General features: G+C 43.9%; 4 protein-coding genes across 4 annotated transcripts; 2 read left to right on the top strand and 2 right to left on the bottom strand.

Moving 5' to 3' along the window:
• Positions 1-1,438: 1,438 nt before the first annotated feature.
• gpr61 (G protein-coupled receptor 61) lies at positions 1,439-4,847 on the top strand. The gene is given in 3 exon segments (XM_063209634.1): positions 1,439-3,108; positions 3,258-3,294; positions 3,296-4,847. Coding segments are annotated over 3 exon segments (1,749 nt in total). The 5' UTR covers positions 1,439-1,526; the 3' UTR covers positions 3,426-4,847.
• A 9,531-nt stretch (positions 4,848-14,378) lies between these two features.
• On the top strand, positions 14,379-44,556 carry gnai3 (guanine nucleotide binding protein (G protein), alpha inhibiting activity polypeptide 3). Its single transcript, XM_063208367.1, has 9 exons — positions 14,379-15,138; positions 24,414-24,456; positions 25,685-25,826; positions 26,882-27,039; positions 32,872-33,000; positions 35,262-35,391; positions 35,716-35,869; positions 39,951-40,156; positions 42,929-44,556. The coding sequence occupies exons 1-8, from the start codon at positions 15,021-15,023 to the stop codon at positions 40,139-40,141; spliced, it is 1,065 nt and encodes a 354-aa protein (XP_063064437.1). The 5' UTR covers positions 14,379-15,020; the 3' UTR covers positions 40,142-40,156; positions 42,929-44,556.
• Positions 44,557-46,290: 1,734 nt separating this feature from the next.
• Positions 46,291-56,218, bottom strand: gnat2 (guanine nucleotide binding protein (G protein), alpha transducing activity polypeptide 2). The gene is made up of 8 exons (XM_063208366.1): positions 55,760-56,218; positions 51,776-51,818; positions 51,066-51,207; positions 50,198-50,355; positions 49,447-49,575; positions 48,657-48,786; positions 47,285-47,438; positions 46,291-46,766 (listed from the first exon to the last, which is right to left on the bottom strand). Exons 1-8 carry the CDS (start codon positions 55,863-55,865, stop codon positions 46,576-46,578), a joined length of 1,053 nt encoding a protein of 350 aa, XP_063064436.1. The 5' UTR covers positions 55,866-56,218; the 3' UTR covers positions 46,291-46,575.
• An 11,107-nt stretch (positions 56,219-67,325) lies between these two features.
• On the bottom strand, positions 67,326-71,576 carry LOC134457630 (zinc finger MYM-type protein 1-like). The gene is made up of 3 exons (XM_063209632.1): positions 71,295-71,576; positions 71,109-71,205; positions 67,326-70,777 (listed from the first exon to the last, which is right to left on the bottom strand). The coding sequence occupies exon 3, from the start codon at positions 70,467-70,469 to the stop codon at positions 68,259-68,261; it is 2,211 nt and encodes a 736-aa protein (XP_063065702.1). The 5' UTR covers positions 70,470-70,777; positions 71,109-71,205; positions 71,295-71,576; the 3' UTR covers positions 67,326-68,258.
• Positions 71,577-71,918: the final 342 nt, after the last annotated feature.

Below are 71,918 nucleotides of genomic sequence, written 5' to 3'. Positions count from 1 at the left end.
CATGCAGGTCTGTGTGTGATGTGTGTAATATACACACGTGCAGTGTTTATGTTTGTGTGTGTGTGTGTGTGTGTGTGTGTGTGTGTGTGTGTGTGTGTGTGTGTGTGTGTGTGTGTGTGTGTGTGTGTGTGTGTGTGCGTGTGCGTGCGTGCGTGTGTGTGTGTGTGTGGGCGTGCATGCCTGCGTGCGTGCATGTCTGTGTGTGTGTGTGTGTGTGTGTGTGTGTGTGTGTGTGTGTGTGTTCATATGGAAATGTACCAGAAGATGGTTTCACAAGATATAGGTCTTTGATGGAGCAGAGGGGTTGTGGGTAGGTGAGGTTTGGGTACATAAACACAAAATCAAAGGCCTACTCGTTGTGGCCCTGTGTACCCATGATGATGATCCCGTACACCTCCCACGTCAGAGTGACCATGTTGCATTGCCTTTGTCAGCTTTTGAAACCCTGTGTAGTTATGTGTACGTAAATATTGCATGATATCACCTCAGTGTCCTTTAGGATTAATACTTATTCTATAACTACCGGCACCTACTATTTACAATTCCCTCACATATACGTAGGTACCTGTGCTAAACAAACAAAAAAACACTAACCCTACTTAGCATCTGCACTTCTTCTTTTTTTCAAAGATATATATTTTTGTCTTTTACGACTTAATTGATGATAGAACAGTTTGAGAGGTGGACAGGAAGCGAATGGGGAGAGACATGGGGAGGGGTCGGCAAATGACCTGGGCCGGGAATCAAACCCTGGTCGGCCATATGGCAGACGAGTAGCCTACCGGTTGGCCACGGCAGGGCCTGTACTTGTTCTTCTGTATTGCATTTCCAGTGAACTATGTGTCTGCTGGAGATGTTGGCTACTGTACTGTATAATTATGTACTCGATTGAATGTCGCTTTGGTTAAAAAGCATCTGTATTTAACATAAACATAAACAAAAACTGTAAAATAGGAAGAAAAATGTCTCTTTGTGTTTTTTTCAATCAGCCAAGCTTTCGGTCTGCTGACTTTCCTCAGGCCTTCCTCAGCATCTGCCAAATGTAATGTAATGTTATGTAATGTAATGTAATTTACCAATCTGATAATATTTTATCCTTTTTCTCCATAGGCAACCAAGGAGTGACGCTGTCTCTCGGTCACTACTTAAAGGCGGACACACAGAGCAGTACTTCTGGCACTGGGACTACCTCTGAGACTGCACGGTTGAGTTTGGACTAAAAGCTACGCTGTCTTGTTATACAGCACTATAATCCTACCTACTCCGACCTCTATGTGATCTTCTAGCCAGGTGACCACAGATGTAAACTAGCTTCTAGCTAACTCTGGTACTAGATTGTGTCTTATACACGGTCCCTGTCAAATAAGCAAATAAACTAAACTAGCTGCCATCTCCCCTCCATCCACCACCATCCCCCATCACCCCCCCCCCCCCCCCGCCCCCAAATCCCACCGCTCCCCCTGGAACAGGAGGATGGGTATAGGGCTTGAGCGTGACTGTACGCACCCAACCCGACCCATCTTCTCATGGAGCCCTCTGCCACCGCCGCTGCTGCCAGCATTCCGTGGAACGCCCCGAATGCCCATCCCGCCATCAACACCAACGCCAGCCCGTGGACCCCGCTCCCCTTCGTGCCCAACAACCTCCACCCCCTCAACGTGTCCCAGTCTACTTTACCCAGCGGCACCGGGGCCGGTCTCGGCGGTCACGGAGGAGACGGCGACAGCGCTCTGCCCGGCTCGTTGGCGCTAGTGGCCATGCTGCTGATCGACCTGCTGGCCATCACGGGCAACCTGGCAGTGATGTCGGTCATCGCGTGCACGCCGCAGCTGCGCAAGTTCGTCTTCGTGTTTCACCTGTGCATGGTGGACCTGCTGGCGGCACTGGTGCTGCTGCCGCTGGCCATGCTGACGGACCAGCCCTTCTTCGACGAGGCGCTGTGCCGCGGCTACCTGTGCCTGAGCATGGGCCTCATCTGCGCCACCATCCTCACCATCTGCGCCATCAACGTGGAGCGCTACTACTACATCGTCTACCCCATGCGCTACGAGGTCAAGATGACGGTGGGGCTGGTGGTCATGGTGCTGGTCGGCGTCTGGGTGAAGGCCGTGGTCATGTCCGCCTTCCCCTTGCTGGGGTGGGCGATGACCGGGGCTGGAAACGGAAGCCTGGGGCCTGCTGGAGGTGGCGGGGCTGGGGCTGGCGCTGCTGGGGCGGCTACTGCCGCAACCCTGGATTCTGGACATAGACGCTGCTCCCTGCACTGGGATGGCGGAGGCGTCATTGTTGGCGGGGGAGGAGGGGTGTTTGCCAGTGGTGGTAGTGGTGGCGGCGGCGCTGGCGGTACGCCTCGCTTGGTCTTGATGGTCCTGTTCACGCTCATGTACTTCCTGTGCCCTGTGCTCATCATCCTGGTCGTGTACTGCAACATGTTCAAGGTGGCGCGCGTGGCCGCCATGCAGCCAGGGCACGCGCCCACCTGGATGGACACTCCTCGCCAACAGCAGCAGCAGCAACTGCAACAGCAGCAGCAGCAGCAGCAGCATCAGCAGCAGCAGCAACAGCGATCCGAGTCCATGAGTAGCCACTCCAGCATGGTGGCCAGTCTGGGGCCCTCTGCGCGCGGCGTCACTCCGCAGAGGACGTTCAGCGGGGGCAAGGCGGCCATGGTGCTGGTGGCGGTCGGCGGGCAGTTCTTGGCGTGCTGGCTGCCATACTTTTCCTACCACCTCTACTCAGCCCTGGCGCCTTCCGCCTCGTCGGTGGCGGCGTCCTCCTCGGCCTCCGCAACCTCCACCGTGACCTCCGGCGGCGGCGGCGGCAGCGTGACACTGGCGCAGCTGGAGGACGTGGTGACGTGGATCGGCTACTCTTGCTTCGCCTCCAACCCCGTCTTCTACGGCTGCCTGAACCGGCAGATCCGTGAGGAGCTGTGGCGGCAGCTGCACTGCCTGCTGGGCCTGTGGGGCCTGGGGCGGCCGCGCGGCGAGGACGAACAGCTGCCCAGCCGCGAGGCGTCCATCGAGGAGAATTTCCTGCAGTTCCTCCAGGGCACCTGCAATCTGGAGCCCCGCAACTCGCACAGCATCTCCGGAGGAGGAGGCGGAGGTGGAGGAGGTGGAGGTGGAGGTGGAGGTGGGGGAACACAGAAGGGTGACAGAGATAGTAGAGATAGTTGTGGTGACGGTGGTGGGGATGAAGACGGCAGCACGCTCCTCCACCATCATCATCCCCGTCATCGTCATATCTCCTCCGAGCCCCTGCAGACCTCGCCAGGCCTCCTCCACAGGCCCTCCGTGGACTTGACCATCCCGGGACAGATAGTGGAGGAGACCTCGGAGTTCACAGATCAGCAGCATTTGAACAATGATCTACTACTGACCAGGGCAGAGAATTGCCACAGGACCTGTATACCTGACCTGTAAGAGGAACAGACTTTCTAGACAATGGACAATTTTATTTTTCTCTCTCTCTCTTCTCTGGTCTGGTGTCGTTTTTTTTTTTTCGTGTTTAGATTTTTTTTTTTTTGCTGTTGTTGATTTTTGTTGTTGTTGCTGTTCTTTTTTTGTGTGATTTATTTCATTTCATGTGCTTTCAAATTTCAGGGTTTTAAAGTGGAACATTATTTAAAGATATATATATTACAGTACATCAGGTTAAGATTTTGTACATGTTCCTGTCCACTATCAGGATATTATTATGAACCAAGATTTTCATTTAAAACATTTTACAACAAAAAAAGAGTAAATGGTAACGTCTCGACATTTTGTCCTGCACTCTGTTCCACATTCAGCTCTCGCAGGCTGGATGGCAGAAAAAAAATGCTTAACAAAATTCAGTCCCACTAAACAAGATTTAGAGATTTAAGCATGCATGCAAATGCTAAAGTCGTCACAATTTTGCTTCAACAGTTAAACATGTTTGGGATTTTACTCTGAAAGGACAAAAAAATCCCCAGATGTTATTTTAGGGACAAACTGGCTGAGGCAGACAGCAGCAGCAAATAGATGTGGACATGTAACGACATCACGGTTGCTTTAGTTGCTGTGGATAATGTTATATATTGCACAATTTGAGTGCCTTTCAGGCCAGAACTAAGCCAATCGTTTCCCCTCCCAAAGGACCTTCTGTTGTGTTTCGAAACATACGGGGATGACGTAAAAAAAAAAAAAAATGTGGACAGTCAAAAGGGATAAAATAGTCAGGTCACTGGCAACCATGTGCCGCTTACAGCTGAGCACAGAAGAAGAAGAGAGAAAGAGAGAGAGAGAGAGAGAGAGAGAGAGAGAGAGAGAGAGAGAGAGAGAGAGAGAGAGAGAGGGAGAGAGGGAGAGAAATACTGTATCGCTGTCACTGATCCAGTAGACTGTTCACAGCTTCCCCCATCCCCATCCCCCCCTTCTTCATGTTTTTCAAGACAGAAAATGAATGCAAATTCTGTCACATTTTTTTCTCAGGACTCCAACATGATATTGCTGTGCCTTTTTGACTACGTCCTAATTAAAATGTACATAATGTTAACAGGTTTTACTGAATGGTTTCATGGCAGGGCCTATTTATAGACCTGGGCGTCAGACAGACACGCATATTTTTATCTTCCCACCACTGATTGCATTTGCTGAACATTTATTCAGTGGAATCGCACAGAGAAACACATTGACTCAGTCTTGGAGTGCTAAGCACACATTGCAGGCAATCTATCTTATTACTGGAAATGCAGCAAATACACATACATACATAGCCTACATCCGTGTCAAAAAAGAGATCCAAGACTGTGTCGACAGTATGCAGAATGAACGCAAAATATTAGCTTGGTAAATCAGTTAGAAAAGAGGGTAACACTTTACTTGACGCCGGCATCATATGGATGACATAACAGTGTCATAATAGTGTCAAAACCATGTCATGACACAGTCATGAGTGAGTCATAAACATAATGTCAGTGTCATAAACGTTTTATGGTCATGGAAAGTTGACATTGTTAGGGCTGTCTTTGCCATAACCGAATGTCACTAAATGATAGTCATAAAAATGTTTATGACATTGACATAATGTTAACGACGCATGCATAACTGTGCCATGACACTATTATGACACTGTAATGACATGCATATGACACCGGCGTCAAGTAAAGTGTTACCGAAAAGAGATGCCTGGAGAATCCTTGTTGATAGCCTATACCCTAGAAGGGATAATAGACGTCAGTAGCCTCAGTAAGTAAGTAAGTAATTGGTTATTTATTATTATTATTGGTTTATTTCCAGAATTCATGCTGCTCATTCACAAATGTAACCTTTTCACCACCATTCAATTCAAAGTATTCATTATGACTGGGAAAATAGCCATTTTCATACGTACATGAAAAATGCATGAAAAGGGGGATTTTCTTCAAGTGCGCCATTTTGGATTTCCAGAAACAGACATTTTTAGCTGCAAAACTTACTGAACTTTGGTCATAGGCTAATAGTAAATGTGACTTTATTACTCAGTAAACATTCATCAAAAAAAATCAAATTAGGCAATACTCAGTGAGCAGCATACAGTAGTTGCAGTAACTAATCTGACCACCATCCCAGAGCACCTTACAGGGTGAAAATGACGATCTCCAGACTAGGAGAAGGTGTCTCACATTGCACTGTTGTGGTCTACACACACACCACACGACCACAGAGGGCAACTGCAAAGAAGAATAATTAGGGCGATTCTCAAATGGCTCTTTGTTTACAGGTAAAACCAGAACAAACGTCTCTGCAGCGCATGCTTGAAGTACGGCGGTGTTTTGCCATAAGCATCTCGAGCTTGTTGTGGCCACAGAGTACAATGAAGGCAGTGCTTACATTTTGTTCATGACTGCTGTTGCCCTTTTTTTTAAAAGGCATGAGCCCAGAGGACATTACCGACCGAGTCCGACCGCCTTCTGTCTCACCTCAAGGAAAGTACAAAACACAGAGATGCTTTGTGCAACTGCTACATAAACAAAGTCTTACATTTTAATGTGTTTTTCTCTCTATCTATCGCTCTCTCTCTCTCTCTCTCCTCCATCTCCCCACCCCCCCTCTCTCTCTACCCTGCTGCTCCTCACTACATCACATGTCCAAGCAGAGTGGGGTATTTTGGGAAGTCCTAGGTGTGGTGTATGCTGAGTAAAAAAAAAGAAACAGGCTGACAGCACAACACTCCTAATTTGTCTGTTTAGTGACTGGGGCACAGGATGTGTGCATGAGGCAGGCCGCTTCTCTTCCTTGATTCTGGTATATAACAAAAAGCTCCATTTGCGTCATCGAAAAAGAATGAGGACGCGTCATGAAAAATCCATATAAATTGAATTACATACAAACTCAGAACAAACATAATTATCTCATTCAAGTGCAACCATGTGTGCGTGTGTGTCTTGTTACTCCAGTCAGGGGAGTACCTACGCACTTTGGAATCCCTTGAAACCGCGTGAATGACAACTCTATTACATGTGGCTTTATTGGCCACAGAGTGAGGGATGCTGGGACATTATGTAAACGATCAGGGCAGACTTACGGCAGAGAGAACACATGGAGACACAGAACACAGACAGAGGCAGTACACAACACAGCCGCTTTGTTCTCAAAGCAGATCCATTTATTTTGTTTGTCCCATAAAATCTCTTATCTCATAACTTGGTCAAATCACTTGCTGATCATGTGTGAGTCGATACGTGAGCTAGCTTGCACCTCCTGATCAGTGTGTCGTCTATGCTCCTTATGAAAAAATAAAAGCCCTGCCATACTCAAAGATCTGCAATCATTTTCTGTGTGTCAGTCAAGACATATGCCTCTTTTCCACTGCCGGTTTTCTGGTAGGCCTACAGCTTGACACAGCGCGACTCGGCCGCCACTTTTTGCTTTATGACTGAGCAAGCAAAAAGTGGCGGCCGAGTCACGCTGTGTCGAGCTGTAGGTCTATCAGAAAACCGGAAGGAAGGAAAAGAGGAAAAGAGCCTATACCTGTAGATAGGCCTATACAGCAATACAAGGATACAAGGATGTTTATTCGTCATATACAGAGGGACAATTTTGTGTCACATGTAATATAATGAATGGTTGGAGCAAGAAAAGTGTGCAGAAGAAATGTGTGTGTGTGTGTGTGTGTGTGTGTGTGTGTGTGTGTGTGTGTGTGTGTGTGTGTGTGTGTGTGTGTGTGTGTGTGTGTGTGTGTGTGTGTGTGTGTGTCTGTGTGCGTGCAAGCGTGCGTGCGTGCGTGCGTGTGTGCGTGCGTGCGTGCGTGCGTGCGTGCGTGCGTGCGTGCGTGCGTGTGTGCGTGCATGCACGTTTGTGCGTTCAGCCCAATCATTAGGAACAGTTTCATAAACAAATGGTTTGAGGAAAGAAACTCCTTCTCAGTCTCTCTGGACTTGCCCTGTGACAGCACAGTCGCCTGACAGATCTCAATTTTCTGAACAGTCTCTGGAATTGGTCTTCAGAATTTTATTTTATAGATTTTACTCTCTTTGTATAGATGACCTTCACACAGACAGAGGTGCACGAATACAGCACTCAGCATAATGAGAGTTGTTGAGCGGGCATCACTGTGAGATATCTTCATCAAAGAAGGTGGATCTAAGAAGAAGTGTCATTTTGTTTCTTTTGCGGTATCCACTTTATGTCGGGTGAACGACCCTTTAGAAGACCTTCGGTTAGGAGACCTTCGGAGTCCTGAGGTTTAGACTCAATGAAGTCCCCTTAGCCCTGTAGATGGCGGTAGCGCACGTCTTGTGCAAACACCTCAAAAAGAGAAGAGGAAGTAGGGGACAACGCCCCCTTAGGAGACCCAACTTGAGCACACGCTTTTGCATTGAGTGGGCGTGTTTTGCATTATCTTGGTTTGATTCAGTATTTTTGTCTTCATCTTCCTTAATGTATGCCTGTTCCCTGTCTCTAGGATTAGGCCCACCACCACAATGTCATCAGCCAACTTGATGATGGATGTCTGACTGCTGCTGGCTCTGCAGTCATGGGTGTAGACAGGGATGGCTTTGTCCTGGGCCCGGCGAAAGCTGTCAGCGGCCCTGGGTGTAGAAGATATTGTAGTAGGGAGCTGAACACACAACCCTGAAGTGAGTCGGTACTGATGGTTAGGGGGTTAGATGTTAGACTCTAACAACCTGCCAGCGCCTAGTTAGAAATTGTATTACCCGCCCTGCCATGGCCAACCGATAGGGCACTCGTCTGCCATGCGGCTCACCCGGGTTCAATTCCTTGCCTGGGTAATTTGCTGACCCTTCCCCATCTCTCTCCCCATTTGCTACCTGTCCACTTCTCATACTGTCCTGTTATCAATAAAGACGAAAAAGACCACAAAAAAGGAAAGAAAACTGTATTACCCAATTGAATAGTGACATGTCTAGACCCAGCGATGTCCTCTTCCTGACAAGAGTGAGGGGAATTTCAGTATGGTATTAAATGCTGAACTTTAATCAATAAACAACATGATCAGATAATTACCTTTTCCTCTGTCTAGATGTGACAGTGTGGTGTGCAACATGTTAGAGATGGTATCGTCCCTTTACCTGCCATCTCTATAACTAATGAGGACCAAATGAACTGGGCAGGGATGTGCAGATGAAGGACTTCACTAGCCTCTGAAAACACCTCATCGCCATTTATGTCAGTGCCACTGAGCAGTGAGACATATTGGACTTCTCCCTTTTGTCACAGGAAAAATGATGGATTGTTTAAAGCATGATGGAATAACCCATGGCTAAAGAGGCGTTGAATTACTGAAATGTGTGAACATAGGGGCTAACTGACATGATTTTATAAGTCTGCCAGAAATGCCATCATACTTTGTAGCTTTCCTACATTTAATTCTTTTAAAAAGGTTCATGACCTATTCTTCAGAAATATAAATTATTACTTTCAAATTAATCTTTTTGTGTTGGTATAGAGTCTTTGGTGTGAAAACCTGTAAGTTCAGTTTATTTGCAAGGCCGTTATTCCCTCTGGTAGGCCTACTTGAGGGAGCTTGCTTGAAAAACCCTGTGATACTCCAGAGTTGGATCGCCCTCATTGAAGTCAGCCTCCAACTTGTCCCTGTAGCGTCGTTTCGCATCTTTGATTGTTTTCAGTGTGAGTGGCCGTTTTGTAGTCCACCATGTCCCCTGAGGCAGTCCCTTCCTTAAATGCATGTGTGCCTGTTGGTGACGTGTTGCACACTTCACAATGCATCCATGGTGCCTGGTTTGGAAATATCTTATAATAAGATACAGTCAGTCATGATTAATAGTAACTAGTTTGAATATCAAGTAACATACTAGTGGGCCTACTTTAGCACCTTTAGATCTGTAGCTGAACTCTCTCATCAATATTCTAAAATCTATCGGTTATCTCTATAAAGAAATATCATTTTGAGGACAGGAGCTTAAGGTGAGTGGCATTTGCCTGGATTCATTATTATTAAATATTTTGATGCTTCAGATACATTCTTGTGGTGTGCAGGATAATGTCCTGGTTTGTGTTTTCCCCCTTCTAATTAATTAATAAATTCAGGAATGAAGGAAAACAAGATAAACATGAACCTATTGTGCTCAATTTGTCAACCCCACAAGACCATGGCTAATTGATTCAGTAGTTACAATGTCCACGGCAATTTTGAGTGGGCTGCCAACATACGGTACATTCCCACTTGAAATGGCTATGCAAAATGTTGTTATTGTTAACATCTTCCTTATGCTTAGGGCCTATACGTTTTGCATTTGATCATCTTTTCATCCTAATTATACATCTCCTTCAGTCAGACGCACACAAAGGATGCCGTCATTCCTTGATAATCTTGTCATTTATAAATGTAGGCCTACATGATCTCGGCCTTGTCCTAGCCAACCGGTAGGGCACTCGCCTGCCATGTGGCTGACCCGGGTTCGATTCCCAGCCCGGGTCCTTTGCCAACTCCTCCCCGTTTCTGTCCCAATTCGCTTCCTGTCCACCTCTTACACTGTCCTATCAAATAAAGAGCAAAAATAAATAAATAAATAAGTACATTTTAAAAGGTATTGGTAGAAATATCTGTAGGCCTAATTGGAATGTCTGTCTGTCTGTCTGTCTGTGCGTGGACATGTTGGCATAGTTTGAGGTTGAAAAGGACACAAAAGTAGGCCCTGCTGTGGCCAAACGGTAGGACACACGTCACCAGGGCTGACCGGGTTCGATTCCTGACCTGGGTCCTTTGCCGGCCCTTCCCCGTCTCTCTCTCCCCACTCACTTCCTGTCACCATCTTTACTGTCTTATCATAAATAAAGTCAAAAAGACAAAAGAAAATAAAAAAAAGAGAAAGGGACACAAAAGTAAAATGCTGACAGCAAAGATAAAAGTGATGTGACATTTCAGCAAGACAGAACTGACAATCTAATTAAATTACAAGCAAGGAGGAGAATTTGTTCTCTGATTTCTGTTATGGTCTTTGGAATAGTCTATCATTACACAATAAAAAAAATAATACAATACCACAACCAACAGCCACAACAACAAACACAAAATCAATATTATGCTTGTTTCCAAATTAATGTTTGGTCTATACAGACTAAACATTATGAATCATACGGTTACGCGAGCAGCTAAATATTTTAGCCAGCCAGTGACCTTTTCCACAGGTGTTCTTTGATGTCTATTTCTGTCAGCTTGGCATTTCACATTTCTTTCCAGATCAAAATGAAATATAGAATATTACCCCTGTGTGGGGACACCATGAGCTAATACAATAGTAGTCTATGTTTGTGTAGCATGACGATCACACAATTCGAAATAACGTTCATAGCCTGAAAATTTGTTTGTCTTGTGATCTGTATTTTTTTTAAAGTAATAGGCTTTTGAGACATGTCTGACACGCACATAACCACACACACAGGCACGCTCGCACGTTTGCACACACGCACGCACACACGCACACACACACGCTGCAGTATACCATAACCCACAGAGTGACATATGCTTTGATGTCTTGTCCATAAATGTGTGTGTTGGGGGCCCCTGGTGGTTAGTTCAAATAGTCTTCCTGACCTTTCAGCTGCAAGTTCCTATCCACTGAGTATCTGTACAGGGGGGAGGAGGTCAGATTCAGTCACACGCAGGCTATCATGATCATTTTTAGGATTTCAGAAGTGGATTTAGAATTACAGAATACATCCAATGTGCTGCCATATTGCGGTCATTCCCTGAGAGAGCACCATGTCAATTTGATTCACATTGCCAATTCACTGACAGTTTTATACACATAGGGAAGGTTTCTTAATTTAGGCTACTCCATGGTCAATAAAATGCCCAATTACAAACAACACTAACTACTCTATTAACAACAGAAACCGTGTAACAAACTGGTTGACGCCTCCATGTGCTTTTCCATCCATTCGGCAGTGCAGGCGAGAACAGCAGTGCATTGTGGTACATACACAAACAGGGCTGAGTTTGTTGGTTTCCAAATTGCTCTGTTTCATTCAGAAGTATTGAAGGGGCTGTTTCCATGGCAACTCATCCTCTCTGACATTCAGCGGCGGAGGGAGCAGATAAGGGGAAGCATGGGGTTGAAGCCCCAAAGACGACGCCACTCTCTGCCTTGCTCAATATCTCATCAACAACTATTCATCTCTAGTCTATATTGAGCTCCAGGATGTAGGCCTATACCTCTCATCGCCTATCATCACGGTAACACGGTTTGTTTAGTTGTTTGTTTGTTTGTTTGTTGTTTCAATCAATTAGCATATGCTTTTAAGAGATGTTGAAATGGCTATGCAAAATGTTGTTATTGTTAACATCTTCCTTATGCTTAGGGCCTATACGTTTTGCATTTGATCATCTTTTCATCCTAATTATACATCTCCTTCAGTCAGACGCACACAAAGGATGCCGTCATTCCTTGATAATCTTGTCATTTATAAATGTAGGCCTACATGATCTCGGCCTTGTCCTAGCCAACCGGTAGGGCACTCGCCTGCCATGTGGCTGACCCGGGTTCGATTCCCAGCCCGGGTCCTTTGCCGACCCCTCCCCGTTTCTGTCCCAATTCGCTTCCTGTCCACCTCTTACACTGTCCTATCAAATAAAGACCAAAAATAAATAAATAAATAAATACATTTTAAAAGGTATTGGTAGAAATATCTGTAGGCCTAATTGGAATCGTTTCCCCAAAATCATGAAGCTATAGTACTTGCAACAAAGTGCTGGAAGTGTGGACATTTCTTCCATTTACAAAGGATGCAGTCCAGCTTCAAAACATAGCTAACAGATTAAAAGATTGCAAGAGGCAACCACTGATTTCTCTGAACTATTCTCTGGAATATACTAGTTGAAGGGAGGCATATTAGCCGATTAAGTGGCAACTTCATTGTGGACATAAGACATCATTTCCATGCAACACTTAACTGAGATCATTCACATACATTATTCTATTATCTTTTTTGTATATACAACTCACAAGGTTTGGTGACACCGAAGATGCTGAATTTAACCATGCACGGGTCTTTAAGAGTGTGGAGAGGAGGGGAGTAATATGATTGGCTAGCAGCTGTTGGCATGTGAGGCTATATTTTTGCCATTGACTTGCCCCCAACTTCAGCCTTGTCTTGAGGCCTTTGGGTCTTCCTTCAGTATTAATCTGACGTCATCATCAGCATATGTTTTTCAACAAATAATGCTGCTTTGCGAATTATTTAAAGAAATTAAGGGCATAGATCTAAAAAAACCAAGAAAACATCAATTAGCCCTCGTCTTTGAGTCAATCCTACACTACAATTTGAGTGAAGTAGCCCATTAAAAAAAAATCAAATGCTGGTCAAATCAAATCATTTTTACTCCCTCCTGAAATGCTGGCATGGATGACAATGGGGTTATGGGGTGTATTACACTGTAATATTGACTACAGTTTTATGTGTTCAAATCACTTCAAAATGCAGTGTGTGATTTTCTTGTCCAAATGACTGCATTTACTAAAGACTTCATGAAGTCAAACTGCAGTTTTTATAATGCACAACTCTTTTTCATACGGTTAGTGTTAATTCATTGGCTTGTGGCCAGATTTAATCGGAAACTGCAATGTCAGACAACATCAAATGAATTGAGGGGACGTATAGCCTATTTTTTATGTAGGGTTGCAGTTTTTCCTCGATTGTGTATACTGTATAGCCTACACATTTTCTGGAATCGTGTCTTGAATTCTCAACACATAAATCTAAAAACTCACAATGGGCAAAACCCGTCACTGAAAAATTACTGTCTTGTCTCAAAATAATGCACTTTCTTCTAAAAGGCCACTTTGTGTCCAAATGACACACACAGCCATCATTATAATATACATTAAACATTAACATGCATAGGCTATTCAAAATGACCTACACGTTTGGTTCAATTTTCCAGTTTAAGTTGAAATTTTGTTTTCAGACGAGAGCAGGTGTGTGACAAACAAATAGGCCTATTTTAGCCTAGCCTGATTATCATGACTTTCTGACAGAAAAAGTTACATAGTAAGCATACTGTAAAATATTGGGTACCCACATGAAAGTGACTTGTACGCTTATTATTTTAGTCCTCAACAACTGAAAGTTATGTGTGAACTCACTGCATCTTCTTATCTGTTCATCAATAGGCCTATCACATAGGCCTAGGGGCTATGGCCTACCTACGTGTACATGTTGAGTGATGATTGCTAATTGTAAAGAGGTAGGCTATAAAGGAGTTTGTCCCTGATGACAGAGTGCACATATGACACTTTATATTAGTGTTTTTCTAGTAGGCTAATTGTGGTGTTTTCCATGAAGACTTTTCTTCATGAAAATTGGGCCAAATCCAGAGAAGTGTGTGTTGAAAAAAAAAGTGCTTTAGAATTGAAATTTGAGTGTAGGCCTAAATAAAGATTTGTGTATAAAGTTCAGTGGAATTTGTTCAAGGTATTGGGAAATCGGTGAGATGTTTCAGAATTGTGTCAAGTACCACAAACGATGTGTTTAAAAAAACAGTATGAAGATTTATTATTTGAAGACCTGCATGCTGCTGCAGTTCGGTTCAATTTATTGAACACGCTCGAGCGCCCTCTAGAGTCTTGCTACGCCTACTTGTCTGAAACCTTGTGGAATGTGGAAGTGAGTCGACTCGTCCATAGGCGTACATTCATTCTAGTAGGCAGTGGTATCATAGTTGTTGTCAGTGCGTGCCTAATGTCTATTTTTCAAGTTTCACAGTAACATCGTTGTACAGTGTTAAATAATGTCTCCTGGTAGCAAAAAGTGTCAAAATAGCTATTTTAAACTAGTACATTTAAACTAGAAAATGCAAAGCCTGTAGTTACAATAGACTACATTTCCCTAGCTACACCCCTTCCGTTTTTCCCTCTTTTGCAGTTCTGCATTTTTCTTCCACGCCAGTGGCAGTGGTGTTAACCGTCTGAAAAGCGGAGGTTTACGGGGATCTATGGCTGAAGATTAACTGAAAACTTTTTCAACAATTTGGAGGAGATACACGTGAATTACGCATGGACCTTATGGGATTTCTGTGATCTTTTGTGTACTTCTCCACTTTGGCGTACTTGAGTGACGTGACAAACACAAACTTTTATTTTCCCAGAGTATTAGCTAACAATGCTAATCAAACCCATGTAACATAGCGAGCTAGAATATTGCGTTACTTTATACTGTAGAGCTAGGTGAGCATTTGTACGAGTCCAGCTGCGTGTTTGTTTTTGTCGGGTGTGTTCGATTTAAGCCAAATAGTAATTCGGATGGATGGGAAGATTTTACCAAAGCCAGCATTTCTCGCACCCTCTGCCTAATTTGTGTTTGGTGTAAGTGCCTTTGCGAATGGCTTATACATTGTCCATTCTCCCACCACGTTAGAGAATTACGTTAGGTGCCAACGCCTTATTATTTCTCTCCTGATTTTCTTTTGTCGCTGCGCCTAAGTTTTACGAGCAACTTCTACGGCAAACCCTCAGAAGTTTAGACTGAAGAAGAACATTTTTGTCCATCACCTGGTTTCAACAAATACTTTTATACGGACTTGTGTTGAAAATGGGTTGCACACTGAGCGCCGAGGATAAAGCAGCCGTGGAGAGGAGTAAAATGATTGACCGAAATCTGCGGGAGGATGAGAAGAAAGCATCCAGAGAGGTCAAACTGCTTCTTCTTGGTATGTATGGACACAACCTTTGCCGAAGGTTCAAATAAATGACTTTTTAGACATGTTGATATCAGAAATAAAAGTATTGACGGGAATGAATGTTGCCATGGTTGAACGCTACCATCTGTTTGTGGACATGGGCTTCAGGCTAATTTACACTATGCCCCCTCATGTGCCCCCTACTTCACACTGGTCCGTGTTGACGGACGTGCTCAACAAGACTGGCAGTGTATGATGATGACATCCCTCATCAATCAAAGATTTAAGATGACATTTGTTTGGTAGTAGGCCTAATCCTGTTTTCCTTTGGATTATGTCATCACCACTCCTTTCGCACCTCTGTGAGAGAAAAAGTGAGTTCTGATGAGATATGATACTTCACCTTCCCATAGATGCCAGTGCATTCAGTTGATAAAGGCAGTGTGGAACTTTTTGGAGAAACTTTGCAACTGGTGTCATTCAGTTAATCGGAGGAGGAGGAGACGGTTGCGAAATTTCGTGTTTGGGTTGAGTTTGGTTCCTGTTGGGCAGTCCTTGTGCTTGATGATGTGCTGTGTTCTGCTTTCCATTTGCCTGTTTTACACTGTGTTGTGTGTATGAGTGTTTGTGTGTGTGTGAGAGAGTATCTTTTCTCCATCATACCTCTCCCATGCATACCAACAGCGTTTTTGCCCCTTTGTGTAACTTGTAGCCAACAATTAAGGAGGAAGTGTGCAAGTGAATGAAGCAATCCTAGCATATCTCTATTGGGGGATGAAGGAGTGTAGTGGAGAATAACATTACAACATTGCAAACTCATATTGCAGCAGTGCCTGCCTATGCCTATGTCTCTTTCTGCTCCCTTCCCGTTTTGTTGGCTTTGGAAGTGTGTGTGTGTGTGTGTGTGTGTGTGTGCGTGTTGGCAAAGCCCAGCCCAGCCTCATAGCTCTACAGTACAGTCAGTTTTGGCTTTTGCACTAGTAGCTGGGCTATGAATGAAATGAATGCATGAAACCACTGTGCTTTGGCTGCAGGAAGTCCTTTCAGCGGGCCTAATGAAACATGCCCCTGCTCCACGCTCTGCCATTCACCACTCATTCCACCAATGGCGGACGGAGCTGCTTAAACATAGGCTGAAAGCAACAAGGGAATGAGCGAGGTCTGGGTCTGGGCTTGGGTTGTAGGCCTCCAGCCAAGGGACCCACCACCACCTCCCTTCCCTCCCCTTCCCACCTCATCCACCTGAGGTTTGGCTCATCCTCGTTGGCCTGGCCAGCCCACCAGTCCCCCCCTCTCTTTCTCTTCCAGTCTGTTTCAGTGGAATGAAGAACGCTCCCATTTGTGATGGCAGTGGTACAGTGGTGGTGGAGAGTGTGTGTCAAGCAGTCCATTTGCTTGAGGTCAGCTTTAAAACGCAGCTATGTTGTGGCCACGGCTAATGCATTTCCCCTCTCTGCTAGAGGGTTGGCTCGGTCGTGTTGCACATTTTTGGACTGGCCATTGTGGATGGATGGCGTGCTAATCTTCCATAGACAGCAACAGTATGTAACCCCGTTGGTTAGGCCTTTAATTTAGCACAATGATAACAAACGTAAACTTTTGGCCTGTTGTTTTCACCGTGGCGACATATGTTGGCTAGCTCAGGCCTTTAGTTTACACATCTGCTTCTCTGCTGGCTGGAATATTTGAATCAGCTGAGGCTGAGCTCTCTGTTACAGACTGCGGATGGAATACAATAGGGTTCTGTTATGATCTTTGTTCCGAGTACATTGTTTCTGGAATTCTATCTCGAGAATGTATGCTGTATTGTTTTGGCCATACTTGTATCCAGAAGATTTTCACCACTGTGTCCCTCACTGCATGCCATGGGGTGAAGTTTTGGCTTTGGGCATCTAGGCAGTTGAAATAATTAGGCCAGGCCTACGATATCACACCTCCTAGATAACCCCAATCTCGGTCAGCGGAACGCTTGAATCAGCTGAGCTCGCCCAAGTAGGCTACAATGTCCATGACCTGTATTCCTCGCCATGTTATTCCTCAGGCCCTTTGATCATGGATTAGTGATGTGAATAAACTTTTGACACAATTTCATGTGTAAGGAATCTTGGGATGTTTTTTCCACTGAAGAAAAGATCTGTGTAATGCTAGTCTATGCCTTATTGAATGTGTTAAAGAATAACTTCAGCCATTCGACATGCAGTTGTTGTAATGCTCACACTACCCTGGACTTGTCAGGGCAGAGTTGTGAGGGCAGAGTTTGATTACGTTTCAAAAAACATTTATTCCCAAAAAACATCCATAAGGTTATGCAACATCAGCAGACAAGTAGTAAACAGCAATACATTTTGGGAAAAAAATATTTGGAGTAGGCCTATGTTAAGAAGGTTTTTTAACTTTTAACAGAGTCTGCCATCATCAGAATAGCTCAGATCTTGGAAAGTGCTGAGCTGAAAAATGCAGCATCACCGGGTACTTCTGACAAGTCAAGGGTAGCGTAAGCAATACAACAGCGTATTGAAATTGGCAGAAGTGCTCCTTTAAACTTTAATAGCTGGATGATTCATACAAATCCTGCATCCACTCTTCACCAAAAATGGCGGATTTGTTTATCTAGTGAATTAATGTGGTTCCACTGTCCAGTAGAGCCATTAAAAATGTCCTCTGAGGTTTGGAGCCATCAACATACTTACGTTTCATCTCTTAATTTGCAGTGACGACAAAGTGGGGTTTGGTCCTTGGGCAAAAAAATCATTCCCATGGTCAAATTAAACTCAGATGTTCATGGGAACTGATTCTCTGCGGTCATCACCGTCTTTAAGAGTAGGACTAGCCTTTTTCTAGGAACCGAACCTACTGTAACATGGCTCTACTCTAAGGCTTTGGCCTATAATTCTGCATGTTTTTAAGACTGCTGTTTGGTCAGCACAAGTCTCCCACTCATGATGAGGATTAAAAGTGGGCTCATGTTACTGTACATGCAAAGCAAAGTTCAAGTTCAAGTCAAGAGTCTTGTGACATGTTTACTTTGCTTTTCTTCTTAAGGCTAATTTTCATATCTGTATAATAGTAACTTAACTTATACTGTAGGTCCCTGGCCATAACTTGCGAAAAATGTCAGATCTGTGTCACTGTGTTCCAAGCAGGGCTTTGAACCGGTTCAAGGAACGAAAACGAAAACCAGGAACTTTTTGTATTTTAGAGGGAACAGAAACGAAACCGGAAACGCTATTATTTTTTATGTTCTGGAACGGAAACACTTATTTAAAAATAATGGTAACCGGTTAATACCGGTTAATACCGTTCCTCAAGCTAAAAAAAAAGGGAATTATTTTCCTGTGCACGTTACCATGACGGCTGAGGTTCACGTCCTGTGTGACATCAGACATTCTCTGACTGAATGGAGAGAGAGCTGTGGATTACAAAGTATCCACTCCACATCTTAAATAAGAGAACTGTCATACAAAAGGGCAGAGTTTCCATTGCATCATTGTAAGATATTGCAGAGAAGCGCATGTAAAGCGCATCGAGAATGTTCGACATTATTGGGGCATCCATGGCCGCTTCAAATTTGCACAAACTCACAATGTCCATCATAGCGGTCCCCGTGACCCAAGTCAGCGTGGAGCGCGCATTTTCATCATTGAGTTTTATTCTCCGCTTAGGTCGTCCCTGAATGACAAAATTCTGGAGGATATTATTTTCATCCGCTTGAATAAACAGTTTGGAAGTAGGCTGACTCATTTGCACCTCCGTCTGTCAGGCCTATGGGGAGTAATCAGCTGACAGGAACGAAATTAACCGTTCCGGGAACAATATTTTTTTGTTCTAACCGGTTCGGGAACGTCAATTTATTGGTGGAACTCATAACCGGAAACGTTATAATTCTGTTTCTGTTCGGAACGGAACGTTTGGAAAAAAATAACGGTTCAAAGCCCTGGTTCCAAGTGAGATGAGTTACATGGACTTGTGACGTGTTTGCTTTGCACTCTGTATATTTTTGAATTATGTTGTTTATAGTCACGGCACGTCATTCAATGGTAATTCATCAAGTGTATATTAAGTCTAATTTTCATATCTGTATGGATACTGTAGGTCTCTGGCCATAACGTGCTAAATAAATGTCAGATCTGTGTCACTGTGTGTTCCAACAAGTGAGATGGGTTACACGGAAGGCCTTTTTTTACGCAACTGTCAGCCAGTTGGCTCATTAGCCGTGGCCCAATGCACTGTATTGTTGCCTTTGGCCCTTGTTAAATATTTGAATAGCCATCAGTGTCTGTCTGTCCACTACTAAATAGGCCTAGCTATTCTGGCGTTAGAGGAGACCGTGCACATTCCTGACTCAAACTGCAGATCATTTATTTATTTATTTTTAAAATATATTTTTTTGGTCTTTTTTTTTAGACTTTACTATGGACAGGACAGTATGAGAGGTAGAGAGGAAGCGAATGGGGAGAGAGACGGGGAGGGATCGGCAAAGGAACCGGGCCGGGAATCGAACCTGGGTCAGCCACATGGCAGGCGAGTGCCCTACCGGTTGGCCACGGCAGGGCCTCAGATCATAATTCTTGCTGTGTACTTAGATTTCTACGCCGGCCGGAAGCTCAGATCCCGTACTGAGTCGGATGATCTGCCACCAGTTCCATTGCATCATAAGCTGCAGAGTTGGAACAGTCATCGCAGCTATCCAGATTGCGGACCGCACTTTACGTGTGTTGAGTTAGTCACCTCGTTAGTGGACTTCGTAGCTGGACTTATCTGTGATACCCACAAAGGCAGGCACGCACAGACAAACACACACATACACAAACGACCGCACGGACATATAAACACCACACACACACATACCACAAGCTTTGATTACAGACACAAGTGTTGACACCTTTCAAGGCATGTTGTTTACCATCTCCTATCGTTGCCATGGCTACTACTCTCTGTCGCCCCCTCCACAGTTGAGTGCTCCATGCTGACTAGCATACATCTTCAGATCTTGTCTTTCTTTCTTATCAATGCACTGGCTGACCAGGCTACTGTAGGTATAAGGTGGGTGTAAGCTTACATTCCACTGTGGCTTCATTGACGCACGGTTTTGCACTGTTGTCATACTGTTAACGTGGTGAACTGAAGGGTCGTATTACTCAGTGATTCAATTAGTCATGAATTATTCATTAAGGTCCTTCCTGTGAGACTGTGACATCCTGGACAAGTTTGACATATGGGTTTAGCTAACATGTATGCTGCTAACTTGAGACCAAGTCTTGTGGGAGCTGAGAAAGTGATGAGAGTAGGCCTTTAACTTACAGGCCCTTTTTCTTGACCAAGTTCCACAGTCATTTATAGAACACAAACTCGGTCATCCTTTGCTCACATAGGTATGACGTCATTATCCTTGAAGATCACTGTTGGATAGCGAGAGGGCACGTACTTTGAGTTGCAGGCACTGTGGATTATTAATTAAGGTTTGGCTAATGATGATAAATTCAATAGCACACAAGCACACATAGATTATGCTGTGTAAGTACAATTTCATTGTTCTTGTTGTTGTGAAATCGTGCTGTTCATTTTCTCACATATTTTGTGTTTTCCACATGTTGCAAGAAGTGTTGTCTTCTACTGATGATGTGAACATTAAGAGCCGATGACCTGAACTGCATTGGTATGGCTTGGCATGGCACCCGCCTCCATTATTCCAGCCACCACACTCACCAGACTATGGGCATTCCCCAAAGTCTAGTGTGCGTCCTTCGAAGTGTATCAACCTTCGTTCGTAATCACGGCCAGTGATTGGATACTCTTTAGTGAACTCTGCGGAGTATCCAATCACTGGGCGTGACTAATTAGGCTGACGCACTACCAAGGCTCATACACTTGACATTCGGAAATGGTGCATGCTCCTGCCCCTGTTGTTTCTGTTTTGCCCAGGTTTTGCACAGCTATACATGGATTCTAAATGTTTTTTCTTTCTCCTGACTGCACCAAACTAGCTGCGCACAACTCAACCTCTGATTGTTGGAAACCGCTGTCGGTCAAAAAATTAGCCCACGTGGTTGGCTGCCAGTGTCTTGCCCCTCCTCCTCACAACACTGTGTTGATAAACAAAAAAAAACCCAGCATCTATAGAACAACTATGATATAACGTCTATCAAAGAGCTGCACAGTGCTCCTGACGTTGTGTGCATGACATGTTTGCCATGCTTGAGGCTTCATCAGACTTGATGTGGTTTTGCAAAGCATATATTGCATATTCTGATCTGGTTTCAACGTGGAAATGGTGTGCTTGGTACCGTACATTTTATTATCGGGTGACTAGACTGGATTGATTAAGGAAACCATTGAGAGACAGAGGAGATTTTTTTTTCCTGAAATTTGAGTGGTAGGTGAACTCTTCACAAGCCTACACCCCTGGTTAACATGAGATCACCACTTTCACCTCCCCCACCACCCTCCGTTATTCTAGCCACCACACTCAGAGGACCAGACTATGCTCCTGCTCTTGTTTTTTCTGTTTTGCACAGCTGCATAGACCAATTACGATATAACGTACAGTATATCAAAGAGCTGCACAGTGCTCCTGACTGACATTGTGTGTATGACATGCCCGCCGTACTTGAGGCTTCATCAGACTTTCTGTGGTTTTGTGATGCATTTGTTGGCCTTATGCCCAGCAGCTTCTTATTAGCTTTTCAAGCAAAGCCTTTCAGGTTGGTCTTCAGCGAGGAAAGGAAAACAGACTAATATAAGTTACACACAGACGGTGAACTGACTGCACACAAGGTTGTATGAATCGTCTGGGTGTAAGCCAATGTTATGAGGAGGCGAGTCGGTGTGTTTTGGATCATAAAGTTCATTTAGTTTAGTTTACCTTTCAAACAGCATTAGCTTTTGTACGGGTTGCAAGACTATGATCTTTATTCAGATGAGTTCGATGCAACAAAACGGGAATCAAATTCTTGAGCAAGGTATTGTGTGATGTGCTTTTACATCACTTTTCTGTTTATAAATGTGTTGTAATCGGCCCTACTGTTGCCAAACGGTAGGGCGCTCGTCTACCACGCGGCTGACCCGGGGTTTGCTTCCCGGCCCGGGTCCTTTGCCGGGCCTTGCCCGTCTCTCTCTCCCCAATTGCCTCCTGTCACCACCTTCACTGTCTTGTCATAAATAAAGTCTAAAAGACAAAATAAATAAAGAAACAAAATAAATGTGTTGTAATCAGGGTGTAGGCCGAAACACTGGTGTTACTGCAGTCAGTGACAACACATGACATGAACTTCCTGTTTCAACAAGAGATGAGTCTGTTAGCCAGCATGAAGCAGCCCAACATTGATAAAAGATTAACGCCTACGCATTGCTTACACACTCACACAGTTAGATTGATACGTGTGTGTGCACATGTGCATTGATATGTGTGCTTTTGCGGCTGTGTGCTTTTGCGGCTGTGTGTGTTTTCTTTCTGTGTGTGTCTTCTCAACGCAACTGAAAAGATTTGCACAAATCTGCTAGTGTTAATAGTGTTGAGTTGCAGAGTTAATTCCCAATACATTATACTCTGCTGGGAGGCCTGCTCTGCCCTGCAAATCCCAAACGCTGTGACTAGACCTTCATATTTTCGCAGGGGAGGAGAACCTTTTTCATTGGAGGGGCCACTTCAAATTCCTCCAGGGGCCGTCAAAGTCCTCCGAGGGCCGCACTATGAACACAAACCAGGATTTCCCCCCTGCACTAGGCCTTTATTGAAGGCAGCAAGCTTTAAAACAGACCCCACCTTCTCGTGGTCCCCTGAATATAACTTACTTGTATTGCAAATATAAGGCCCTATATTATTGTCAACAATAAGTTTAGACTGGAAGATGACTGTGTAGGCCTGACACCTCCTCTTGTCTTGTGACTGACTAAATGTCTAACCGCTTTCGAAAAAAATAGCCCAGTTGAAAACATTGCCACTATGATACCAGCATCATTGCTTAGCTTCTGGGCATTTCTCACTTAGGCTTACAATATTCACATTGTCGTAACGCAACACAAAAGGCCACTTTCATCCACCCACCAGTGCTGTCCATCTTGAGTTGTTCCTACTTTCAGAAACGAGGAACTTCTCATCTCAGCTTCGATGGCAAGTGTGTGTGCGTGCGTGTGCGCGCGCATGTGACACACCCCTCAGACTCACACAGGCATGAGAGACAGTCATGTAGGCGTTGATGTGTTGAGTGTTTTGATAGAATCTGGAATGGGGAAGGAGGACTGGACTGGTCAGATGTTGCAGTGTTCCACTGCCGGTTCTGTTCCCCTCTTGTCAGCTCTGTCGCTCTCTCTGCTCACACTCAGACACCTGACGTGAGAAGGGGGTTAGGACCCGTGTTGCCAGATTGGGTGTTTTTACCGCCCAATTGGGCTGCCTCGGATGGCCGTCTGCTGGTAAAAACGGGTAAAAAGGGCATTTGGGCGGCAAATGTTTGGCCATAGAAATCAATAGAATTTACATCAAATTGGGCTTCCAGGCATTTGTTTTACGTCTGGCAACCCTGACTGGGAATGGACTGCCTGGACTCTATCAGTCTGAGTGTGTGTAGTGTGTCTTGTGTCTTGACGTCTGCACCTGTGTGTGTGTGTGAGTGTGAGTGAGAGAGAGTGAAGAATTTTCCGCGTGATCATCCCCTGTGTCTATCAGTGAAGCCCACCCATTGCTATAAATACAGGCCAGTGAGCCAGCAGGCCTTTGCTGTGGAACTGTGAATTCCCTCGTACTAACACACACACACACACAAACACACACACACACACACACACACACACACACACACACACACACACACACACACACACACACACACACACACACACACACGTACGTACATAGCCCAGTGGAGCCCTGCTGGGCTGGGAGGTCGCGTGTGTGTGTGTGTGTGTGTGTGTGTGTGTGTGTGTGTGTGCGTGTGTGTGTGTGTGCGCGTGTTTGATTACTCATGTCACTGATTAACGCAGCTTGTACAGGAATGATGTGTCATAATGCCACATGATGGTGTTTATTTTCTCAGCTTATATTAGACAAGTGAAGAAACTCTCCAGGTTTTGCTTTCATTCTTTTGAATCCCCTTTTCTCAGTTTTGATTTCTAAAGCCACATTTCACACTTTTCGCCATGTGAGTCATGTGATTTCCAATGGGAAACCCCTTATTCGGATCTGCTGTGGTTGTATCCGGATGACCCTGCTTGCTGCTCCGGGGCCTGTGATGATTGGTTGATGTGTTTTGATGGGGTGTTACTGTTTTGATTGGCTGAGAGGTAATGGTGTCATCTTTTCCCATCAGGTGCTGGCGAGTCGGGGAAGAGCACAATAGTGAAACAGATGAAGTAAGTTATTCACAGCAATGACATCACCACTGCTACAGAGCATTAAGTTTACCCACATTACAGTACATTACATTACACTACACTTTGCTGACACTTTTATCCAAAGAGACTTAGGCAGGCCGCACACCGGCTCCGACAGCACTGCGGCACACTTTTGCTTCCGACAGAATTCGGACCCCCAAACCCAATTTCACACAAACATTGCATTGATAGTCAATGGGCGCCGCCGACAAAATAGAACTTGTCTCTAATTGCTATCCGACATCGGTGAATTTCCGCGGACATCGGCGCCAGTGTGCGTGGTTCTATTGAAAACAATGGAATCGAATTTTAGCTGAGCAGTGCTCAGCACTTTGTCGGAGCCGGTGTGCGGAAGCCCTTACACTTATTACAGGGTATTGGTACAGTCTCTGGATGTTAGGTGTATTGGCTTTGGTGGCTTGTTCAGCCATGGGTGGAAGTGTAGGGAGAGGTAAGGGTGGTTTCGAACCTGCAACCCTCTCATCTTAAAGGGGTATGCCACTATTTTGGGGCTTAATACAGTTAAAATCGTTGGCCAGGGTTTATAAAGGTGGTAAAGTGTCTTATTTTTCATGTTAAGCATTGTCCTGCTTTAAGACAAGTTGAAAAAGGGAGTATGTCGCTAAGCTAGTGAAAGTCAATGTATCCATGTAGCATGAAGCACCACCCTTTAAGGCCACCTCCTTAACCACCAGGCCACGGCTGCTCATCACCACCTTCACCCTCAATATACACTAATGTTAACGATACGACAAATAGTGAACAAGTGTCCTGCAGCTTTTAGCATTTTAATAACATTTTTAATATTTACTTTTATTGGTCCACTTTGATATTCATACTGACATCGTCTATTAAGCTAAACAAGACACCTGTTCAATGTTTGGTTAATGTCCTGTTCTGCTTTTGTATTGCGTGTGGGTTTTTTGTGTATGGTTGTGTGTGTTTGTGTATGGTTGTGTTTGTTGGAGCTACATATGGGTGTGTGTGTGTGTGTGTGGTTGTGTGTGTGGTTGTGTGTGTGTGGTTGTGTGTGTGGTTGTGTGTGTGGTTGTGTGTGTGGTTGTGTGTGTGTGTGGTTGTGTGTGTGGTTGTGTGTGTGTGGTTGTGTGTGTGTGTGTGTGTGTGTGTGTGCGCCTGTGTGCGCACATGTGTGCAACACTTTTGCATAGTGTTAATGTTGTGCAATTTGTGTGTTTTCGCTGCCAAGGATCATCCATGAAGACGGCTACTCGGAGGACGAGTGCAAGCAGTACAAGGTGGTGGTGTACAGCAACTCCATTCAGTCCATCATCGCCATCATCAGGGCCATGGGACGCCTCAAGATTGACTTCGGAGACGCCGCAAGAGCGGTAAGCTGCACACATTGACGCCGGGGGGACGTGCGTGCGTGCGTGCGTGCGTGCGTGCGGTGAGTTAAATGTATGTAAGAGCCAGAACTGTAAGGTACCATGATGACGCCAGGGGAGGGGAAATAAGGGAAGAGACTTAGGCGAAATTCAGTGCTCCATGATGCAGACACAGACATGCACGCAAAACCATTACATCTCCGACGATCCGCGTTTCGGGATATTATTATCTATTAAAAGATTACCATTTGAGACCACGAGGATGACACAATTAAAAGTACACTATTGTGACACTATGAGCCTATAAAAATCATAAGTAGGATATTGTGTGTTCTTATTAGTGATAAGTTTCATTCGATCTGCCAACTGAAAGAAGGCATTTGAATCGCTCACACAGCATGCATCAGCTGATGACAGTTTAAGTGCGAGGTCAGATTAGCTCAAGAGGCGCCTCTCGGACACATGCAAAAGGTCAAATTCAACTTGTGCATGATCACATTATAATTATGATTTTATAGCTATAGTAGAATATTCCCAGGGCACCGTGCATTGTGAATTAAAGGAGCACCTCTGCCAATCTCAATATGCTGTTGTATTGCTCACGCTACACTTGACTTGACAGTACCCGGTGATGCTGCATTTTTCGGCTCAGCCCTTTCCGAGATCTGAGCTATTCTAATAGGGGCAGATTTTGTTTACATTAAAAATCTTCTTAACATAGGCCTACTTCAAACATTATCCCAAAAGGTATCGCTGTTGGCTAGTTGTCTGCTGATGTTGCATAACCTTTTGGATGTTATTGGGTATAAATCAAGATGTTTTTTTTTAAAATGTAAACAAACTCTGCCCCCATTACAATGACCAGGATCTCGGAAAAGGCTGGGGAGAAAAAAAGACCTTAAAAAAACTGCAGAGAACCGAAAACCGTGACCTTGATATCGTGATATGCAACCCATGTTTGGTCTCCACCAGAGACATTTGTGCCCATGTTACTAATTTTGTATGTTTGTATTCTTTTGTGTATATTTATTCATGTTCTCTGCTTCTGTGGTTGCCAGGACGATGCCAGGCAGTTGTTTGTGTTGGCGGGCACGGCGGAGGAAGGCGTGATGACGTCAGAGCTGGCGGGCGTGATCCGGAGGCTGTGGAAGGACAGCGGCGTCCAGAACTGCTTCAGCCGCTCCCGAGAGTACCAGCTCAACGACTCCGCATCCTAGTAATTATTATTATAATTATTATTTATTAAAGATAATAGAGATAAAAAATATATATTTTTAGTCTTTTTAGACTTTATTATGGACAGGACAGTATGAGAGGTAGACAGGAAGCGAATGGGAGAGATGGGGAGGGGTCAGCAAAGGCGGGCGAGTGCCCTACTGGATGGCCACAGCAGGGCCGTAATTATTATTTATGATGATAAATAATATTAAAGTTGTATGGAATGAAGGGAAAGCATAGCTCCTCTGCATGTTGAATGCAGTTTGGGCATGTTTTAAGTTTACTGATTCTGATCAGATGCCTCTGAAAGACTGAGCTGTGTACACTGCTTCAGCCGCTCCCGAGAATACCAGCTAAAATAATAAAATAAAAATAATAATTCATTAAATAATATATGCATATTAAATGGTATGCATTTGTGTGAAAGTGAACGAAAAGCACAACGCCTACATACTGTATGTACAAATAAAGCGGAAAATGTGAGGTGTATAGAACGACTTCACATCCTAGTATAATTTATATACAATGTACTATTTAATAATGCATTATGGTATCAGTACTTACTTGAACTTTTACTTGTATGAAGGTGAAAGAATGTTCCTATACAATTGTTTTTGGCTGATAAAGCTGATTTCATATAGCCTGGCTCTCACGCAGACCCTTCGTGCTTCGTGCATCTTCGTTAAACTTTGTGAGCTGTGAGAACCAGGTTAGATTTCATAGGGGCTGCTGCTGAAAGTGTGAGGTGTAAACTGCCTCAGCTGTTCCTACTACTACCAGCTCAATATTTCTAAACATATCATGTATAGATATTTTTTCATACTGTCCATGTACAATATACTGTAGGTCTTTGGTCTCCAAACAAAGGCCCGTGAGCCAAATTCGGCCCGGCCTGCCATGGGGTCAGAAAAAATGAAAACCTAAATATGTGTGATTTTCGATCACTAAAACTTCAGTGGCTCATATCTCTCCAAAGCATTCACATTAGCATTAGCATCTTATGCTAACAGTTGGGTCTTATGCTAACAGATATTGACAAGGAGGGGAAAAAGGAACGGTGAAAATCTGCTTTCGGTCCAGACATCTATATTCTTTCTCATTGGGTTGGAGCGTTGGTTTGGCCCGCAGCCTCACTTGCGCCACATAATTTGGCCCTTGGAGAAAAATAATTGGAGACCACTGCTGTATAGGTGAATGACTTCATCTACAGGTAGAACGGGTCTCATAGAAGCATTTGAACTGGAAGCTACAACAGGCCAGTGTAGGTGAAGGTAGTCTGTTCCCACACGCAGCCATGGACTGTGGAGAAAGTGCAGTTCAGTGGGATACAGTGGAGGTGAGCAGTTCAGTTCAAATGCAGAGAGTGTGGGCTGTATAGAACGACTCTGCATCCTACTAATTCATATCCAATAATATTAATAATGCATTATAATATAAGCATGGTTCCTTTCCCCCAGCACTTTATTGCTAAGGCGGCCACCTCGACCAGAAACACCTACCACCTTGACTAGGTCCCTTGAAAAGATAACTATTTCATGTTGTAAATGTCATTTCTAAAGTTGCTTAGCTAAAAAATATATACTTTTAACGCCCCACTACCTTGACTAACAAAAATTCTGGGGGAAACACTGATAAGAATTTACTTCCATGAAAGTGAAAAAAGGACAATCCAGCCATGGACTGTGGACAGCCATGGACGGTGGAGAAAGTTCAGTGGAGGCGAGCAGTTCAGCCTGCTATCTGTCTGTCTGTGGCTCCAGAGCTGTAGAGGTTTATGGGCCGGGCTGGGGTAGGGCTCGGCACAGCAACAAGGTTGACTTGCATTCTTCCCTCATGCTTAAACTTGTCAAGAATGCTTTCCCCTACTACCCAGAACAGTATCACTGAAAGGGATACATGTGTCTGCGTGCGCATGTGTGTATGCTTTTATGTGTGTGTGATATGGGAATAAATTGAGTGGGTTGTTTTCCTTTTTTTTTTTTTCCTTTCTTTTTTTTTAGGCGGGTCAGCCACTTAAACAAAGTTTTGAGTGTGGAGTGTTTGTTGAACCCATATGTGGTTGTTCAGTTCCCGCTAGTGGGCTTGGGGTTGGAGACTGGAGCCTCAGTCAGACTGTACACTATGTGGGTTCCCAAACGTTTTCAGCGGGGACCCCTTTTGGACTTAAAATTATTTTCGCGACCACACACACCCGCACACCATAGTCTTAGCCTAGCAATGGATTTCTAGCTATATTAGCGGACAAACTATTAAAGGAAAATCTAGCAATGTTAATGGACAAAAAAATTGCCTAGCTACTTTTTTTGTCCATTAATATTGCTAGATTTTCCATTAATAGTTTGTCTGCTAATATTGCTAGAAATCCACAGGACAGCAAATACCTCTATTGACCATACAAGTCAATACTGTTACTAATGTCCCTTTTGTCCGCAACCCCCCTGCAGTACCTCTGCGACCCCCCTCTCCCCCTAGGGGTCCCGACCCCCATTTTGGGAACCACTACTGCACACTCTGTGGGTTGGGCCACTGAAGCACAGTGTTTGTGTAATACTTCATGCGAATGTGGAGTTTTTTTTATGGCCGTTTCCCAGAGCCTCTCGCATGTGAGCACATGACATTTAGACATTTGGGGGAAACGACTCTGCTGCACTGCACCGCTGTGGCAAATGTGTGTGAGGGGGCAGGGGTGTGGGTGCGTGTGGGTGCGGATATTGATAGGGAAAGTGTGTGTGTGTGTGTGTGTGTGTGTGTCAGTGTGTGCGTGTATCCGTGTGTGTTTGTGTGTGTGGGGGGCGGGGGGTGACTGTGCTGTTATTTAGGAAGCAGACTGGGTGCGCTGGCCTGTTGGGTCACTTCTCAGCTGTTGATGAGAACAGGTGTGCTCAACTTCCAAATAAAATTCAATTGTGGGTGTAAGTTAAAGAGAAGGAGAAAACTCAGAAAAACTTCTCAGGCTTATTTGTCATTTTACATCTATTTAACAGTAAGTTCACAGATGCGTTTCATCCTAAGCCAGTTGTCAGTGCATTTGTCAGCTGGTGATCGATCACAGCAGTGCTCCCCCCACCCTGCTGTTGTTTATACTCTTCTCTGCAGCGCAGAGCTCTGGCTGGGGAGGTAAATATCAACCCATATTTAGCATTTTACGGACTGCACCCCAACTCCCCAACAGGGCTGGATTATCCATAAGGGCCAGTGGCACAGTGCCCAGGGGCACCAACCAATTACAGCCAGTTAGTGGGGCACCATATGACACAAACTTCACAAATATTGCTCATAGAGGGGGCCCCTGCGAGATGTAGTACTAGTGCACAGGGGCACCACAATGTCTTAATTTTTTGTTTGTGTGGTCTTTTTGACTTTATTCATGATGGTACAGTGCAGATGGTGACAGGAAGCGAGTTGGGAGAGAGAAAAGGGGAAGGGTTGGCAAAGAACCCCGGCCAGGATTCGAATCCGGGTCAGCTGCATAGTAAACGAGTGCCCTACCATTTGCGCCACGGTAGGGCCTCCCACTAGGGATGCACCGATACCGATACTGGTATCGGTATCTGCTCCCGATACTGCTCATTATACTCGCACTTGTACTCGTCAAGCACTTGCCGATACCAGCTACGAGTACTACTATTACTCAAAACAGTGCAAAATCTTGTCATGTTCTGTGGACTTGAAATCGGCATGGAAAAAAGTGCCATCTCATACATTTACTAACATTTAAATCTACATGGAAATGGACAATAAAAATATCACAGATGGCAAAAAACAAGGCCATGCATTTATTTTCATTGTATTTTGGTGGTAAAAGGTATCGGTATCGGTACTCGGAATCGGCAAGTACACACATTAATGTACTCGTACTTGTATCAGTTTTCAAAAAAGTGGTATCGGTGCATCCCTACCTCCCACAGCTACTTTTATGGCCTCATATTGCTGTTGTGGCGTTTGAGCGTGATGACGTGCAGGATGGGTGGGATTGGGATATTTTGCAGTGCTCTCACGGGGGGCATGGGAGGTGCAGCTGCTGTGGAGAAGAGCTCGGGGCTGACAGATTTCAGGCGCAGTGCCCAGAATTAGACGAGGGTAAAGCAATAAAGCTACATTTAATGGTACTAGGAAACTGGTCTTAAAAGTCATTGAAAACTACTCGATTTTTGACAATGGAAAAAGATGTCGAAAATCCTGGAATGAGTAGGTGATACTGTACGTACGTACCGGGGCTCATAACAATAACAATACCTTTTTCACTCACTGGCCACTGTGGCGTGTCGATTTTCTGAGTCACTAGCCATTCTACAGTAGCGATTCTACAAGCCACACATTTGATGATGTCTGATATGTCATACCAAAGAATAAGCTACCTGCCAAATCGGCTGGTGACACTCTAATCATCATCAGCCACAGCCAGGTTTTTCCAGCATTTGGGCCGTTGGCAGGTGCCAATGTCACATACTAGCTGCACGGTGTGCTGTGTCACAATGACAATGGGGACCCCCAGTGGGGTTTTGACATTCATCATACAATCTGCAGTTTTATTATTATTCTAGGTTTTTATCTACTGTTTTATTCACCAATCACCATTGACCATCACCAATATTAGAAAGCGAAAAACTCCCACACACTGTCAAGTTCATTTGCAACGTTTCGGTCTAGTGGCCTTTGTCAAGCAAATCTTTCCTTGGAAAAGGTCACTAGACCGAAACATTACAAATTTAACTTGCAAATGAGGACCGTTTGGTGTGCGGGAGATTTCTGCTCTCTAATATTAAAATGCACACACATCCTGGCAGTTAGTAGTATGCCAGGCCCTGGTCTCTTAGACCAGTGTTTCTCAACCTTTTTTTAGGCGAGGCACCCTTTCAAATCATGAAAAATTTCAAGGCACCCCAAGCCAACAAGCCGTAACATGGCATTGCATCGGATACCACACAAGCTTAGAAAAGTAACACATTTGGAGACGTCACACGACCTACGTTCAGAGTTGCAGCTGACTGGGGCGACCTATATTTACTTTATTGTGCGTAAATGGCAGATGAAAGATTCCACTGACTAGCATTAACTTATCAATTTAGACAAATATGTATTGTATTACGGAATTTATTTATCAGCCACGTTTCCGCGGCACCCCTGAGGTGGGCCCGCTGCACCCCTGTTGAGAAACACTGTCTTAGACTGACTAACCCTTCTTTGCATCTGCACTTGTTGTTCTGTATATTTCTTATGTACTCTGTATCTGCCAGTGATGCTGGCTATGATTATGTCCTCATTTGTTAGTCGCTTTGGTTATAAAGCGTCTGCCGAATGTAATGTAATGTAAAGTAATGTAATGTTGAGAAACTAGATGCGTTGCCGTGTCGTCTCTTTGCCCCTGTCAGTGTTCTCTGCACAGGTGAATTAATTAATTAATTAATTAATTAATTAGCTCTGTTAACTGGCAAAATAGTTTTGCTGTATAATTGGCAGTGTACGCTAATTCACTGTAGAAACACTGAAACACTAGAAAAAGCCTTGTAACACCGCCCAGTTGTTCCACTGCCCTGTATGATATGATGTACGCTGTTTTTTTTATTTTTTATTTTTTTAGTAATGACCTCATTTACCTGTCGAGTACAGTAGTGCTAATTTACATTCGCTGGAGTTGTGAACTGTAGACAGTGGGACTTGAACTGTGTCGGAAGCCTGTCTAGATAATCTGGAGACTGTGTGATTTGAATGTCTTCATAATATTACATAATTAAGCTGATCTCTCTCTCTCTCTCTCTCTCTCTCTCTCTCTCTCTCTCTCTCTCTCTCTCTCTCTCTCTCTCTCTCGCTCTCTCTCTGTGTGTCTCAGTTACCTGAACGACCTGGACAGGATATCTCAGCCGAGCTACGTGCCCACTCAGCAAGATGTGCTGAGGACTCGAGTGAAGACCACAGGCATCGTGGAGACACACTTCACCTTTAAGGAGCTCTACTTCAAGTGAGTAGTGGAGAGGAGAGGAGAAGAGTTTAGAGTCAAGAAGAGAAGAGAAGACAGTGCTCCTTATATTATAGGTGTCCTTACACTACTCAAGGCTTTGTGCCCGATGTGCCGTAACTGCAACAACAAGGCTGCTGTATCACCTGTGCTCAACCATCGCTACACCGTGTTTTGGCCATTCATAGAAATGGGGATTTACAGTAGTGCAGGGTTTCCCAAACTGGGGTGCGCAGCCTGCCATAAGGGGGTGCGCGAGATGAATAGAGCAATGGCTGAGATGTGTGTTTTTATACAGCATTAGTGCACATGAAGTAGTTTAATGAATTGTATGCTGGAAGGGTGCATCTGAAGTGCAATTTATAGTTCCTACTCTTGTCATGCAACAAATTCTATTAAAATGACGGCAGAAAAAAAGTCAGGTCTATTAAAAATGAGCATTCCCCAAAATGACTGCATAATGTGCGCTTAGGGGGGTGCACAAATTGAATTAAAACTCAAGTCTTTGCCAGCTGCAAGGCTGCTGTTTATCACCTGTGCTTATTCATGTCGCTAAATGCACATTTTTTTTTATTATTGTAAGAAAAAACGACCCATTTGTGTTGAGAATTCATCGTCTGATCAAATCTCTTGAAAAGTCACACGACACCAAAGTGTGCACATTTTTGACGAGACCTTTTAATAACATTTAGTTACATGTTGAATTATAATTTTCAAATTGACATTTAATTTTTTTGTAATACTTTTCATGTTCATGTTGGAGTTAAAAGGGAACCACAATGAGGACGTTTAGTTCTTTTCTGCTGAGTTGACAGTAACAGTCAGGGTGGTGCTCAGTCACTCAGTACCGCACTGTATTATACCCAGCATGGCAGATGCACACGGTCGGTAATGACAGGGGAAGCTTTCTGGTGCTACGTCAGAATGACACACACACACACACACACACACACACACACACACACACACACACACACACACACACACACACACACACACACACACACACACACACACACACACACACACACACACACACACACACACACACACACTCTCTCGCTCTCTCTCACACACACACACACACACACTCACTCACACACTCACTCACACACACACACACACACACACACACACACACACACACACACACACACACACACACACACACACACACACACACACACACACACACACACACACACACACACAGCTGGCCTTGTGGTCTTATAGGAAATGATAAGCCATTGTGGCAGTGGACCGTAACCTAAGAGTGGTAAGGTTCTGTTAGTTGGACCCATGCTGTAGTCTGTAATAGAGTGACGTTATCCAAATAAAAAGGCAGCTGAGTCGAAACGTTGCCTTTTTTTTTTAAAGGGACACTGTGCAGGAAATGGTCAAAAAAGGTACTTCAGCTATGCTGCTCATTGAAGCTGGGCTGCCTATTGCCAAATTTGATCTTTACATGAAAGTTTACTAAGTAATAAACATATATTTTCTAGCATGGTCCAAGTACAGTCATTTTTGCAGCTAAAAATGGCTATTTCTGGAAATTCAAAATGGCGGACCATGGAGAAGGTCCCCCTTTTCATTTTTCCAGTCATAATGAATACTTAGAATTTGATGCTGGTGGTGAGTATTCATGAAAAAGGTAACATTAGTGAATGGGCAGCATGAATTCTGGAAATAAACAACTAAAAATCTCACACTGTCCCTTTAAGTATTTTTTTTTGGGGGGGGGCGCTTTTTGGGCTTTATTATTACAGGACAGTATGAGAGTAGACAGGAAAAAAATGGGAGAGAGAAATGGGGCAGGGTCGGGAAATGACCCCGGCCAGACTCGAACCGGGGTCCCCGTGGGCATGCAAGCCCAAATGTGGGGGGCTTACCGCGCTGTACCACAGCGCCACCTAAAAGCTGCTTTTTAGCAAATCCACTGGAGCTGAAGCAGTGCCACGGACTTCACTTTCATTGTGGGCTTCAGTTTATTTGCCCTCCTGCACCTGGCTATGCACACATTTCTTTCTCAAATCTGTACTTCAGACTACGCTAATTTTAGCTGCTTTACTGGTTGCCAACCAGTGACGTTCATAACTGCTAGCAACTTTGGTGTTGGAGAACGGCAGCTCTGCTTGGGTTCTGTCACACGGCCCGTAACCTGTTGTGGTTTGGACTCCATCAGCAGGCCTGTAATCTGTTTCTGATTTCTCTCACAGGGCTGCATAAGTTGTTCTGATTGGCTGTTTGGTTGTATTTGACCACAGGATGTTTGATGTGGGCGGGCAGCGGTCTGAGCGTAAGAAGTGGATCCACTGCTTCGAGGGAGTCACCGCCATCATCTTCTGCGTGGCGCTCAGTGATTACGACCTGGTGCTAGCCGAGGATGAGGAGATGGTAAGGGGAAGAGCGTGTGTGCGTGCATGCGTACGTGCGTATGCGTGCGTGCGTGGTAAGAAGGGACCCCAGCCAAGTGGGAATTAAATGGATTGTGTTTGTGCATCTGTGCTTAAAGCCACTAAGAGCTTTCTGATTTGCTCCTTATTCAGTACACACACACACACACACACATGGTTAAAGATATGCATTCCAAAATATTCATACGAACACACATGCTCTGTTTATTGGTCTTACCCATGGATTATGTATAATATCTCACCAACATTGTCCTTATTATTATGACCCTGTTAAACCTCATGTGACCTGTCCCACATTCCACAGAACCGCATGCACGAGAGCATGAAGCTGTTTGACAGCATCTGCAACAACAAGTGGTTCACGGACACCTCCATCATCCTCTTCCTGAACAAGAAGGATCTCTTCGAGGAGAAGATCGCCAAAAGCCCCCTGACCATCTGCTACCCCGAGTATTCTGGTGAGATCAATTTAAAATATGAAACGGTGTATTTAGGCTCCTGTAACGTACCATGATGCAGAACATTTTGGAATACTAATTAGACCATTTTCAGAGACCCCAGAATGCTTGTCTATTGTAAGCTTACAGGTTCATAGTTTGCCAGAAAGCAGTAGTTTGCACTTTGCTCCAATTGTTTTTTTTTAAAAGAATGTAACTTTAAGAATTTCAATTTAGTTATCGCATTCAAAGACAAAAAAGCAGACAGCTTTCAGAGTCTGTGCAGCACAGCACCAACACACCTTGCCTATTCTCTCCATTGTATTTGCAATATGGGTGTTTCTGTGATACGCATGAGTGGATAAGTTTACTTTGAATGATAAACCTTGTTTTGATCGCCCAACATGCCAAATAGTCTGTGTACTCAGCTGCTTAATGTGATGGAAAAGAAGTAAGGCAAGGCAAGTTTATTTGTATAGCGCATTTCATACACAGATGCAGTTCAATGAGCTTCACAAAAAATAAAAGTTAAGGAATAAAGAAATCAAGAAATGGAGAAAGAAAACATTAATATGGGATAAGTGAAACCCATTGTTTATTAAAGCGATATCAGTGGGAAGTCATGCACTGCATTGTACCTCAGACATTGCAGGGTCGGGTCCTTTGCCAACCCTTCCCCGTCTCTCTCCCAACTTGCTTCCTGTCATTACTTCACTATCCTATCGAAATAAAGGCAACCCCCACCCCCCCAAAAGAAAAAAGAAAAGAAAAGAAAAAGACGGCCGCCTTGACAACAACCACCAGGGCTAGATGTCTAGAATTGCTTAAAAAAAAAAATGTACAATCTATTTCTTTTTTAGAGGTTGTCATATTTTATATGAAACTGCACAACATGGCCTTTACAAATATGATAATTGCCTGTCTCTGACATCGGCTTACTATACCCCCTACCACCTCGACTAACAAATGTTCTGCAGAAACACTGCTAGTGCTAGTGTGAGGACATGCTGCACTGTTCACATTCAGTAGGGTGTGAATGAGGCTTGAGAGCTAGCCTCCCTCTGATGGGGAGCTGTTGGTGTGCTGCTCTCCCCTCTGAGCTCTATCTGTATCCTACAGAAGAACCATGATAATTGCCTTAAATATATGTATTACCTTCATTATCATATTTGAGTTTTTCTTTTACTTCAGACATGTAAAAGTTTTATCATTTAGTCTGATGTTTTGACGGTATAACTTCTGTCTTCATCAGAGGGTCACTGGGTGCCAGTGCTCACTGGGCGCCAGTGCCCGCAAAAATATTCCAAAGTCCAAAAGGGGATCACCAAAAGTTTGGGAACCGCTGCAGTGGGGTGTGAATGAGGTCTGAGAGCTACAGTAGCCTCTGATGGGGAGCTCTATCCAACTACAGAAGGGACCTCGCAGAAAATCTGGGAAAACCACAGGTTAACAGTTAACACATAGTTAACATGGCAAAATAACTTTGTTATAAACTGTATTCACTTGTATAATTAACAAATGTTCTCAGTTTTCCTGTGAATGTCAAATGAAAATTTAGCCATACATTAAAAAGTTTGACGTTTGGAATATGGGGTGAGGTGGGGTGGGGCGGGTGTCTCGAAAATATTCTTAGGTCCAAAACGGGATCCCAGCAGAAAAAAAGTATGGTGTGAATGAGGCGTGAGAGTTTGCCGCTGATCATGTTGAACTGTGCTGCTACCTCCTCTCAGCTCCAGACTATGACCTGCCTTCACTCAGACACAGTCCCCTCTCCTGTCCCCCTCTCTCTCCCAGACTGGACGTCTGCCACCAGTCTCCTGAAGTGTCTTTGTGCATCTGTGTAAACTGCAATAATTTAGCAGCACACCCTCACTCTGCCTGCCTGCCTGTCTGAAGAAGAAGCAGTTTTGAGACAGACCAGAACGTTTAGTGAGCAAGCGTGCACCTCTTCGCTACACGTCTCGTCAGATTTTATTTCCTTAGATAGAAATCCCCTGGATGTCTGTTTGGAGGGCCCTCCAATGTAGGCATGTCATGTGCATATCCAGCACTGTTGAAACAGAATCAAAATGATACGCCATGCTGCCCCCTATCTTGCCTTGTGTCATTTATAAATAATGGAAAAGAGAAAATTCTTAAATATAATCTTTTTGTTACTCTAGCAGTAATGGCAGTGAAGAACTATGCCTCTCGGCCCTGAGTGACTGATCTCTCTGACTGCCATTCCTGAGACATTTGCAAGTTCTTATCTCTGGCTGAAAGTCTGTGGTGGGCTGCTGCGACACGTTGTTGGAATGCTCCCACCATGATCCCTCATGCCTGAGAATGCACCATACATAACATGAACACTGACCTAGTGGCCAAGACCTGGGGTCTGCTCTGAGCAGATGGCTCATGATTATGGTCTTGTACCCAGGCCCCTTCCACGCAGTGACGCAACACCTTCGGCTCAGCTACACACCCTCAGGAAAATTGTTTGTTCAGGTACTTTCGGGTTCCCTCCACAGCGGGAAACTCCACCCAATTTGTCGGGAACTAATCAACTTTGAGCATTTCCAAAGGTCCTGGGTAGAGCCGTGTTCAAGGCAGTGACGTTGTTTAAGCAGACGCGTTCTATTGGGACAAAGAAATGTTTGATTTAAACTTTGGCTTAGCCCGTTCTGCCCTCGACCAGTAGCAAACCAAGGGAGGAGGGTCAACCATGCCGTTTAAGAATGTTAGTTGTTGTGCTCTTGGTCAGACCAAGTCCCAAAGAGATTTGAATGTCATGATAATCAGACTAATGGTCTTGTGGTGTTCAGGAAACCGTTTGGGGAGAAGAAAAGAGGTATCCAGGTGACCCACCCGCCCATAATACATCTCTTCATTCGTATTCATGATCTGTAGGTTCTTTTCTGGGGTGGGTCTACAATGCGGGCCAGTCCATAAGGGAATGATTGGGTGAGAGCTGTCCAATCGTTTCAAACCAGAGCTGAGTGCAATCCTCCCGCCCTTCTAATCTCATCAGGTCTAAGAGCCCTCAGACTATGAATATGAATATGACGGAAGAGAAGTATTATGGGCGGGTCATACCAGACTAGACGAGAAGTGTCAATCCCAAAAAACACGCCCATCAGAAGCTATCAGAAAACTGAAAATTAGTCTGAGAGTACTAACATTGACTGTGAGCTACATTTGAATTGTAGTCCTTTGGTAGACTCATCACGAGGCTAATTAGACTACAGCCGTCCACAGGGCTAAGGGAATTCCATTTATTCTCAACCTAAATTCTCCTAAGGTCTCTTAAAGGGGCGTTTACCTGACATCACATGGATGCAGAAAAAGTTTGGGCTTGATGTATCTTACTATACTAGACAATTCTTTGGTGTAGTAATGGGGAAAGACAACATTGCTTCACTTCCTGGTTCTGCCGTACAAAGAGGCAGCGGCCTACATCCATACAGCTTGAGGTTATGATCTCTGAACTCTGTTTTGTGGAGTGAAAGGCAGAGCTTATGTTGCATCAATACTCTGTTTGAACCTCCGGCTTTTAATTTCGGGATTGACCCCTCTGTTTGGTTGAGTGAAGGGGAAACTGACATTGTTACTGCTTGATTCTGCACTCGGGTATTTTTAATTTCAGGATTGACCGCTCGGTTTAGTGGCTATAATCTAAAGCCAAAGGCTAAAGCCCAACTGGGAAACTCCAACTCCCATTGCCATTGTGACACAGCACTCCACAGCACACAAGTGCACACTACACACAGCAAAATTGCATTTATGCTTCACCCATGCAAGGGGCAGCCCCCAATGGCGCCCCTAGGGAGCAGTGCGGTGCGACGGTACCATGCTCAGGGTACCTCAGTCTTGGAGGAGGATGGGGGAGAGCACTGGTTAATTACTCCCGCCACCAACCTGGCGGGTCGGGAGTCGAACCGGCAACCTTTGGGCTACAAGTCTGACGCCCTAACTGCTTACCCATGACTAATGTTAAGTCCTAATGTTAAGTCATTTTAGTGGAGTTAACGATAGGTCACTTCCTGTTTTCTATACTCTGCGTGCGTAGTGGAGTCAAGGGGAATACTAATGCTAACGTTACATCACTTCCTGTTTCTGCCCTCAGGCTCCAACAATTACGAAGAGGCCGCCGCCTACATCCAGTGTCAGTTTGAGGACCTGAACAGGAGGAAGGACCTGAAGGAGATCTACACCCACTTCACCTGCGCCACCGACACCAAGAACGTCCAGTTCGTATTCGACGCCGTCACGGACGTCATCATCAAGCACAACCTGCAGGAGTGTGGCCTTTACTGAACACAGGGCTCTCAGGTGAGGCGTGCAGGGGCTGCATACTCAAATTATGGTGAAAATAAAACACCAGGCCCTACCGTGGCCTAACAGTAGGGCACTCGTTCGCCATGCGGCCGACCTGGGTTCGATTCCCGGCCCGGATCCTTTGCCGGTTCTTCCCCATCTCTCTCCCCACTGGCTTGCTGTCACCATCTTCACTATACTATCATAAATAAAGTTAAAAAAAAGACCAAAAAAATCTTTATCTTTATCTTTGAAAAAAAAAGAAAGAAAATAAAACGTCAAATGCAGTCTTTAGGAAAGGGGGCTTTTTTTTGTACGATATTTTTGGGGCTTTTTGGCTTCTTTGATGGGACAGTTAAGTGACAGGAAATGAGTGGAGAGAGAGAGAGAGAGAGAGAGAGACTGGGAAGGGTCGGCAAAGGACCCAGACCGCTAACCCGGGTCGCCGGTGTAGCAGTGCAGTGCCCTACTGATTGAGCCACGGCAGGGCCAGGAAAGCGGGCTTTACCGAACCCCCTGAGGCTTGTGTGAGTGTTAGAGTTGGTATTTTTTAGCCAGATTCACAGTTATAACATGGAAGAGAAAAGAAGACATGAAACACAACTGTAGGCCTTTACTGAATCTCTAGCGCTCAGGTGAGGGGTGCAGTAAAGTAGGTGTTTATGCCCCATACACCACGCTGTGAAAATGAAATATCAAACACCGCCAGCATGAATGTGGGCTTGACTGAACCCAGAGCTCTCAGAGTCGTAGAGTAGGTATTAATGCTGTGTACACAGTTATAACGTGGAAGTGCAGGAAGGAAGGAGGAAGAAATGCAGGAAAGAGGGAAGGAAGGAAGTCGGAGTGAAAGAAGACCTCAAACACCACCTTCAGGACTGTGGCTTGCACTGTACCTGGGGCACTCAGGTGAGTCATTCAGTAGAGTAGGTGAACAGTGAAGTGAAGAGAAGAGCTCAAATACTACGTGTAGGAGAGTGGCCTTTACTGAACCCCTGACGCTCAGATGAGTGCTGCTCAAGAGTTGGCTTATTTTATACACCGCGTGCATACAGAGTTATAACACTTACAGCTCACTGTGAGGGGAAGATGTCAAACACGAACTGTAGCAGTGGGGCCTTCACTGAAGCCCTGATTCACAGGTTAATGGTACTGTAGAGCAGGTTTATAAACATATAATGTGTACAATTCATAGTAAAAAGAAGATATGAAACACAAAAAGTAGGAGTTTAGACATTGTACTGTGATGCTGAAGTAAGACTAAGACTTGATTGGAGCCACCATGTGGTAACTTCCATAGAAGTCGTCCAAAACCATTATTCTCATTGCCTGAGGAAGATCCCACTAGTGCAGTGGTCCTCAACCTTTTTTGAACAAACGCCCCCTTGACCTCATCACTAGCCTCCCAAAGCCCCCTTGACCTCATCATAAGCCTTAAAAAAATGAAATGTACTAATACCCCCCAATGGCAACTAAGCACTGCCCCCTTTCAGCTATATCCTTCTCAACCATGGAGGTAGTATAAGAACAGGAGAGAGTGAATAAATCCCGCCTCCAGTCATTTCAATGGGAAATGCTAAGCTAGTGAATTCAGTCAAAATTGTTTTTTCAGCTTCCAAAATGGAGTTATTTCCGCCGACAGTTTACTCAGCCAATTACGTGCCACGTTACTGACTGACTTACGGTGTACCAGAAAGCTATATGGGAGACGGGCATTGGATGCATGGATGTGCCCAACCACAAACCTGTATAGGTGTGTGCACCCAACACTAAACGTGCGTACCCACCAATCATCATGAGTGAAGTGGATGTAGGAAATGCGAAAATGGCGACTTGCTAGTCGGCGAAGCTAACCAGCCAAATCCTGCCCCCCTGTTCTCAACGCCCCCCTAGAGCTCCGCAACACCCCCTGGGGGGGCTGTACCGCCCATGTTGAGAAACACTACACTAGTGGATCGAAATGCTGCCTTTGTTTAAACAATAAATGTGGCGCCTCCACCCAGGGGGGCAGACCACTCTTTCACACTATCCACAGCAAAGCCATGCTGCATGTAGATCTGACTGTATGATGACTATGTAATGATTCTAGTCTAGGCAGGATTTCTGTTTTGTTCTGTGTTTATTTAAGGGCCTGGAGGCAAGTTGTGCACATTTTTGGTATACAACTGTTTTAGGGGTATTCAGCACCGTTTTGTGTCAACACAACAAAGACATTCCTTTGTGTCCTAATGTTGTGCTGTAAATGCTATAAAAAATGATGGAACACTTTACTTGACGCCGGTGTCATAAGCATGTCATTACACTGTCATGACAGTCATAGATAAGTCATAAACATTATGTCCTTGGATTGTCTTTGCTATAACCGAATGTTGCTTAAAGTGATACTGTTCCATTTTTGGAAATAAGCTCATATTACACCTCCCTTAATTAATTGAATCCTATGAGACCAGCTGGCGGCTAACTGGTCTCATAGGAGTCAATGTTAACTGTTAGCTTGGAGGTAACATTTGCACTGCCGTACTCAGAGAACGGTTGAAAGTACAGGAGAAAGGTAAAACTCAATTATTTAACTCAAGGGTGTAATATGAGCTTATTTCCAAAAATGGGACAGTATCACTTTAAGGCCGACAGTCATAAAATGTTTGACATAGACATAATGTTTATGACGCATGCATAACACTATTATGATACTGTAATGGCATGCTTATGACACCGGCGTCAAGTAAAGCGTTACCAAAACCACCACATGTGTAAACAAGGCCTGTTTTTCTTCCTTCTGTCTTGCAGTGACTGGTATCACCGTGAGACGAGAGAAAGAGATGGATTCGGTAGCGGGCGGCTATCTTTCGAAAGGCCAGCGTAAGTATGTTTGCAAAGTGGACCTACAGCATGTAGACACGGTTACTTACCGCATACTGCACTCAAGACACAGCTGTGCAAATTCAAGTTTTCAAGTGTCTGGTTGTCTTTCTTTTTTTTATTCTACATCAGTGCCATGTTTTTGTTGTTGTTTTGTTTTAAGATTTCCTTCCTGTATATTGTATTTTTTTGACATACTTTTTAATGTCACATTCAGTCACTTTTTGTCAGGGTTTTTTATATCTCTACATTCAACCGAATCAGGCCAGACTGTGCCCAGAATGACAACTGCAAAACAGAACTTCAATTTCCACACCTTTTACATTGTTTTAATTATGTTTTAGCTTAATGTTACTCGTGCTTTTTTGTTTGTTTTAAAACTAGGTCTGCACAGCACAGCCTGTAACTGTAATTATTCATTCAGCAGATAATAGTTACAATGATCCACTCTCTAGATAAGTTATTTAAAACCTTATGTTTAAAAATAATACTTATGGAATCATCTGTTTCGACCTTTTGAGATTGTTGGTTGATGCTGTGGTTTTGTCTAATGAAAGCATTATGGAATGTGATGCCTGTTTGTGCCAATTTCACTTTAAAACTAGATCAGATTTAATGACTTGGAGAACCCATAGGGATGGTACAAGTTTTTATGAACTTTAAGTTTTTATGAGTTTTTACTAACCAAAAAAAAATGGACCACTTTATATTAGACAATATTTTTATATGTAGGTAGCCACTACAGTTTAATTTGTATAGTGAATTATAATTACCAGTTGAATGAGAGAACCTTTTGCAACGGTCTGCCTTGTCACATGTGGTCTTTCAGTTAAAAACTTTGTAATATTTTCTTTTGTATGATCATAACCTTGACCTATTCATGTGGGATTTGAAAGCTTGTAGAAGGTTTTTTTTTTAATCTGGCTTGTTTTCTTCAGCATACTGTTTTTAATCCTGTGGATTTCAGTTGATGGATTTAAAAATACATATCTAGCCTACTATCTATATCTGACCAAACCGCATGAAGGTGGTAGAAAACCATCGGCCTACATGGGAAAAAACTGTTACATTGTGAAAACGCTCTTGAGCCTCAGTCACAGCATACCTTGCCTGTACAGTACAGGGGTGCATTTCTGGAAAGTGTGGTTGTTGACAGTTAGCAACTTTGGTAGTTGCCAATGGGAAATTGCATTGCAACCAACAAAGTAGCTAACAAAGTTAGCAACTTTCCAGAAATGCACCCCAGATCATAATCTGCCAAATGCCTAACAGTTGTGGGTGTGAGACCAACCGTAGCAGCCTGCTCCTCCGAAATAGTCAGTACATTCCCAGAGGACTGTTTTTATGTCATTTGGTATTGTTTAACTTTGTCTAGATAAACTAAACTAAATTGTTTTTGTTTTATCTTAACACTGTTAGATAATGCCACTAAGAGTACAGTTTTTTTCCTTCTTATTTTTATAGCAGAAAAAGAAAATAGTGGAGGTTGAAGAGTGCTTTTATTCCCTTTTGAGAATTGACCACTAATATCTATTAAAGCACTGCATCCAAACTGATCTTGACTCTGTCTGTTTTTGCTGATACCACCCATGTCCTCCCATTTTGTCACCTGCGCCATGGAAGTGTCATTGTAGACCATGGATCATGCCGGTGAAGTAGGCGAGTAGTTGCTTTCTACTGCCGTGAATGTTTTACTAACAGTTTTTCCAGACTCTTTTCTGTGTCCACAATTATCTTTTCTCGCACGACAGAAGTAGAAATTAACATTTCTTTGCTGTAACACAATTCCTCTTCATCGTGAGGGAGTGGAATGTTTCTGTGAGGAATCTTTTTGTGCTTACATGCTGAAATATGGGCACTATACAGAACAGATTTGTTTCCATCCAGACTTCAATAACAGGACAGGAAACACAAACATGGGAGATGATTTTTTTAATTTTTTTTGTTCTACATTTACAAGCCAGAACAGGATTTAACAGGCCATAAAGCATCAGGTTCAAAATAAAATAAAGCAGGACTCTAATGTTTCCACCATGTAAAAGCTTGAGGAGGAGGATCTCAAGCACAATCACCAGACATACCATCACAATGTTGCAAGCTGAAGGTTCTATTTGATGAAGATGTCACAATGAGCTGTGTTGCGGACAAGTCAACAATGAACACAAGGCCTACTGAAATGACATGCAAAAATATCTTCTCTCCTCAAAGATTTAAATAAATTTTAATATATATGTAGATGCAATAATATATATTTATATCTTTTGTCAAATAAATAATTTACCTACTCTTATTTACAAAATACACCCCCTACTGGATTTGATTCTGAGAAAAGATCGTTTCACACATTGAAGTACACAACATGCATTTGATTACATCAAAAACGATAAGTTTTGTTTTTGTAATCTTCCAGAGTTATGACATATTTTTCCCCGAACATGAAAATGTTCCAAATTTCAAACTACACACTGAATGGTACTGTACACAAAAGAAAATGAAAGAATTACTATAAAAATTGGTCTCTTTTTTCAGGCTTGACGATGTGCTGTTACAATCAAAAACCATCTTTGCATCATAAAGCCACCAACAACAGTAGTAATGCTAGGATTTAAAAACTCAGGAGCAAACGGCTACACCAGCCTCTACAAGCAGCCTTGGAGATACCAACATTCTTTCCCTTATAAAATGTTTCCTTCAAAAATGACATGTAGCATCCCTCTGTGATGATGTTTACTGTTGACCCCACTCGCGTGATGGGGGGGCCAAGTCTGTTTCGCACTATACTGTCCAGCAGAGGTGAGGTGGGGGTGTGGAGAGGGGAATGGAGGGGTCTGGGGCTTCTTGGTGAGTGTAAACCACAGCCAGTAGTGCACACTGTGGGGTCTTCTCAGAGCTGTGCTTGAGGCACAGTACCAGAGACGATGGGGTCCTGGGTAGAGAAGAAAGACAAGAACAACTTTCAATAATTGCAAACAAAAACAATCATGTCATTTAGCTCAGATGACATCATGGGATTGACATTTGGCATGCTCCTCTGAAGGCTCCATAGTGTTACAGAGCGGAAAAGCAATACAATGTCAATATCAATTTTATTTCTGAAATGCAGCAGTGCATCAAAGTGCTAATCAAGACAAATGTTTGCCGGTCAATAGAAATGGAATCAATTCACCATCATGGTTTCCCCAAGGATCCCAATAATCCAATGACACGTTTTGTTGTACGTCAGACACATAAACACTTTGAGCGCGCTGTGATGATGTATGAGAATTAACATTTTGGGTCTCTCTCTGCTGACCGATGACAAGACTGTATGACACGATGATGCTTCTTGGTGGGATGGGGGAGCAGAGTGTGACCTCTCTGTTCTAAATTAGATTTCCAGTGGTCTGTTTCCCTGAGCTTGGTCAAAGCTGGTCTCCATTACTTTGCTAGTCATTAGAGAATGGAACCATAACTACAGTTGCCATAGCGTTGGATAGTGTTACAGAATGCGGGTTCAGCTTCAGCTCACCAGCAATCGCTACAGAATGCTGTGTCAACTCGGCTTACCCTTTTTTTCTCTCCTGTCGACGAACTGCTTAGAACAGACCACAGTCCTTAAGGTTTTCTTTGATGATAATGTCTGTCACAGCGTTGAACACGATTTCCACGTTCTTTGTGTCGGTGGCACAGGTCAAGTGGGCGTAGATCTCCTTGACTCCCTTCTTCATGTTCAGGTCCTGGAACTGCTGCTTGATGTAATTGGCGGCGTCATCGAATGTATTGGGGCCTGTTGTGAGTAAGAACACAAGAAGGAATTATTCATTCATTTATTTAGCCACTGGTGTAACGCAAGTACTTTAGGCCCCCCTACAAGCTACCAAGAATGGGTCCCTGAACGGAAAAAAGGGCCTAACATCATGTGGAGGGGGCCCGTTTCTTCAAGTCAAGGGCCCATGTAGGCCCCCCGCCTCGTATGGGCCACCCTGCCTCGCGGGGCCTGCGGAGGTATACTTTACTATAAATGCTATGATTCCACTTCATGAATAGCAAAGCAGCTCGTTATCTACCGATAATTATTAAAGGAAATGCTGGGATCGGCACTGTACTGCATATGAGTTTTGCCTACACTTCTAAACTTAACCGTTTCCATGGGTTAAAGACCGCAATGCACTACTAAAAGAGGCCAAAGAAGACAACCCGTGGACATGTCTACATGCTTACGGTACAGTAGATCCTATTCAGGTTTTAATGTCTTAAGCTGAATACCTAAAATTCTTCTTTTTTTGTTTTACTTTCTGCACATACCATCATAGTCAGGGAAGCAGATGCTGAGATGGACCTTCTTGATCTTCTCCTCGAAAAGATCTTTCTTGTTGAGGAAAAGCACAATGGAGGTGGTGGCAAAGAATCTGTGGTTGCAGATGCTGTTGAATAGATGGAGGGATTCGTGCATGCGGTTCTGAAACAAACGGAAAGAGAAAGAGAAGGGAGAATGAAGAAAAAAGAGAAATGAAAATTAGAACCTGACAAAAAAGGAGGAAGGCATTAAGGTGTGTGTGTGTGTGTGTGTCTGTGTCTGTGTCTGTGTCTGTGTCTGTGTCTGTGTCTGTGTCTGTGTCTGTGTCTGTGTCTGTGTGTGTGAGAGAGAGAGATGAATGTTACACAGTGACAATAAAGAAGGAAGTCCCCAAGTGAGACATCAGTGATGCCCATGGGGGACTTTCAGTCTTTTCTTTATATGTGTGACCCAGGGGACTTATTATTTTGGTGTCATCTCTGTAGGTCTGAATATTTTCCATGCTCATTATCACTCCCCCCCACCTCGTGGAGAAAACAATTAAGTTTCCCAGCTGTCAGCCTAGCCACAACCATTTTTGGGGGACTATTCTTCATTCACCATCCAGTTTGCAAATGAGAAAATGACTTTATAATTGAGCTTTTGCGAGATATTGAAATATAATGCTGTTGTCAGTGATGTCATCACAACGTATTACGTCCTGGTACGAGGCCACAAGCACAAGTGGAGGACGCAAGGTCACATATTGGAACGCACACATTTACAACGAACGTCTGTCAAAGAAGAAATAAGAGGGCTGTGTGTTACTTATTCCTTCAGAAGTCACTCGCTTGCTACAACTTAGCTGTTCTCCCCTCTGGGAACTGTAACGGATGCCAACTAGCAGAGTTTGGTGAATTGCAATGAGAATGATTGAGAATGATTGCAAACCTCACTCTCTGAGCCTTATACAGATAAGCTGATGACTGAACAGTCTCTCATGCTGGATATTTGTTTGCATGGGTTTTCTTTATTTATTTATTTTTTGTCTTTTTTGACTTTATTGATGACAGGATAGTATGAGAGGTGGACAGAAAGCAAATGGGAAGAGAAACGGGGAGGGGTCGACAAATGACCCGGGCCAGGAATCGAACGCGTGCCGGCTGCATGGCAGACGAGTGCCCTACCGTTAGGCCACGGCAGGGCCATACTGGATGTTTGTTGTGAGGTCTGGGGTTCGAACCACCAGACCTAATCACAGCCCTCTCCGGAAGTTGCAGTAGGCAGGCTACCAGACCTAATCTCACTTGTGATTAGGTCTGGTGGTAACCAGGCAAGTCCGAACCCCCCAACGTGGAAGAACCGCACAGAGAGATGACCTCTCAAGAGATGACAACTCACCACTTCGTCATCCTCCACGAGCACCATGTCGTAGGCGCTGAGGGCTCCGCAGAAGATGATGCAAGTTACACCCTCGAAACAATGGATCCACTTCTTCCTCTCTGACCTCTGGCCACCCACATCGAACATCCTGGTAGTGAGGAGAGAGAGAGAGAGAGAAAGAGAGAGAGAGAGAGCGATATATCTCATTATTGACTATGTCGATGTCTCAATATTTCCACAAATCACAGATATGACAGGAGTAGCCTTTTTTTTTGGGGGGGGGGTAGCCTGGTTCCTACCAGACCTTCGTGTGTGTGCTCTGGAGCCCCCTGGTGGCACTCCAAACACACACATCGGTCTGGGAGCATGTGGCAGGATTCAATTTCTGGACTCAAAAAATAATGCCGAGCATGTATCACTTCAATATCACTGGCAGCTCACATTGAGGAGTCACAGGTCATATTATAGACCATATTGACGCTTTAGAGATCAACAGAAAATGGTTTTGAAAGAATTTGTTGATATTGAAGCAATAAATGCTGCGATTTTTTTTTGACTGTAGAAATGGAATCCTGCTACATGCTCCCAGACCTAGTAGTGGAGCTCACAAAGCTGTGTGGAACTACAGGTCGGGCAAGAGCCAGGCAAGGGGGGGGGGGGGGGGGGTTGACAGTAATCTTGTGTATTGATGAGTTGTGATTTAAGGATTAGTGGGATTGGAGCACTTTTTTCACATTTCAAATTGGTCCCTGGTATTGTGAAGTTTGGGAATGGCTGCCGTAGACTATTGCATAGAAGGCTGGCTCACCTGAAGCACAGCTCTTTGCAGTTAAAGTTTTCCTCGATGATACCAGTGGTCTTGACTCGAGAACGCAGCACGTCCTGCTCGTTGGGGAGGTAGTCTGGTGAAGCAATTCGGTCCAGATCTGCCAGGTAACTGTGGAAGGTAGAAAAGTTCGACCAATTAGACGAGTGATAAGAATTGGTTTGGTCCAGTTGTTTTTTAAGTTGTTTTTTAAGGGAAAGCAGTGGTAGTGAGAGACAGGGGAGGATAAGGACATGACCTCAGGCTGGAATCCGACCTAGGTCCCTGGCATAACAGCATGGTGCTTTAGATGTTTCAGCCAAGGCCGAGTTTGCCTTTTGACGGGAAGGATGCCGGTTCAATTCCAATACCAATAGGAATCATGTGGGTAATCTGCAGTTCCCTCATCCATGCCTAAAGTGCCTGTGATCAAGGTATGTATCCCAACATTTCTCCTTCTCAGTTGTTCCTCTCGTGTATATAATCTTTTGCCTATCAACATGTTCTGCAATTATCTCCACCAAATGGTTTATGTGTTTGTCATCTAGCTGTACAGTATGCGATACATTTTTATGTATTTGTGATGGGAGTGACCATCATTAGGGTTGTGGGTATGTTCTGACTCTCATGCCAACGAGCCTGGCTCGAAGCTCTGGTGGTGGTGTCAGAGCCCCAGTTTGGTCAGGGTTCGAGTCCCAGACGGGGAGCTCTATATACCCCCTATCGCTATACGTAGTATGGAAATGGCACTCACTATCCTGCAGAGTCGTTCAGCTGGAACTCAGCGGCTCTCTCGAAGGCAGCCTGCACGCCGGAATCCGCCCAGAGTCTCTTGATGACGTCCGACAACTCAGGAGGCATGGTGCCCTCCTCGGTGGAGTCAGACAGGTTCTGGAGTTTCTGGCCATCTTCCTGTGTTCCCGAACGTAAACAGAACACAACCACATTGGAAATTCATTAGTGGAGTTAGAATAATGCTGTTCAATTGCACACATTATTTTTTCCATTGTTTAGTGAACACCAAGAGAGTCTCATAATACTCTTTTAGATTTGGGAGTCTTACCTCCCAGGGTACCAGTGTGGATGTGAGTTACCCTTACACCTTGCTGAAGGTGGGCTTAATCCTATGTTTCCCGGTCATTTTGTATGAGTTTATGTTAAAGAATGGGTTATGTTGAAATGTTATGAATGGCAATCTAAAGCACAATTTAGATGCCCAGGTTAGGTTAAGGCATGGACCAGGTATGCAGGGAAACCAACCATGGCAAGGGGGACAAAGGGGTCAGTTGTCCCTGGCCCAGAGAGAGAGAGGCGGCCAGAATTGAGACTTCATTACATCGTATGTATTGATTTGCGGGGGGAGTGAGTTTGGTAGTGAGCACATTGGATAGCATAGGAGCTGAGGCATAGGACTCATCACACAGGGAGCAGAATAAGGCATTTACCCACTAACCCGGTTAGAACAGAACTTTGGGGTTTTTTTCTCTCTCTTTACCCCGGGCCATCTTCAGTTCTAACAGGGTCTATTTTGGAATCGCCTCAGATTTGGTTCAAGGCGTGCGGAGCCTAGTTCCACTGTAGGTATACTGCCACTGTCTGGGGGGATGTGGCTATTCACTAACCTGTGCAGCTGAGGAGCCAAAGTTGATGGTGAGCATCTCCATGCCTCTGATGATGGCCAGGGCGGACTGCAGGATGTTACCGTAGATGACGGCCCTGAACTCCATTTGCTCTTCTTTCGTATAACCACCTTGATGAAGAATTCTGAGAGAGAGAGAGAGAGAGAGAAGGGAGGAGGGAGTTACGGGTTAAAATCCTTTTCATCTTTGCCTGTGGTGTGATCATATAATGCGATCTTATGGATAAATGGACAATGGTATTATTAGCGTGAGCATGGCACAGTGTTTTCATTCTGATTTGTTAGCATCCACCTCTAACTTTCTGCATGTTAACATTTGCTCATGGTGTTATGCATGCTTGTTTAATACTTTGATATCTAATGTGTGAGGGTCAAGGGTCCAAGGGTGTCACCAAATGAGGAGGGGGTTAGTATTGATTCTAAAGGCCTGGTACTGACAAGTTAGGGCCATTTATAGTACACTGTAAAACATTGTTTCCAGGTAAACGTGGAAAAAGTAAGTTGCCTTGCTGCCTTAAGTTTGTAAGTTAACTCAGCTTGAGAAAGCCTTGAGTTGAGTTAAACCTCAAGTTGAGTTAACTTACAAACTTAAGGCAGCAGGGCAAGGTAGCTTTCTACGTTTAACTGTCTTGCAATGTTTTACAGCATATCTCCTTGGCAAATCTGAGTTATCTGTTCATAACTCATACTCACTTCATCTGCTTGACAATGGTACTCTTCCCAGACTCACCAGCACCTGTTTGGACACAAAAGGAGTTCAGTGAGTACTTCATTTATTTTCTTTATCCTTCTCTTCTTTTATATCTGTTTCTTTTTTAAGTTACTTTTATCTTCTTTTCTTTTCTTTCCCTCAGTTTTACCAGGGATAACCTGAAGATGGTCAAAACAGCAGATTACATGCGCATAATCACATTACTGTGAAAAAAAACAATGATTGACACCTAACCACTCAATTTTTCAGTCATCAGATACAACTACGCCTTCTTGGTTGATACTTTGTTGATACAGCATTGCAGACTGCAAAATGCAGGAAACCCACCTGCCCCCTCTGATTTTACATGATAGCTTTCATTTTTGTGATGCACATCGTGAGCTGGCCTAAGTAACCATGGTGATTGCTGGATGTGGTTGTGGTTGCAGAAAGATGTACGGCATGCGTTTCAAGAAATGTTTCTTCAAATTCTCAAGACTAGTAGTGACCTTGTTGGGATTTGCGAGAAAGGCTTGTGTGTGCATGTGTGTAGAGAAAATCCTCCTGTGGCTTCCTGCACTTGTCAGAGTTGCCATTACCAGCCTTGGGCAGTAGGGGGCCTTGAGCAGTCGCAACATCAGCAGCAGCAGTAGTGTACCTGTCTCTACAAAGCTGCTCATCTACCATCCTCCCCCCATCATCCGATGGTCCCTCCCCATCTCCCCACCTAAGGCTGCCATGCTCCCTGTGCCCGACCCGTGAGCAAATTAGCCAGGAAGGACCTGCGTCATCGCTGTTACCTGAGTGACTAATCGCGGGCTTAGCTGCCCATCCTGATTAGCAGGATGATGGTTCTAATGTAAATTTCCCCGATAGACCCATTACGCCTCTAATGGCCTTACAGGGCCCTGCAGAGGAGCACAGACAACCACATCAAAAAAATAAAACTTCAGGGAAGTTTAATGGAAAAAGCGGCACACATTTGACATTTCGAATTGCAGAGGTTGCCTGGAGCCTGGGTAATCTGTCTGATCAATGTGTTCAATCTGATGTAAAACAAAAAAACACAGCATTTCATTCTCCGGGTGCACATGGCTAAGTTCAATTTCTTGTATATGTCATGTACTGCATGGTCTGTGGTGAATTTGAAAACTTCATCCTGTTTTTAGATGTATTCCAAGGCCGTTGTGAGGATCATCATCATCCCTTCAAAACACAAATAGACAAGTTGCACAAACATAATCTCTCGTCCATGTTAAAGAGCTACTGCCAATGTACCATAGATTTAAAACGTAGGCTAGTGTTTCAGCTTTCAGTGTAAATATAGCAAAGATGGACGCCCCAACTTCAACAACCTTCTACAACTTAATGCATATTCAAATCATGTCAGTACTAGCACCACTAGCACTAGCACTGTCACAGTCAACCCTAAGTCGAAAGCCAAAGAGGAGATGATTATGAAATGTCAAATGGACAAGAAACATGGGGGATAATAGGGTTAGTGAGAGCCTACAGGAAAGCCGTGCAAATCCTGTCCCAACACTTCCTGGTTACTAAACGGCCTGTGACAGTGGCCTCTGAACTTGTGTGCATTGCGAGTTTTTGGGAGCCATCCATCCTGTTTCATGGATAGTGATGATGATTACTCATTAATACATTGGATACAGTTTGATATTAAATGTGTGCCCCTTTTGTGATGTCACACATTTAAGCCAATCAATGACGGACAATCAATCACAGTCAGAGGCCATTCATCACATTTAGAGCTTTCATCACAAATCACAGTGGAATCCAGTGCGATGTGTCAATGCACCGCTGTAAATATTGTCACATTATTCATTGTTATTATTATTATTATTATAAAGCTGCAGCACACTATGAGAGGCTGTACTGTAAGCAGCCACTCAGAGGCAGAGGATCTCGACTTAACCCATCGCAGTAATCGGATTTAACCTTCACTGTCAGTCCACCCTAATTCATCTGAACCTTGAGGTTATGATCCCTTAAGCAGATAGGGCCAATGACTGGCCTTGCGCAGGAAGAGAGCAAAGCAACTTTCAAAATGAAACTTTCACTTTCCTGCATCAATGATTGTAGTGGTACAGAAAAATACCCTTACTTTCCACCTTTAAAAAGGTGCACATCCTCGACAGTACACTGGGAAAATCCAAATGATACCCTTTTCTTGCATAATCAGATTAGTTAGCCAATCAAAATGGGGTTCTTAATTAAAAAAAAAATAGGATTAAATGAATAATGTAAATATATTACAAAACATGTGTATGATCTGGTTGCTACTAATGTAGCAAAACCTTTTGCTATGTCTGGATTTGAGTCTGTTGCCTCTGGACATGCATTGATTGCATAACATGACATTTCACATCTGAACACGATGACCGGTTCTCCTCATCTATAACATTTTTGACAAATAATGTAAGTGCAATTACCCAGGTGTGGTTGGTGTGTCTTGTTAAGACACTCTGTGCGTTTGCTGGTATTACACAATGAGGCCACCTGCACAAGTAGCAGTGTTCCAGTGGCCCGTACACCTTCCACCATGATGCACTGACCACTAATTTACATCTGTTCCAAGCTGCCTTTACATCAGTGCCAAGCTGTTATTAGTTTAGAACAGTTTGTGTTGAAAATGTCATCCCATCTGTGTAAAATGATTATATCTTGTACTGTATATGGCCTTCAAGTCTTAGTGATGCTCTTATGTTCCCAGTACATGCACAAAGCACAGTGGCGAATGCAACATCATTTTCTTACAACAGTGTCTTTGCATCTGAAGATACCTTTCATCACCCATCGGGGATATGCCCATGTTTGATGCTTGGATGTCTGCCAAGATGTATAAGGACAGGTAAGGGACACTTGTCTTAATCTGCAGCCCTAAAGAAGGCTTGACTTCACCGTGAGGACAGTTTCTGTAAGCACTTAATACTTTGTTGTGTGTGTACGTAAAGTGTGTTTTCTTTCACAACATCTTTAACCTTCGTCCAGCCTTAAATATTAATGCATATATAAAACCCATTCAATCTGCACCTAAAAGCAGCTATAAGAATACAGAAGACTCAAAACCATGGCCTTGCTGAAAGTCTCAGCCTTCTAGCTCTCGGCAATGAAACAGAAGCCACAACAGACTCTGAGAACAAAGCTAAACTCACGTCCCTACCCACATGAATTATAAGAGAAAACCACTACTCCATCACCTTGCTCTCTCAACGCTAAAGATCTTCTTAACACCATTCTGTAAATGCATATAACAACTCAATTCACACTAGCAAAAGACTTAAGTCAAAGTCAAAGAGTGGTGGTGGTGGTGGTTGTGGGAGGAAAAAAAACTCAGACAAGAAGCTAGAGATGATCGCCTTTTTTCACAACCAACTTCCAATTTTGCTGAGCTCTGAAACAGAAGCCCATTCATTTCATAGCCTCCCTGCAGAGTCCTCAACCCAAGCACTTTTACCATTGGGACCATACACAGACTCAGGGGTAGAGACTGCTCAGTTCTTTGATCATTCATTGGTTCTGCTGCCATACATGGGCAAAAGAACCCACTGATTTGAAAGTGCTATGTTCTCTAGTCTAGTTCATTAAAATGCTCTACGTGGCAGGAAAAAAAAAAAACAAAGATCCACCAGATCCACCACAAGCCAGCCATTCCATCCATCGTGGATATACTTTTAGGTGTGGGATGATGGGGACATGTCCTGTCCATAACACTTCTCTTGAGATAAACCTAGCTGGTCCCCAACACGTTATTGCAAATTTAAAAAAAACCCTCAACCCAGGCAATTTGCCATATTAAAGGACTCCAGCCCATTTCAAAATGCAGTTGTAATGCTCAAACTACCCTGGACTTGTCAGTACCTGAGATGTTTTTTTTTTCTTCAGCCTTTTCCGAGATCCTGGTCATTGTAATGACCACCACTTTCCAAGTCAAACCTTGACCTACGCTATGTATGTGCCAGCCATCTTACCCAGCAGCAGCAGCTTGACTGTCTTGGACTCCTTGTCTGCTTCCTCGGCCAGCTGCTTCTCAAGCTCTTTGGACTTCTTGTCCTCGGCACTTCCACCGGCTCCCATGGCTGCAAGCTTCCCCGGCTAAAATCCTACACGTCCTGAGGTTTCGGCAAAAATGCGTCTCTTCTCGTTCTCTTCCCCCTCTTGCAATGGGATGCAACGCACACCTGAATCAGCTGTGGCGGTGCTGCTTGCTTGCTTGCTTGCTTGCTTGCTGTGGGAACAGGTGACCTCAGAGTGGAGTGTGGTGCAAGAGACTGTGAGGGATCAGGAGGCAGCGTCACTAAGAGTCCTGTTGGTACACTCCCCTCTCCTGCTGATGCGCCTGGTCCAACTGCTCCAAACCCTCCTGGCCAACGAGGCGTGTCTTTCGACTCCTGATGGCTCAAACAGACTCCTTAATTCCCTTCTCTTGCCACAGCCCTCTAATGCCTTAGGTTCGGATTGGGGAGGGGTTTGAAAGAAGAGCTTCCCCTGTGAACCGGCCAATCCAATTAGGCCTGCTGCTAACAAGGACAAGTAAGTGAAGGTTGAGGGAAAAGTGAAAGACATAAGCTCAAAGCTCAAGAGTACTCACACATATACACAAACACACAGTCTGGGTGATTTTGAGTTGGGGTTGGGGTTGGATGGGGGGTGTTGGTAGGAATCTTGAGTAAAGTAATCAGTGCTAGCCCTGCTGTGGACAAACTGTGGTCCTCTGCTGGCCCTTCCCCTTCTCTCTCCCCCACTCGTTTCCTGTCACCACCTTCACTGTCCTATCATAAATAAAGTCAACAAGAAAAAAAAATCTTTGAAAAAGAAAAAAATAATCAGAGAGGCCCCCCCCACTCCCCCCTAAATTAACTCCAGCCCACCGGATAAATACTGGAGAAAATTCTGTTTGGCTGGTAGAAAGGTGGCTCCCACTTTGACTAATAGTGAGTGTACGTTTAGCTAGTTAGTAAGATTTAACATCTTCTAACCAAATGAAAAACGTTAATTTATTACCCTAGCTGCACCTGTGTAATATCATACTACTGGTGTTGCATCTGTATCAGTATTTCTACTTCTACTTTAAAGGACCAGTTCAGTCAATTTCAATATGCTGTTGTGTTGCTCACGCTACCCTTGACTTGTCAGTGCCCGGTGATGCCACATTTTTTGGCTAAGCCCTTTCCGAGATATGAGCTATTCTAATGGAGGCAGAGTTTGTTTACATTTTTTTTTAATTAACATAGGCCTATTCCAAATATTTTCCCAAAAGGTACCGCTGTTTGCTAGTTGTCTGCTGATGTTGTATAACCTTTCGGATGTTTTTGGGAATAAATAAAAATGTTTTTTTGAAATGTAAACAAAGCACTGCCCCCATTACAGTGACGAAGATCTCGGAAAAGGCTGAAGAAGGGAGAAAAAAAACTCAGGTACTGACAAGTCCAGGGTAGTGTGAGCATTACAACTGCATGTTGAAATTGACTGAACTGGTCCTTTAAGCAACTTTGGTGATTAGTGATAGTTACCCTTGAATGAAACCCCTTAATCTCTGAGGTAAAAAAAGATCACGTCCCACGTCAGATGTCTGCACGCCTCAGAGAGTCACTCACTTGCTCACGTGAAGCACGTGAAGCTCACTGAAGATTACAATTGATGAAGGCCTATGGCCTCACCAAGAACCTCTCTGCAGGATAAACATTTTGACTATCGGTCTTTGGTTGCTTGCCATACATCTGCCACAATTTATGTAGAGGTGTATAAAGTAGAAGTATAAGCACTCTTACTGATATACGTAATTACAACACTAATGCAGGATCTTACATACCGTAGTTAGTTCATACATCAGTTATTCCACTGTGAATAACTGCACGCAATGTGTATCTCATGTGGTAGATACACAGTGTGAGTACTTCTAATTCTACTTTATACACATCTGATTTTATGTTGTGTTTAATAAAACACAATACACTGTTGATCCTTCATCTTTATTGCTGGCCAGGGCCTGCCGACACAGACAAGTTACAGGTGCTTGATGGATCTTTTGTCCTGAGATGACATAAGGCAGGGGTGGGGCACCTATGTCTCAAGGGCCTTTTATCTGGCCCCTATATAATTTGAATGAAATATTACATATTTACATTTGCAATACAATTAAGGTACAGTATATCCAGGGGACCTAGATTGGTGGGGTCTGTTTTAAAGGCCTAAATAAAGGCTTAATGTGCGTCGGGAAATCCTGGTTTGTGTTCATAGCATGCCCCTTGTAGGACTTTTACAGCCCTTGGAGGAATTTGAAGTGGCCCCTCGTATGGAAAAGGTGTCCCACCCCTGACATAAAGACAAGATAGCCAAGCAGTAGACTCTAGCCAGGCTGTGCCCTCCTAGTGACGCAACACTTTCAGCGTTGCAACTAGGCAGGTCAAGAGCAATGCAAGTACTTTCTGAGTTCCCGAAAATACGGGAACTCCTCCCACTTTGTCGATAAGCAAACAGCCATAAGCAAACCAAGGGAGGCAGGTCAACCATGCCGTTTGGGAAATGTTAATTATTATGGTCTTGGTCAGACCAAGTCTCGAAGAAATTTGAACGTTGATGAAAATCAGGCTAGTAGACTCAGGTAAGCACCCAAAAGACCCAGGTACATTTGTGTACCATGTAACCCGTGCCACGCAAAGTCATGTAAGACAATGGGGATGGCATGAGGGTAGAGAGGGTGTATTCAGGTCAGTGAGCTTCTCTTTCTGGTATGGACACATTTAGCTTGTTGGCACACCCTCAGTTGTCTGCATTAATTAGGTGCAATTTGTCGCCAGACCAAGTCTTTGTCTTTCAGTCACATGACATCTATTGCAGCATGCTGCATCGTTTGGGCCTAATGGTTTTTACTTTGGTGATCAAGATTTGGCAAAATACCGACCTATGTGTTGGGAAAGTGCTATAGAAAGAAGTCATATTAAGGTTCCGAAACACAAACTCAGAGCAAAGACCAACTTTGTTAAACTCTACTGTAAGTGTTATCAGGCATTTGTGTTGTCCCCAACTGTTGCAATAGAACAAATTTAAAACGGATGTCGGGAGAGCTAAGTCAAGTAAACTGACTACCAAGAACAGGCCAGCAGTGAGAACAAAATTGTGGCTTGTGTGCAACGGGTAATAATAAATAGTTAATCTCAGCTGTACGATAAGGATTCTGAAGGATGATAGAGAAAATACTGTAATTGCTAAATGGTTCATCTTTTATGACTACTTAACAAATAATACATGAAAGCAGTTTCATTCACCCTCTTTTTTTGCCACAGGGCGCTTAGGCCCTCATTCACAGTTTTAGTTGACATTAGACTATTAGAATGTCAAAGAAATGTATCTGTGACAGTGTTATGGTAATGTGTTGTAAAGCATGTGGATTTATTTAGTGTGTGGTAGGGTATTTTGAAATGTTTGAGGAAGAAAGGAATTAGAAAACTGCCATTTCCTCTAACCCTAATCACTACCGCACCACAGTAGCAGCTTTGGACCAGATGCTCTCCTTCTCTCCACTGTACGTACGTGTGTGTGTGTGTGTGTGTGTGTGTGTGTGTGTGTGTGTGTGTGTGTGTGTGTGTGTGTGCGTGCGTGCGTGCCTGCCTGCCTGCCTGCCTGCCTGCCTGCCTGCGTGCGTGCGTGCGTGCGTGCGTGTGTGTGTGCAGTGTCCGTGTGTGTGTGTGTGTGTGTGTGTATGCAGTGTGCGTGCGTGTATGCAGTGTGCGTGCGTGTATGCATGCGTGTGTGTGTGTGCGCGTGCGTGCATTTAACCTTGCACAGGATCAATAGATTACATAAGAGACACTAAAGTAAAGTGTGCAGGACATCGCTGATCCTCTGCACTGCCCCTCCTTGTTCCATCCTCTGCTCTGCTCTGTTTTGCACTCTGGCACAGACACACTTCCTGTTGCTCAATAGGTGATGACCAGCAGATGTGGTAGACAGAATGCGCTCACTGCTCATTGCATTTCCTATTGCCACACAGAAGAGAAAATATCATTGGCAGTAGGGCTGGGCTCTAAGATATCAAGACAAGACATACCAAGAGGTTTTGTTACTAAGAAGAGAGAGTAGCTTGTCAGAGAACAGCAAGAGAAAATAGTGCATGACAAGATGTTTCATTTGCCAATTGACTGATACTAAGGCTAAGACTAAGTTTTTACCGCAAGGAAGAAAATATATTAAATACACTACATTCCCAAAAATATACATACTTCAAATAATTTAAAAGTAGGTATGTAATATTCAAAGTGCAATAGAATGTATAGATATAATTTTGGTGTGTTGTCACTGACTGTTCCCAAGCTGATGTCTAAAGTGGTGGGTGTCAACGCCCCTGTGAGCTGCTCGTCATAAGCCTCCCAACGCTCCCTTGACCTCATAATAAGCCTGCCAATGCCCCCCTTGTGAAATATACCAATTTTTTTTTAAAGTGTCCATGTAAAAAAGGCAGGTTGAAGAAAAGGGATGATGAGTGAAGGAGTGAATCATTTTTCATTGTCTATGGTGGTTTAGCGTTAAGCAGCCTGATGGCTTGAGGAAAGAAGGTGTCCCTTAGTCGACAGGTGTGGGCACGCATGCACCTGTATCTGTGGCCAGATGGTAGTAGGGCGATGTGTGTGTAGCTGGGGTGGTGTGGATCCGATAGTGTTTGGCCTTCCTTAAACACTGTTGGTTGTAACGATGGGTTCCCTAATGTTCCTCAGGGGGCTGTATAGCCCCCATTGACAACCCCCTGTCTAAAGTATGAGACCTGCAACTGAATTGAAAACAGCCATTGGAGGAAGTAAATGCTGGAAAAATACCAAGGAAATTGTGTGTGACTTGCATTGTCAGCAGTGTCTGGACCATAATGGAAACAAACTAAAGCAAATGAATGTCTATATTCAATCACAGTCACACTTGAATTCAATTTGAATTTAATAATCTCTGGTTCTTTCATTCATAATTTCTCATTTTCAATGTTAAATTGCAATGATACGTGTGTATACCATTTTTTGATGCACCCTTCAGAGGAGTTCCTGACAGTCAAGAGGATTTGGTGACCAATGATTGACACCTTGATGCAGCTTGACTTGCACAATTAGCAATTCAGAGAGGAGTCCTCATAGTTCTTCATTCACTCCACACCACAGTCCCGAGGGGCCACAGTTCAATGGGAAGTTTCTGAGAACACTCATCATCTCACTTAAACTTTTCCCTCTTCACCCTTAAATCACCTGGCCTCTGTCACTTTCTCCTCTCTCCCAACTCCTGCCTACCTAAACCACAGGAGCAGGATTTTGAACACACGTCACTACCATGTTCAGAGACTTGTCTTGATCGGCTAGCGTAGGGTGCTGGGGTCTCAAATCTCCTAAAGGAGCAATAGAGCCAGGACTGGACCGGGAGTAAAAAAGGCCCGGGCATTTTTGGCTTTAACTGTCCCCTCACACATACGAGCCATTGTTCGTATTGCATCCTACTTCACTCAGTCTACGTTATATACTGTGTTGAAGATGGACGAATGGTTCCCTCTCCCACTCCCTCTAAACTCCAGGCCAGTCGACAAACAAATAACAACAGTATTGGCCCCTATCGGCACACCGTGAAAATGCCCTGTAATTCTAAATGACCAGTCCAGCACTGAATAGAGCGGGGCTAATCATGGTATCCTAGCTTTCGCAGCCCTCTCCAATCCCATTACAGCCTGCCCGATGCTCTCTCCTCTCCCCTCCTCTCCTGCGGCACCGCCTCCCTCCCCGACCCACACCGGGACTTGTTGATCTGTTGACGAGATTACACACCGTGCATAAGTCCTGCATAAACCTTTTTAGGGAGGGGAGGAGAGGAAACGAACGAACGGTCGGCTTATAGGTGGCAGATGGATTCCTTCTCCTCCTCCTCCTGCTCCTCCATCTTCATGTTCTTCTAGCATCTGCTAGCCGGCTGGCTGATGGAAGGAGATGAGGTGACTGACTGCTCAGAACAAGGTCTTAACACAACACAGCATTGTGCACAATGCAACAACTCATTGTCAATCTTTGCTGCTGCTCTACACACAGGTTAAGAGGTGGGACATAGAGGATTATAAGAGAAGCTAGTAAAGGCTAAAACTTAAAGGTGCACCGTGTAATATTTTTAGTTGTTTATTTCCAGAATTCTTGCTGCCCATTTAAAAATGTTATCTTGTTCATGAATACTTGGATACTCATGAATACCACCATTAAGTTTTACTGGGAAAATTGTGCTTTTCATACATGAAAAGGGGGATCTTCTCCATTGTCCGCCATTTTGAATTTACAAAAATAGACATTTGTAGACATGCTGCAAAACATACTGTTCTTTGGTCATACTAATCACTACTGATTTATTAGCCAGTCAATATTCAAGAAAAGCTCAAATTTGGCAAAAGGCAGCACATTTTCAATGAGCAGCATAGTTGCAATACTCTAGCCACAATCTTACACTGTGCACCGCTAAAGAGGTGAAGGGGAGAACATCATTACATCAGGTTATGAACAACACTTCAGATCATGAACTATTTGACACTGTCTAAATGGTGTCTACCTAACCATTGTCACCAATTGTTTGTCTCTCTCTCTCTCTCTGTGTGTGTGTGTGTGTGTGTGTGTGTGTGTGTGTGTGTGTGTGTGTGTGTGTGTGTGTGTGTGTGTGTGTGTGTGTGTGTGTGTGTGTGTGTGTGTGTGTGTGTGTGAGAGAGAGCTGCCTTGGCTAAATGTATGTAAGAATGAGCTATATATGGTTAATATCTGTGTAAGGATGTGTGAAATGTCTTGTGGGCAAATTCTTCTGTATGTATGTATGTATGCTACTTGACACCTTAATAAATAAATGATACTCTACACTCTCTACTCTACTTTTATATGTTCAATTTGGAAGCACCACCACAGCTTGGGAGCAAAGGCATTGTAGGTAGTGTTACTTCCGTGATTGCCAACCAGCTTACAGCACACCTACCTTCAGGAAGAAGGTTAAATCTGACAGACCTGTGCTTAAAAAAGACACACGGCTGCTTCCCCTATCAGGACAGATCGTGTTGGCCTATAGACTCTATTAGAGCCTGCCCTCCGTTGGCCTGTGGTCGCCTTGCCTTTGGATTTGTGATTGGACAGCTCTGTTAATTTTGCAAGTTCATCATGTTTGTGTTTACACTGGTGACCCCCATGGCCGTTTCTACTATTGAGGACACAGAGGTCATGTCCTATGTATTTTTTTTCCTGATAATGTAAAAATGATTTATGATGAAAATCGATGTATGATAATGATAAATTCAATCTGTATACGCCACCCCCATTTATCCTCAAGGCAATGATTAATGGAAACAAACTTAAGAGTTTGACTGAAGTGTTTGAAGCATTCTAAATGTACAGTATGCAGTACAGCATGCAATATTTGACCTCGGTATTTGAAAAGAAATGTCTTGTTATGGCACTGGTGACCTTACCGTGGCAATGACACGTGCTGCGTACCTGAATTTACAGTAATAGTGTTGTTGTCCATTTCTTCTTATTGCAGTGGTGTGATGTAAAACAATATTATGACAGAAAAACATGGTATATGTCTCCATTCACCTGCAGGAATTTAAAAATAGTAAATAATACATTACAACAATGTACGAAAAAAACTTAATTTAAAAAAGAACAGCTTGAAATCTTTTAAAATAGCAAATATTGCATCATACTGAATCAATACTTCTATGTTTCCAACACGTACTGTACATAATCAGTGCATTCTATATGAACATCACATGCACCATTCTACTGGTGCATACCAGAGCACTTTAAAAAAGTCATCAGCGCAGGCCTAGACTGTGAAACAGAGGCCCGTTATAGAGTACGGTCTAACCCTAACCCTAATAATATCAAGTGGCCTGGGTACAGGTACGCTATTTTTGTTCTGGCATTCATGTCCGGCATTGTCCTACCTGCCAGTAGAACTAGAGGCTACCTCCGTGCTTATGCAACATGATGTGACACGCACAGAAGAGGCCACAGCTCTATATTTATATTTAACCCCGGACTAAACCGCACCCTCACAGCGCAGGGCAGGCTAAGCCAGGAGCAGGTGCAGGTGCAGTGCTTATTATAGCTGTGGGGCTCTGGCGTGTGGACATCCATCCATCCTTTAATAGATGTGGGGATCTGGGGCCTCATGTCACTAAGCCTTTCACACTGAATCTTTGCACATGTGAAAATCTGTAAAGATAAATATGCTTAAACATTTTAATGAATCAGTCCATGTATAAACAGATCTTCCTCAAGATTTATACATATTTGTCCGATTTCATGTGAAATTTAGTACACATACACTATTTCATGTCAAGTCAGTGTTGGTACATCTGAACATTTGCATGCAAAGTTATTCAAGTAGCTTTTTTGCGTAAGCAAGCTTCGTACATGAGGTCTCTCGTGTGGGACATCCATCCCACGATAGGTGTGGGGCTCCACCCCTCAAACCCCAGGCGAGGGGCAGGTGCAGCTCTTATTATTGGGGTCCACTTCAAAATCTAATCTCCCGTCCTCCCTTGTGCTTGTGGCCTATAGATGAAGCCGCAAGATGTCATTGACAATAGTTTAGTTCAATATCTCTGAAAAGTTATTTCGTGATTTGTAATTGTGATATTGAATGGGGACAAAAATTGTTTTCAACACGGAGGCGGGGAAACACAAGGTCACAAGCACCAACCCCACACTCCCCCCACCCCTCACCCGCACAAATGCCACAGGGGGCATCACACCACCCAAGTATTTTGTTTTATTAGTTTCCCCTGAGATAGGACAGAGGAGGAGAGATAGGAAGCAAGTTTGGAGAGAGAGATGTGGAAGGGCCGGCAAAGCACCCAGGTCGGCTGCGAAGCAGACGAGTGCCCTACCGTTAGGTCCATGGTAGGGCCTCCTTGGAAATATTTTAACGTGCTCAACGTGCAGCATACATAGTAAGTATGCAGTTCACACTACAATAGGTCAACCAAATCAATATGATGGATTGCTTGGATGAAGCACCTCATGCGCACAGATATACCATATTGTAGGGATGAAGACTAATAGAAATTTATAGCAGTAAATCTAAAAGGGGGGGATTTGGTGGTAGCATGCCATGGAGAATCACTTGAATGTCTTTTTTATTGTTTTATCATCATTAATCTACTTGTCACTAAATATTTGACTCCATCTACGCTAATTCTCCAGATGGACCAAACTGTCATTTCACTCCCTCTTGTTCTTTTGAGTATTGTAATGAAAAGGAAGGAAATCAGGAAATGAAAGGAAATTAAGTAAAACGTTACATGCATAAAATATTTGTTACAGGGAATCTTAATAGAATCCATGATGGTGGCTGTCTGTACATACATCCTGCCTCGGCCGACGCCAAAAGCCAATTACCTGCTGAGCTGTACAAACTGTCCTCCAATCAGGCTGCAGCTCTTGCTGTGGGTGTGAAGCATTGCACATGCACTGCCACACAGTAAGGTACAGTGCTAATTCAACACTTAGAGTACTCTAGGACCTAATCAGGGACCTAGCATTAACTTTTTCACTCATCACGAGCCACTGTGGCTAATGGCATTCCTGAGTCACTAGCCATGCAGCCTTTCTACTCGCTCGACATTCAAATTTCAAGTTTCAAGTTTCAAGTTTAAATTTAGGGAGGGAGGAAATTAGGTTTGTAGCAGGTGTTTAAAAACATTCAGAACAGACAACAATTAGGCTACTAAAAACAGCTCAAACATAAGACTTGGGCTCCTACTTATATCTTTTACCATGTTAGTCAATGTTTAATCACAAAAGGACTGAATTAAGAATATACAGAATTACAAACAGAGTACGCAACTTGAATCTTACTACAAACTTTTTATGCACAATGGCCAACAAATAGATTAAACGTAGGTACAGTTATGTCATGTTCAAGAGGAAACTACCTGCCAAAGTGGCAAGTGACACTAAATTAGTGACCCTAAAGTTTTACCAATATTTGGCTGGTTGGCAGGTGCCAATGTCAAGCCCTGGACCAAATACACTCTAGATGTCATCAAGCGAAGAGAAACTCCAAAGTGCTTGGGAATTGTTGAAAAAATCTTGAAGTTGCTCTTTGGTGTGGGAAAAAACAATGGGTTATCAAGAAGGGGAGTCCAAGGCACTCTTCTTGTACAAAAATATTTAAAAGCCTTTATTTAAACATGGCTAATAAGCAGAGTCTCTGCTCTCGTGTTTTTAAACTTAATAGCCATGTTTAAAAAAAGGCTTTTAAATATTTTTGCACAAGAAGAGTGCCTTGGACTCCCCTTTTTGATGACACTCCGCATGTTAATTTGACTGTGACAGTGTTGCATTAACACCGCAAGATTTGCTGTGCAGGAACCGGTGAGAAAACAAAAAAAAAGAGATCTTGACAGGCCACCACCATCACCACACATTCTTTCAGCTAATTGCCAAAAGATGTCTACTACTGATTATTACATACAAACAAACATTATTTCATGCACACAATTAAAGGATCATTGAAAGGGGTGAGCATTACACTTCCCCCCATTCATTAGATCTTTCACTAGAGCTCTAGTCTTCTTAGCCCAGAATAGCATCATGACGTCATGAAGATGGTAGCTCAGAGCTCTGCGCTGAGAGATTTGTTTACTATACAAAGACCTAAAATTGCAAACACACACACACACACACACACACACACACACACACACACACACACACACACACACACACACACACACACACACAATTGTAACATTATGTAACACTGTTGTAGGTACCACCAGGGCTGGTCTGGAACAAAAAAAAATGTTGCACGACTACTGAGTTTTGGGGTCGCTCTCTGTGCAAAAATGCAAAAATAAAACCTCAGCATCGTCCCCTGGGGCGGTCTACCCTCCAAGAAAAGCACAACACAAATACCTATTTTAATACATGTTCTCTACATGTCTTCTGTTGTCCAGTCTTGCACTTTAAATGTCTGTATGTGTAATTTCAAATTCTTTGTATGACCCGTGCATGTAAAAAAGGACAATAAAGCCGACTTGACTTGACATGCCCTTTATGCCAGATTACCAGATGAGGCCTGGGCTGGGTAGTTACTTGTCACTGTGGCAGTGCCCTGAAAGGATCCCTTTTTTGCAGCACAGTTGCATTACTAGATGGCTTTTTAAAATGTAGCCAACCTTAGGCCTATACGTTTTAATATGGTGGGGTCATTAAGTGTCCGTCACACCCCTATCATTTTTGTACGTAAATGAATGTAAAAATGTACTCTGTGTGACTTTATTTTTCCATTTGTAGGATATACTAAAAATATAACAACAAAAGGATGTTTTTCTCAATATCATGTCTGTGTTTGTTTGCATGTATGTGTTAAGAATTTAACAAAATAATAATTATTAAAGTTTTGCTTCATTTAGTACTTTGTCTTTGCATGAGCCCCCTCTAGTGGGGTTTAACAGCACTGCATATACCATCTCTTGGATAATGTTGGTAAAAGCAATGGGACTCAACTCAAGGAACGCCAACAAGCAGGCTTGGAAAAGTTACAAAAAATACAAGCTTTATTTTTGTTGGCTGATAGAAACATATCTGTTCAGGCAATCAATAATATAAACACAGGGATTTACATTGAAGGATAAACCAGAAGGAATGGGTCCCAAGAATATAACATAACCAAGCCTCCATTTCAAGAACACACACAGTGAGTTAAGGCACCACTTTGAACAACACTTCAAAGGAACTTTGTAAACTACTTCAGCATTTCCCTACACTCGGTACCAAAACAAACAAACAAACAAAAAGTAGTTGAGAAATAGACTCATGGTCTTTTTGTTTTTTACATGTAGCAAATAAACACTGTTACCAATAAACATATTACTTATTCCACCCACTCTTTTAAGACTTAAAAAAAAATGGTTGAACAAAAAAAAGGCTTAATCAAAAACAGTCACATATGTTGCCGAATACAACTTAACGCTTCTTGAACCCACTTCTCAACAGATGAAGAGCCTGCAGTTGTAGAACCAGAAAATTGGGTACACCTGCGCTCTCTAGGCATAATATAAAGAGAGCTCTCCACCGTGGCGCAGGTTGGACATGTGCATCATTGCGGCCAGAGTCACTTATTGTCCCACTCCCCAGGAGTCTTTTATTTTCAGTGTTGTGCTTTTGCGAACACTGTCACAGCTGCTGCATCTCCGTTGTGGACCTTGTTTCATCGCTCATCCTCTCATTGGCTGCGGTTCTCTCTCTCACACACACAGACATAAGTGCTGCTATATTCAGCTAATTGTTTTTAAAAAAGAGTGGAAAAATATCAATCCTGTACAGGCAATAATTAATATAAACAAGTGTTACCAAACAAACAAACAAAAAGCCAAAAAAAACAACAACAAAAAAACCATGGCATGGCATCAGAGGTTTTTTTTTCAAGAAGGAAAGATTTTCTAAGAGACAAGGGGGAGGTGTGATTTTATTTGAAATTGAATTCCATTTGTCTGCCTTTCACATTTGCGAAGTGGTCAATGACTGCATCATAGAAATGTTCACTAGCCTTCAACTCATCCACTACAGCAGAATTAATGGAGATCTGAGCAAGGTTCACGAGCCTGTCTTCGCCGCATGTGTTTCGCAAGTACATTTCGGTCCTTTCAAGACAGGAAAAAGAGCGCTCGGCGGTTGTGCTTGTGGCTGGTATAGTCAACACAAGTTTGAGCAGCTTAGTAACCTCGGGAAATGAGTTCTTCAGGCCATCCTCAATCAAAAGCCGCAACAAATCTGGTGGTGACTTGTGGAAAATCGTATTGGTATACAAGGCGCGAAGCTCTTTGCGCAGCCTCGGCTCTTCAAAGTATGGATACGTTTTGATCAGCTGGGCCAACTCTTTGATGGGAAATGCAATAGGCTTGCAGAAATATTCAAACAAGGTGTGCTCCAGCAATCGAAAGAAGCTGATGCGCTCCATGTCTGCAAATCTTTGAGTCATATGCTCTGCAATGCTGTCAAGAATTTGGTAGTACAGTTGTCGGAAAGAAGTCAAGGTTTTCAGCTCAGCGTCTTGGTGCTGGTTCAATCCCTGTTCCATGTCATCACAATTGCGGCGCCGGCGTTTGCGCCGTGGCGGCGCAGGTTCTCCGACCAGCTGAACCGCTTTGTCATAGAGGCCACTAAAGCTCTCATCTGTGCGCAAGGATGCGATTACACCAAGTTTGTCCTTGACGCATTCCTGACATCTTTTGATGTCCACTGTCCACATACTTTGCAGGACTTGCAGAAGAGGCTCAGTGACACTGAAGATGGTCTGAAAGACTCCGATTAAGAAACAGAAGTCAAAATCCTCAAGCCTGTGCTTCAAAGCCATACTCAGCGCAATGGTTTCTTTGTCCCATCCAGGCTCAACCATGATCCTGTCAAAGGCCGCCATAAGTGACACGCGACCCTCATGGATGGCATAAATAGGGCGGCTCTTGAAGTTCCACCTCATGGCAGGACCCCCAGGAATGGTTCCACGCGCGGAATGGTCAACTTCGTACAGAAATGCTGATCTTTTACGTGATTGTGAAAAGAAGCAGCGGAAAGAATCAACGTCGGCAAAGAAGAGTCTTGCCGCCTGAATGACCTTTGTGCCTTGGGCCAAAACGTGGTTCAGTTCGTGTGCATAACAGTGGATGAACAGTGCATTAGGACACTGGGACTTCACTACAGCTTGCACCCCACCCTGCCCTCCACTCATGCAGCAGCCACCATCGTAAGTCTGACAAACTAATTTCACCTTTGGATTGTACATCTTAATAGCTTGCATTGCAACAGCGGCTACAGCTTTGGCATCTCTGGGAGAGCTCACGTCGTAAAAGCCCAGGAAATGCTCACACACACTACCCTTTCCATCGACATATCTGACAATGGCTGCGAGTTGGCGTTTGTTTGATATGCTTGATATGTCATCCACTTGCACAGCAATGAAGGGAGAGGTTTTTATTTCCATTTCAGTCTGTTTGTGGATGACGGCTGCGATACTTTCCACAATGTCGTTCTGTATGGTGCTACACAGGCCAGTGAACATGGCGGATGTCTGCAAATGATCTGCTAGTGTGCTGTCCAACTCTGCAAAGGAATGAACAAATTCCACAAAGTTGCCCCTGTTTGTAGTGCCAGATCTCTCGTTGTGACCCCCAAACACCTGTTCTTGGCGGGCAAGATATAGTGCAGCGACCACATGTCTCCTCAGTACATCTCTGTTTTTTCTGACCTGCTCATTGTGCGTTTGCCTGCTAATACCTCCAGAGACGTCTGAGGTCTTGTCAGATCCAGCACGCCCAAAGTACTTGAGTTTAACGGAACAATCAATGTGGTTTTTACTTTTTGAATGCCTTTCGAGCGCACGGGATAGGTTACCAAGATCCGCAAATCCACAAGACGCCCATGGATTATTTAACCTGCATTCATCTCTGTCAAAGAGCATACACGGCCAGCAAAATAGTTTTTGCAACTTAGCACTGCCAGCTAGCCACTCCGTGCGGACATAATTGTCCTCCTTGAAGGACCTGAAACCTTTTCCCCTCTCAGATCTCAAGTTCTCGAGTTGTGGTGTCGGTCTGCCATCAGCTATGATTTGGAGCTGTTGTTTAGGAGGCAGTTTAGTAAAACTATTTTTCATCAAAAACTCCAAATCTCCTCCCTCCATTGCCAACACTCCTCTAAACACCACTGACAAGCAAACTCAACTGGGGTTATATCCTAAGTTACAAAATACTCACAGAGAAAGCGGGAATGAAAGGAAATAAAACCAAAAACTTGATAGACAAAAACGTTAAATAATTAAATGAGCGTGCCTGTTGCCGTCATGGAAAAGAGGGGAAGCATGGCTTCCCTTGGTGTCCGGACAACACGAAAACAAACGTAGGCCTGGTTGACTAGCAGCACCCACACATTCATTCTTCACACCCTTCACAAAAGAACAGCAGTTGATGGTCGAAATGGTCGTCTGTCCTCCTGCAACAATGAAAACAGGTTACATTACCATTTGCCATACGTGTGTGAGTGAGAAAGATACCTGCCTTGGGCTGAATGTATGTAAGAGTGTGCCATATGGTTAATATCATGTGTAATGTAGCCTATGTGTGCTAGGCCTACTTGATACCTTAAATTAGGCCTACCCCTGGAATCAATAAATTATACTATACTAAACTCTACTGTAAATGCAGAACACAAGACAAACAAAAGCTTACATTATTTTCAATTCTTCATATGTAAATAAACACACACACACACACACACACACACACACACACACACACACACACACACACAAACACACACACACCTCTGCAGCTGGTTAGTTTCCCAGCTTGGCTTCCCTTTTACGTCAGTGCTTCCTGCTCTTCCCTAAGTCGCAGAGCGGTAGTCCACTGCATTCGCCCCTGAAAACAACAATGAAATCCCCATCATTTCTCTCGGATATGGACCGAGACAAACCACAGCAGAATAGTATGAAAAGTGTAGGCCTTACTTGCCTGTGCTCTTACTGTGGACAAACGCCTCAATCTGACTCTCTGCCCCACGGACGCTGCAACACTACCATTGACAGCACTACGCATGGGACCGAAAGGGAATCTTCTTCTTCTCGCTCTTCTTTTGAGTTTTATGGCTGCTGCCGGTATTCAAAATGTTGCATCGCCGCCATCTACTGGACGAATGTTCCACATAACAAGCTATATTCTAGTCCAGTAGCCTATCCAGTAAATCCAGGCCAGTAAGACTGGAACACAGACCAGGTCTGTGGACTGGAAGATGTGAAACCTCAAAGGATTCTGCTGCCTGTTTCATACTAGCACTTAGCTATATAGGGTAGCTACCGGCGCGAGGACCCCAGGCATCCATGGATCTGCCTGCCTGTGTAATGATGCGCGCGCGCGTGCGTGTGCGTGTGATTGTGTGTGAGGGAGGCGATGGTGCAAATCATAGGAGATTTCAGGAAGGCGACTCGGAAGCGTCCAATCACGTTCGAGGAATGAATCCCCGGTCCAACCAGAGGCTTTGTTGTGATTTGTTTAATGGCGGCCATCGCTTCATCGAAAAAGACAAATATAAGACCTTTCTATGCAATTATTGCGCTATTAAACAGATTAAAGTT

This window comes from Engraulis encrasicolus, chromosome 10 (genome assembly GCF_034702125.1).
Source record: "Engraulis encrasicolus isolate BLACKSEA-1 chromosome 10, IST_EnEncr_1.0, whole genome shotgun sequence".
Classification (NCBI taxonomy): Eukaryota; Metazoa; Chordata; class Actinopteri; order Clupeiformes; family Engraulidae; genus Engraulis; species Engraulis encrasicolus.
Note: the sequence above shows the minus strand (reverse complement) of the source record. Positions and strands in the feature narration are given on the sequence as shown.

Excerpts from the sequence above, each read along its gene's own strand:
- gnai3 (XM_063208367.1), top strand. The coding sequence starts at position 15,021 with ATGGGTTGCACACTGAGCGCCGAGGATAAAGCAGCCGTGGAGAGGAGT. Across the intron at positions 24,457-25,684 it reads ACAATAGTGAAACAGATGAA|GATCATCCATGAAGACGGCT; the intron begins GTAAGTTATTCA and ends TTCGCTGCCAAG. Across the intron at positions 35,870-39,950 it reads CTGCTACCCCGAGTATTCTG|GCTCCAACAATTACGAAGAG; the intron begins GTGAGATCAATT and ends TTCTGCCCTCAG.
- gnat2 (XM_063208366.1), bottom strand. The coding sequence starts at position 55,865 with ATGGGAGCCGGTGGAAGTGCCGAGGACAAGAAGTCCAAAGAGCTTGAG. Across the intron at positions 51,819-55,759 it reads AGTCAAGCTGCTGCTGCTGG|GTGCTGGTGAGTCTGGGAAG; the intron begins GTAAGATGGCTG and ends GTGTCCAAACAG. Across the intron at positions 49,576-50,197 it reads CTGAACGACTCTGCAGGATA|TTACCTGGCAGATCTGGACC; the intron begins GTGAGTGCCATT and ends TACCTTCCACAG.
- LOC134457630 (XM_063209632.1), bottom strand. The coding sequence starts at position 70,469 with ATGGAGGGAGGAGATTTGGAGTTTTTGATGAAAAATAGTTTTACTAAA.